The sequence below is a fragment of the Xyrauchen texanus genome, chromosome 11, assembly GCF_025860055.1.
Source record: "Xyrauchen texanus isolate HMW12.3.18 chromosome 11, RBS_HiC_50CHRs, whole genome shotgun sequence".
In the NCBI taxonomy this organism is placed as follows: Eukaryota; Metazoa; Chordata; class Actinopteri; order Cypriniformes; family Catostomidae; genus Xyrauchen; species Xyrauchen texanus.
Window position 1 is genome coordinate 6,580,693 of NC_068286.1, and position 57,428 is coordinate 6,638,120.

The following is a 57,428-nucleotide window of genomic DNA, read 5'->3' on the forward strand; positions in this document are numbered from 1 at the left end:
AACTGGCTCATATTACACACAAAAATGATCTTTTGCCACCACCTGCTGGCTAACATTTGTAATTTCAAAAATAAAGGCAGTAACTCTTAACACATCTGCACTAGGCCTACTCTTACACTTTAGTTTAGAACAGCACGAACACAAGCGGAGTGATACACACACAGTGAAGCGTCCGAGTGCTGATGCTGTCACACCATCAGTACTCATGGAACGTCTCTCGTCCAATCAGATTCGAGGACCGGAACTAACTGTGGTATATTGTATTATATATCTGCTTTTGTGGCATCATGTTGATTACAACAAAACTTCATTTTGACTAGTCCCTTATTTTTTGTGGTAATCAATATTATGCCACAAATGATGCTGATTTAGCTTCATTTGTATTGAACCCGGAATATTCCTTTAAGTCTTACAATAGATTTGTGTAAGAAAAAGACATAAATTTAAGTTGTCATTTATAATCCATAAGCATAAAATGTATACAACGAATGCACTGGAAGTCACTTTGGATAAAAGCATCTGCCAAATACAGACATAAATGTGATGTAATGTAAATAATCCTGTTTTGGAGCTTGACAGCCCCTGCTAACTATGTGAGGATACATTTCTCCTTTTGTGTTCCACAAAGATAAATAACAGCATACGGGTTTGGAACAACTTGATTATGAATAAATAATGACAGAATATACATTTTGAGATGAACTATTCCTTTAAAAATAGAGAACTCATCTAAATGATGCCAGCCTTTTGTCATGATTATGATTGGTCAGATGGTCCGGAGGCCTCAGCCAATGAGCAACAGACTTGTATGACACATGGAAAGAGGTGCAATTTAAAGTTGGAGAGGGGGAGTACTCCTGGGCCACAGGTCAGAGAGCAGTTCCCTACAGAGATTCACAGGAGCATCTGTCAGGCTTAACTCCACAGAAGAGATCATGACCACCCAGTTCAGCAAAGGACCCACATTCGGACTCTCGGCTGATGTCAGGAAAAAGGTATGTGCATTTTGCAATACAAATACAACTGAACTGCATGCAATTGATGCCAATCTTAGACCTTAATAAAGATTCAGTTGATTCTCATTTGAAAACTCTACCTCTGTAATAAGGCTTCAGTGACAATACCTTCATAATTTAGATAATTTAGTTTAAACAAAGATGAGAAATGTTGCACACGGTGGAGATTCTGACACTCTATTTTGATCAGAATTATGACAAAATTATTCAGAGGCTAAATTTTAGTTCATGTAAAATTGTCTAATCTGTCTAATTATGCAAAAACAAGGATGTTAGTAAATAGTTTGCATTATGGTGAAAAGCATTAGGTTGGTATACAACACTACAATGATAGCATTATGTATATCTGAATGTGTTACCATAGAGACACAGATTTAAAGCGCTTAATTATATGTCCAAATATTGGCATGTAAGCCACAATAATAGCATGTGTGTGAATGTAGCAATCATTCAGGAACACTGGATAGATCTAAATACAATTGTTTTATCATATTTTTGCAAATAATTATATTATAATGTCACGACAGTCTTCAAAGTACTTTGTAGTATCATCTAAATATCATGGCATATGAATATAGTTAATTATTCAGTACCATGATATACTTTATCAAAGTACTATGGTATTACCATATAATACATTGACTGTACCATAATATTGCAATGCATTAATATGTGACAATTTGATGTTTATAATTTAGAAGTTGATTTTCTAATTTTACCTTTGTGTTTTTACATGACAGCTGGTGCACAAGTACGACCCTCAGATGGAGGAAGACTTGAGGATGTGGATCTATGAGGTCACAGGTCGAGGGGTTCCTGAAAACTTCATGGAGGGACTGAAGGACGGTGTTATCCTATGCAAGTGAGTAAAAAGACTCATAGTACTGTATTAAAAAGCTGATTAAAATGGCCAAGAAGGCAGAAAAAAAAACAAAAAACAATGTAACAAACAGACATAAAAGCCAATATAATTTAAGAACAATTGTGATAAAAAAAAGCAACGTGAATGCTGTTGATACATTAAAAGATGGGAGTGTTGTCAAATACATTTTGTAGCAAATTGTTGAAGTTGTTCTTTAACTAATAATCAGAGTAAGTGCTCTTTAGATGCAGTGAGCTGGTCATTTGTGAGCTTGGCTTAATTCCTCTTAATATACTACTACTTTATATGGTTTTCATTGACTAGGCTGATCAACAAACTGCAGCCTGGATCGATTCCAAAGATCAATCAATCAAACCACAACTGGCACAAGGTATGCCACTCAACCTGCCCTTGTTTATGCTTGTTTAGTGTGTACAGTTTATGTGCAATATTTAAATGCTGAGGCATCACTCAACACCAGCTCACTTTTGTGTGCATATAATGTTTTTGTACACATTAATCTCGGACCTCATTTTATGAAATGGAAATTAGGGGTCATATTTATCGAAGTTTGCAGTATATACTAAAAATGTTGCCATTTTAAGAATGTCACTGATATTTGGGCCAGTGTTTGGCTTGCTATAGTGCATTTACTGTATGTTTCTGTGGCACAGGCATGTTCTGTTTAACCTGGAAAAATGCAGAGAATGTAGACACGGAACAAACTGGATGAGTTTACAGAATTTTGCTTTTAGCCCTGGTAGGATGAGGACACCTAATATAATTAATATAAATAAAAAAAATCTATTTTGATAGTGACAGTAAAAGAGAGAGAGAGAGAGAGAGAGAGAGAGAGAGAGAGAGAGAGAGAGAGAGAGAGATTCAGAATATTTGAATGTGTAAATAGTTACAGAGGATAAAAGAAACAAGTAATTAAGAGTAGTCTATATTAACAAGGAATGTAACTCAAGAGTCAAACTCGCCTAATTAATGGGTTATTTTACCTCATTAACTTTAGTCTGTTTAAATAAGTTAAACAGAGTTGTTCTGTGGAGCTGACTTCAGATATACTATATTAAAACATTTGTTTATAGCATGTCGTTTTGGGAATGGGATTTTAAAAGTGGTCAAATCGTAAAACTATCAAGAATATGGGAGAACTCAAAATCGAGTTTCCATCCCCAACTTTCTTCTCTCTCAGTTTCTGTCTAACCCTGTCTATCCCTCTCAGTTGGAGAATATCTCACACTTTGTGCGAGCAATTGGTGAATACGGCCTGAAAGTACATGACATCTTTGAGGCCAATGACCTGTTTGAGGACATGAACCACACTCAGGTTCAGTGCACCCTCATCGCATTGGCTGGATTGGTGAGCAATACAATTGTATTGATATGTTTGCATAACAGAAATCATCATTTCATTACATTTTCCTTTTAAAGGGATTATATTTTCAGTTGTCAAACAATTGTCAATGAATCTGTTCAAAACCCTAGCAAACTTGAAAGCCTTAGTTTATCCTTCCTACTGTATATACCTTGTGAGGCCACGTCTACATGAATAAATATTTGGTTGAAAATGCATTGATTTAGCTATGATTACACCTCTCATCCACAAAGGAATTGCATTTTCCACCAGCTTTCGAAAATGCTATCCATTTTCAGTTGTCTAACGTCATCGTTGACGTTCTCCAAACTATGCGGTAACGCACAACGTTGTCCAAAGTCTCTGTTTTCGTTTGGTTAATGCTGACCATGCCTATGTTTGTCATCTTCCATTTTTTATGATCTCCCTCCACCCAGGCCAAGACGAAAGGCTTCTACACACATAACGACGTTGGTGTTAAATATGCAGCACAAAAGCAAAGGAAGTTCACTCCTGAAAAGATGATGGAGGGGAAAAGCATCATCGGCCAACAGGTCTCAAACTCATTCTGTAAAAACATTTCAGGGAGGTTTGACAGTGAGGAAATGTAACATAAGGTTACAAAGAGGGGAAAGGTAGTCTTGAGGCTACATGTAAATTAGACAGATATCAAGGGTATGTTAATGAATTACTTTAAATGACAGTTGCATTTGTGTGATTATGCAGCATTGTCTCGAGTTGTTTCGGTGGCACCTGCAGGTACTGTACGTAAAACAAAAAACACTTAATTTGAATTCACAGATGGGTTCCAATAAGTTTGCCAGTCAAAAGGGCATGACCTCCTACGGAACAAGACGACATCTACATGATCCCAAAATAGGCATGGAGAAACCAGCGGATCGATCCACTATAAACCTCCAAATGGGCACCAACAAATGTGCCAGCATGGTGAGGTCATTTGCTATTGTTCAAGTCTCTATGGTATTAACGTAACATGAGATGACTCATCCTTTTATCTAAGCTAGAATTTTTTAATAAATAATATAAAAAATAAACAAAATTGGGGTGAGGTGTGTAATTTTTACACCTTCAGCGTCACCAAACGTAATTGTAAAGATAACAAAGATAATATATTGAAAAATATATTTTTTCAATGTTAATCAATGGGATTTTTGGCCCAATTTGTTTTGCCGACCATACAAACATTGTATGACTGATCGCTTATAAAAGTCAAAGCAGAATTCTCCTTTAAAGCCAGATGATTTGAAAGCTCATTCATGGGTGCACGACAAACGGGTGCGGGACGAGTTAGATACCAAAATTTGTCCATCCATCCATCCATCTTCAACCGCTTATCCGAAGTCGGGTCGCGGGGGCAGCTGCTCCAGCAGGGGGCCCCAAACTTCAATATCCCGAGCCACATTAACCAGCTCTGACTGGGGGACCCCGAGGCGTTCCCAGGCCGGTGTGGAGATGTAATCTCTCCACCTAATCCTGGGTCTTCCCCAAGGCCTCCTCCCAGCTGGACTTGCCTGAAACACCTCCCTAGGGAGGCGGCCAGGGGGCATCCTTACCAGATGCCCAAACCACCTCAACTGACTCCTTTCGATGCAAAGGAGCAGCGGCTCTACACCGAGCTCCTCACGGATGACTGAGCTCCTCACCCTATCTCTTAGGGAGAAGCCCGCCACCCTTCTGAGGAAGCCCATTTCGGCCGCTTGTACTCGCGACCTAGTTCTTTCGGTCATGACTACCAAAATTTGTATGTAAGAAAAATAATTGGTTTTCCGATTTTGGAAAATCCCCAAACTGAGTATATTTCTTGAACTTTAAATGAAAAGTTAGCTTACCCTGTGGAGTTTAACTGTAAACAAATCATTTACGATTACATTTATACTTCTAAGATACATGTGGAATGCATTTCCTTTCCCATTAATGGTATGAAGTGTATTTTGTGATAAATGTTGATATCGAACAATTTGAAAAAATATATATTGATAATATTTTTGGCCATATCGCCCAGCCCTACCCAGACCTTCGTTTGGATTTAAATATGCGTGACCTCTTTTCGGTTAAATTTGGCCAATTTTAGCGTCTTCAGCAGACGTTTGACTCAGCTGAAACACTTTCTTGTGACGCTCCACACTCCAGCTTAGAAGTTGGCGGTTATGTACCACAATCTAAATTGCCAACTGCCAATAAACATTTCAAGAAGAAAAATCTATATTTCTGACCTGTGACAGTGATATGGATCATGAAATAAGTAATTCCTAAATAAACAGCAATGGTGTTGAGGTCAGAGTTTTGTTACGTTCAGTCTTTTTGTCAATAGAGAACAATACCGTATTAGCCGGATAGCTAGCTGCTATCTATAGTGGCTACCTAACCTCATTACTGTTTCAACAACAGCAAGGCAATGTAGCCTCTAGATAGCTAATACTTCCTTACTGATTTCATGACTGTGATTCTGTCTCCTGATCCAATCGTCTAGATGTAGAATAGGCAAAATTTTGAAAGTAACCCAAAAGTTCATCATTGATATCAAGGATTTCCATTTTCCGATAAATATGGGCTGTGTCTCCTTTCAAAGGCTGCATGCTAGGTAGGACACGTCCTTTGAAGGTTGCAGTATACCGAGTGTCCACCTTCAAACAAGCCTCGTTTTAACGAGACGGCCTTCATAGGACAAACGGAAACGGACCGTAACATGGTTGCTATGACAGCAAATTTAAGCAAAGAATTGTGGGTTATGAGTTCCCACGAAGGATAATCCTAATGCATCCTCCGAATTCCCATGAAAGAAGGTCGCAATCGAAGGCTGCATTCAGAGTTTCCTAACCGCTTTTCTGAAACGAAACCTCGATTAAGTATGCGGCTGACACATGCGACCTCCGGAGGACACAGCCTTCCAAACGAGACACAGCCATTGATATCGTTTTATTGCCCAGCCCTAGGTCAGGGCAACAGTAATGGTGGCACCTTGTTTAAGCAAGCACCACTAATGATTTGCTGTTTGCAATAGCGTGCTACTCTTAGTATTTCTGCCATACTGTATATTGATACTGCAGAAATAGTAAGGTAGTATGGTAGTATGTATTTCGACCCTATAATCCCTTACACTTCAAAAGTACTAGAATTGTCAGTAAAGAACATTTTCTCTTGGACATGTAATAACTACATCTTTCTCCTGTTATAGGCTGGCATGTTTGCACTTGGCACGGCGAGACAGGTGACGGAAAAGAATGTGAATCTAGAACCAGTGGACACTTCAACGGTGTCTCTACAGATGGGCACCAACAAAGTGCCCTCTCAGAGAGGGCTCACTCCCATGGGTGGCGCACGTCTAGTCTATGACCGCAAATACTGTGTGAAGGCTAATGAACAAAACAAAATTGATTTAAACAATTAATACATTGGCTCTTTGTAGATGTTTTTGTTTTACTGATCTCAGATCAGCCTATATAAATTAAACGATTTAATATATTAATTTCAAACTATATATTTGGAGAGGCCTAACCGTTAAGCCAGACACAATCTCGAAAGATTTTGCATGATCACCAATATCAGGCTAGGCGACGTTATCAGATCTATAGCAATTCACCAAGAATGTTAATAATCTTCGTACAAGCAAAAGATACATTTTCTCCCTTTAAGTCGAGAAATCATAAAGCTGCTCTCTGATCAGTTTAAAGGGGAACATCTACCTTACAAGTAGATTTTATAAACGTCAAAACTAACTGGCTTAGAAAATGTATTAAGGACTAGTCATAGTTTGACTTGCATTTTTCTGTGTGCTAATAGTCTATAGTGTTCTTAAGTCCTAATTGTTAAATGCAAATTTGATGTCATTGGTCCTTAGTATGTGTCTGAAAAGGATTATGATTGAATGAAAAATGTTACAAAAGCAAAAACAATACAAACAAAAATCCGCACATTCCTGAATATGTGGCTTTGCAGCCTTGTAATCCATCATCTATATTCTTTAGCAAGAATTCACACAAAAACCGGCTTAATCATTTACAATCACTAAATAAATATATGTTTAGAATATAGTCTACTAGTGTTAGTGTTAAGAAAGTGATGCAATTCAGTGGAAAGCATGAAAGCATCTGAGAGTTAATAAAGGATTCATTTGTAAAACTTGCAGCACACATGTTCCTGTGTCTGTTTGTATTGCTTATTTTCTCTATTGTCTTTAAATAATTGTGGTGTCATTTGTGCCTTATTATGTTTAAAATGTTCTAGTCAATATTTCTTGGAAATTACATATAAGATTTCTTATTTGTCACTAAAACAAGTATACAGGATCATGGCCTAATAAAAAATTAGTATAACTGATATTGCATTAGCCTTTTAATACTTGCAATTATTTGCCTTAAAGGTGCACTCAGTTATTTTTATGTAATCTTGGACCTAGATTGACAGTGTGCTGATGCATCATTTACTGATGCCATTGTACAGATTCACTTTTCACATTCAGCCATGATCAATTTAATCCATGAATTAAAGCGTCCAATTACAGGGTGGTTACTGAGTTTAAGCAAGTAGTATTCGGCTAGTCATGTGATCCTAACATGGTCGCCCGCATGACAGGACCCTCTCCGTGTACAAAACAGCTCACTGATTCTTGAGATAAGGACAAAGCAGGTTTTAAATCTTAGTTTTTAATTTGTAATACTACATTTGAAATTGATCTATTTGTAGACAAAGGTCTACAAACCATGTAAGGTAACACGTTTTTATAAAAACGATTTTTTTCTGAAAATTGACCTTTCTTCACTTCATAACTTAAATCTTACCATAATGTATGTCAGCTCCGTCAGACACACTAAAAAGCATGCTATTTTAATTTGATCCATCAAACAAATATATAAAGTATTTTTCTAATAATGGTGATCAGTAAAGGAGTTAAGTGTTAAAATACGTTCTATAAAATAAATCTGTTTTTACACTGTTCTGACAAGTTGACAAAATTGAATCTTAACCATGTGTTGTACACTAAAGACCGAAACATGCTTCACACAAGTACGCAAATGCAGACACGAGCGCATGGCCAACGCATGGTCAGTACATTACGTGCACTCTTGCGTTTGCTTGGGTGGTTACAAACCTCAGATCACAAGAGAACAATAGAATTTTTAAGCATGAAACCGGTGCTGTGTCCGAAACCAGGAACATGCTGCCTTCAGAGAAGGATACTCAGGCAGGATGAAAATAAGGTGCTTTTCAAACTGTTTGGAGACCAGTTTCCATTCATTGAAAACAGCTCTCAGTTGAGCCATTAACTGATTAAGCTGCAAATCAGCTGCCTACATTTTCGGATGCAGCCCTGATGTGGTAGATGAGTCGATAGTTTTTTAAAAACTTGAAATTGAGCTTGCGTATCAAGGTGCGTCTGCGTTCACGTACTTGCGTAGAGTATGTTTGGGCCTTAAGAAAGGCTGTTCTGGGGGGCCTGGGTAGCTCAGCAGTATTGACGCTGACTACCAACCCTGGATTCGGAGTGCTGAGTGACTCCAGTCAGGTCTCCTAAGCAACCAAATTGGCCCGGTTGCTAGGAAGGGTAGAGTCACATGGGGTAACCTCCTTTTGGTCGTGATAAGTGGTTCTTGCTCTCAATGGGGCGCATGGTAAATTGTGCATGGATCGCGGAGAGTAGCATGAGCCTCAACATGCTGTAAGTCTCCCCGGTGTCATGAACAACAAGACATGTGATAAAATGTGTGACTTGACTGTCTCAGAAGCGGAGGCAACTGAGACTTTTCCTCCGCCACCCAGATTGAGGTGAGTAAACGCACCACCATGAGGACCTACTAAGTAGTGGGAATTGGGCATTCCAAACTGGGGAGAAAAAGGGATAAAATTGTAAAAACATAGAAAAAAAGAAAGGCTGTTCTGCGTTCAGCGGGAGACGCGGATATAAACACGGAGACAGTGCACAACAGTGAAAGCCGCAGGACAGCACACATTGATGGAAGAATTGTAAATAAACAGGACAGAGAACACACATCTTTAATGTGTTTGTCTCTCAGGCTGGTGTATAGGAGAGAAAAAGAAATTATCACTGCACTCGTTAACAATATAACTGCGCATTCATCAGGTATCTTAAGACTAATGTGACAACAAGTATAAACTGCATTACATTTTCTTAAACATAATCCAACATTGGCACATGGGCAGCAACATCAAACTAACACATAGTGACTCCAGCCAGGTCTCCTAAGCAACCAAACTGGCCCGGTTGCTAGGGAGGGTAGAGTCACTATAATGTGTGGTTCTCACTCTCCATGGGGCGCATAGTGAGTTGCGCGTGGATGCCGCAGAGAATAGCGTGAAGTCTCCACACGCACTATGTCTCCGCGGTAACATGCTCAACATCAAGCCACGTGATAAAATGCGTGGATTTATGGTCTCAGACGCAGAGGCAACTAAGATGCTTCCTCTGCCACTTGGATTGAGGCCAGTCACTGCGCCACCACCAGGACTTTGGGAATTGGGCATTCCAAATTGTGGAGAAAAGTGAGTGTGTGGGAGCACCTAACACATTAGCAGACCTCATTAACAAATCTCAGAATAAACATAAAACTAACAGCAGTAAAAAAATAAATACAAAATAAAAATACATTTGTAATGCCATGGTCATTTTTGGTAAGGATTGAGCACGTGCATCGATAAAGTTATGATTACGCATAATAAACGAATGTGTCTTAGCCAGGTCTTTCCTCCATCAGTTGTGCTAGCAAGTAGATGTGTTGCATCACAATTGTTCACCAGTAGGGGAGCTACTTGTACTCTCAGCCTCCAATTCATCTTCTCTGCAAAGGGAGTGAACAAACGTGTGCGTTTGTGTTCAAAGTTGTCTTCAGAGTTCGACAGACATGTTCCGACAGGTATTATAAGAAGACATTTTAATATTTTGTGCAATAAAAAATGTCTCGTAACAAAATGCATACCTGGATGCATGATAAATAACAATCAATACACGTGGCCAATAAATCGCCGCACTTTACGTAACGTGACACCGAGTGTCAAAGGTGAACGAAACCCAGATAAACACGTGTACGTCTTCGGGATGTGTTTTAGAGCTTTTCATCTGGTAAAGCATCACAATATAATTAATATCTGCTAAGCATCTTTAAAAATGTAAAAAAAAAGATCTGACAAAACTTATTCCAGATGTAAACACGCACATCAAATATATGTATGGGTGTTGCACGTGCGCTATCAGGAAAGATATCCAGTGGTTGCAATTTAACAGTAAACAACTTCCAAACACATTGCATTCAATATTCATGTCAGTGTATAAATAGCACATGACAACATATGAAAAGCACCAAAAATTTTAATTGTTGCATTTTGGATTTTAGCATAAAAGAGATAAGAAACCTGTAATAAAAATATACACTACTGGACAAAAGTTTTGAAACACTTCACTGTTTCTCATTATCTTAAAAATCTTTTCATCTGAAGGCGTATGCTTAAATGTTTGAACAAAAATATAATTGTGCCACCATATTAATTTACTTCATTATAAAACTAAAATATAATAAAAAAAAGTTTTTGAATTGGATTACTTGGATCAAATAATAAAGAAAAGACCCAACATAGATGGGAACTCCTTCAATACTGTTTAAAAAGCATCCCAGGGTGAAACCTCAAGAAGTTGCTTGTGAAAATGTCAAGAGTTCATGTCTTCAGGTGACTACTATGAAGATTCTAAAATCTAGATGTTCAAAGTACTATCTGGGTTAAGTTTTTAATAATTAAATCAAAGTGCTTTGGAATATGAGTGTCTTCAGATGGACCATGACGTGTACAACTGCATTTCATATACTTTGAGGTCTATTATCTAAAGCCTATTATCATGCTACTTTACTTATGATCTCAGGTGTCATTTAAGGAGCTGATGAAAGTGTTTGGTGTTGGAGCCGTAGCACTCGTGCTGGGGGTAGAGTGGTTAGACTGGCTGATGCGTCGCCTGGGGTTCCGCAGAGTCTCTCGCCTGAAAGAGGTCTTGTTCTTCCCGTCACCCCAAACCTGCGTCGAGCACCTGTTCACACCTGCCAGAAGCTTCCCCTGGTAAAGTTCACTTTGTCCAACTGTGTCTAATCTAAATGTGTGTGTTAAAGCTCGACAGAAGTTAAGCAGAATGGCTGTTTCTAATGCAACTTGGCCCTCCTCTCCCATTAAGTCTCCGCCCTTCTCTCCACCCTCAGTGCATGTCCCCTCCCCCATGGCACTGAGACATCCTTCTCCAGGCTCCTTGGACATCTCCTCTCTGCGTGTGTGTCTCTGGACCTGTGTGTGTTCTCATTTTCTCATGTGGAGCTGAGCAGGGTGGTTCTCCATCTGCACAATCGCGGAGTCACTGTACGAGTTGTTACCGATAGAGACTACATGGCCATCACTGGGACTCAGATTGGCACCCTTCGTAGGGCAGGTGTGTTATTGCAATAAACACAACTTCACAAAGTTAGGCGTAGGAACAGTTAAAGGGATTGTTCACCCAAAAATGAAAACTCTATCATTATTTACTCACCTCATGCCATCCCAGATGTGTATGACTTTCTTTCTTATGCAGAACACAAATTAAGATTTTTAGAAGAATAATTCAGCTCTGTTGGTCCAACAATGCAAGTGAATAGGGCCTGAACTTTGAATCTCCAAAAAGCACATAAAGGCAGCATAAAAGTAATCCATAAGACTCCAGTGGTTAAATCCATGTCTTCAGAAGCGATATGATGGGTATGAGTGAGAAACAGATCAGAAGATGTGCTTAAACTACAATGAAAACACTTTTACTGAGTATATTCTAAGGCTGTCAAAATAACATGTTTAATATTCTTAGAAATGTAAAAACGCACATTTGAATGCTAAAAATGAGCATTAAAATGTTCTATGTGTGCCAAGCACTGATGATGACTTACATTCTTGGGCTAAAACAGAAGCAGTTCAACTAATAAAATAGGACGCCCATACAGCAGCTTGAATGGGGAAAACCCAGTTGAGGCTTGCGGGACCTCTCGTACTGCGAATAACAGGGATCGAGCCATTTGTCCCAATTTTTGCATCCTTGTGCAAGAATTTACGAATCATGTTTTTAAGGGTTTTATTAAATCGCTCCACCAGGCCATCTGTTTGCAGATGGTAAATACTGGTGTGAATAGGCTTAATACCCAACAGTTCATAAAGCTTGTGGAGTGTCCGTGACATAAAAGTTGTGCCTTGATCGGTGAGGACACTGCGTGCTGAGATGTTGCATAGAGGCACTGCTTCAGGATATCGCATTGCTTAGTCCACCGGGACTAATACAAATTGGTGTCCGCTTGCTGACCGCTCTAATGGCTGACGATGTCCATGCCAATTCTTTCAAAGGGGACCTCGATCAGCGGAAGTAGGCGCAATTGCGCTTTTGGGGTGGCCGGTGGATTCACCAGCTGACATTCACTGCATGCCGCAGACCACCTGTGAACATCACCGCCAATGCCCAGCCAATAAATACGGGCTATTAGTCAGTTCAGTGTTTTCCTCTCCCTTCAGTGATCCGCCATTGGATTATAATGAGCCACCTGGAACAACATTTCCCAGCTGCTTCGCAGTATTAAGAGCATCATGAGCATCATACGCCACTCTATACCACCGCTCCTTTATTATTGCTAAATACTGATATGAATGTGCAATGTTCGGCTGGAGTTGTTGACCATCAATAATTTTCACTTGGTCGAAGGCGTGCCTGAGTGTTTCATCTCTAGACTGCTCCAGAGGAAAATCCCCTTTGGGAACCCCACCCCTTAGGTCACCCTGATGTGGAGCTGATGAAGACTGCCCCGGCACCGCCACCCCTACTAAAGTATCAAACGTTTCACATCTCCCAGCTTTCGTGCATGACCCATCTGTACACATTCCCTTTAACACATTTTTTAATTCAGGCCAATTAGTTCCCAGAATCAGTGGATGGGTGAGGCGGAGCTAATCCACTCTATGCTTTGTTCCCCGAAATGTAATAATGAGGGTTACTACCGGTCACTACACTTCACCCTTTTAGTTGTGCCCAAAGACTCGTGTTGAACCAAGCATTGATTGTTAATGGTCTGGTTACAACCAGTGTCCACCAAGGCTTGGTGTGTTCTTGGCTCTTACCGGTATCCAGTACCCTCCAGCCCGATCAGGGCAACCTGTGGAGTGTCGGGGATCCGGACCACAGTTCCCAGCTCCATCACAGGGCATTGATCCCGGAAGTTCCCATATCCCCGCAACTCCAACAGGCTGGCCCAGGCGCACTGCCCGCACCTGCGTCAGCGGGAACATCAACTTGAGGGGAAGAGCGGTGGGGCAGTGCAGTCGCTGGTGGAACAAACCGCCGTGAACAGGAAGCCGGCTACAGCGGTGGGACTCCATGCCTCCATGGTACTGAAGCATTTTATTTTCTTGATTTTACTTAATATTTGAGATTATGAACTGGATAAATTTTTCGACTTTATTATTTTACACACATTAGTTAACAGTTAATGTTCTCTGCCATAAACAATCGTTTATCGAGTCTTGTAGATTTTTCACCCTTCCTGGAATAATGTCTTAAAATTGTAATTTAATTAGAATTTTGAATTTATTTCAAATTTTGGGAATATAGTTTCGCAGCCCTGTTGACAGCCCAAGTGCTGTAACTTTGCAAGCTATCATACCCATCTACTGCTAACAATGAAACTAGCGCTAACTTCCTAATGCATCAGCGCAGGCTTGCCAGAGGAGTCAATCGTGCTTTCAACCTAAAATGAGTTTGACACCCCTGATCTAGAAGGACCACCAGCAGAGTTGTTTTACAAATATTTCAAACAGTCTTTGTTATTGTAGGTTTGGTAAGCCATTTTATGTGCAATGTAAGTGGTTTTGGAGCTAATTGCAGTCCTGCCTGACACAAGCAGTTTCTTCACCTCTAATACAGGTATCTGTGTGAGGCACGAGATGAGCTCAGCCGTTCATATGCACCATAAATTTGCATTAGTAGATGGCAGGAAACTGATCACTGGCTCCCTCAACTGGACCCTCACTGCAGTCCAGAGCAACAAAGAGAACGTCATGGTTACAGAGGAGCCGGAGCTTGTGCGGCCCTATCTGAAGGAGTTTCAGAAGCTGTGGGAGGCCAATGATCCTGCCAATCACAAACAACAAGCTGCTAAATAAATAGACAGATATTGTGGATTGAAGTATGATTCATTCAAGACATGGGGCTAATCTTTACTCTTGCTGCTTTTTCCTCAAGGTTTACGTTATGTGGTTCTAAACAGAAAAGTTTACTTTTATGTTAGTTAAATTTTAGATAACAATTTTTTTGTTTAATGTGACTGACGGCCTCTTAAAGGGATAGTTCACCCAAAAATGAAAACTGTCATGCCATCCCAGATGTGTATGACTTTCTTTCTTTTGCAGAACACACCTTAAGATTTTTATAGTAGAATATCTCATATCTGCAGGTCCATACAATGCAAATGAATGGTGACCAAAACTTTGAAACTCCAAAAAGCACATAAAGGCATCGTAAACTTAATCCATACGACTATAATTGTTTAATCCACGGCCTCTGAAGCAATCATATCAGTTTTAGGTGAGAACAGACCAAAATGTAACTCCACAGTCAAGCACTTGGAAGTGTAATCAAGCTTGAAATCACGATCGTGCCTTGAGACTGCAATAGCAAGATATACAGTGAACAGTGTGTTATGTTTTGGTCTGTTCTCAACCAAAATTAATTAGATATCTTCTGAGGACATAGACTAAACCACTGCAGTCATATGGATTAATTGTATGCTGCCTTTATGTGGTTTTTGGAGCTTCAAAGTTTTAGTCACCATACACTTGCATTGTATGGACGTACAGTGCTGAGATGCGCTTCTAAAAATCGTAATTTGTGTTTAGCAGAAGAAAGTAAATCATGCATATCTGGGATGGCATGAGGGTGAGTAAAAGATGAGAGAATTTTCATTTTTGGGTGAAATGTCCCTTTAAGACAAACTGTGTTTTGCATTGGAGCTTATATACAAATATTGTATTGTGATTTTGAACAGTGTATATTTTACATTTAGTTAAGTGACCAATTTAACATTTTGTTAAATTTCCACAGAATAATATTATAGATTTATAATGTGTTCCAATGTGTTTTATTTTCTGCCTAGTCTTAGTTCAAACAGAGCTTAAGAGTTCAAATAAACCCAATCAGCTAATATAACATATAACTCTGCTTATAAAAAGTGTGAGTTTGTGTGTGTGTGTGTGTGTGTGTGTGTGTGTGCGTGCGCGTGTGTGTGTTTCATAAGATAGCTGTTTCTTTGATCGCTCAATTACTGTTTTTGTCACTTCAGGATTTTAGTAACAGAGCACTTAATAAATTTTCTGTAGATTAAACATGCTGGATGTACAACTCCTTAAGATTTTTTTTATTGTAAAGAATTTACAGGATTTACATTTGTTGATTATAGAGGTAATCAGAACAGCAACTTTAAATATCTGATTGTTGTTATCTTTTTTAAAAATCAGAAAATGGTTACAGCTGTAATTGCAAGCAGATTTAAGTTGTTTTATTTTCATCATTTCATTTGTAATTGTTTGTTTTGATATAATGTCTTCATTAACACATACAGAAGGCCTTCAGGGTGCAAAAAGTCACACTTTTAAAACTTTAAAATAGAGAGTTGTTCTCTAAATACTCCGTTTTCATTGGAGGAATATGCTGCTCTGTTATGAATGAGGTGTAACTAGCAAAATCAATATATTTTCATATGAAAATGTATAAGACCATGTACAAACAAATATATGATAATTTCAGGACGCATTCATTTTGCTATGTGTACACCTCTTATCCACACTAGTACAGTGTTTTCCTCTACCGAAAGCTAACAATGAAGCTGTGTGAGATGGCGAATACGAACACATTTGACGCGTGTGCATTACGAGTACTTTCTAATACCGTTTTAGTGCAGTCAACAGCATCCGCATGCACACAGACGAAGACTGCCACGAGTTGAGAAAATATGGGCCGCAAGCTAGCAGTCCGCACAGACTGCACTAATGACGGGTAACAGACAAAACTGAATCAAATCGTGCCCCGGTTAATCCCGTTGCCTTTCAAGGAATAATTTGGGGGCGGGGGGGCCACCCCCTAGCTCCGCCACTTTTTGACACAAGCTCATTATGACTGCTTTGTAATACTATTTTAGTGCAGTCAAGGGAAGACGTTTGTGCTGACGATGTGTACAAATGAGGATTGTCCACGTGTTAAGAAAATCTTGGGCTGCCTGTGTACAGTCCACACAGACCGTGCTTATGACGGAATCCAATCAGAAATGCAGACAACCAAAGTACACTTTAATTTTTAAGGTCCAGGTATACTTAGTTTTTTGCGATCCAATAGGTCGAACCTGTTGCCTTTTAAATTATACCAGTTTGAACTCAAGCGAATACGAACGCTGACGGCTCATCCGCTGACGGTGCGCACAGGCAAGGACTGTCCAAGTTCGTGAAAATCTGTGCTGCATGTGGACTGTGCTGATTGGGGTTGTTTGGGGTGGTGGCGACCCCCCTCTTTGGTGTCCCCACAGCAGTTGGCACCCTGGGTGACTGCCTAATTCGCCCATGCCTAGAAGTGGCCCTGGCATCACACATGCTGTGCCCATTCCAATCCGCAAAGCAGACAACCAACTTGTGAATAAGGACTATTACAGCAGCTTGAGACACAATTTATTAACACTATAACGCGTTGTTTGTCTAATTATACAATCTTACTCAAATGTACTTTGTCACCTTTTTAAATTGTAAAAGCACTCAAAGGCAGTTGGCTGACAGAGGACCTGTTGATTGGTGTCTCTGTAAGTGCATGCTGGAACCTCGCCAGGGCCGCTGGCTGATCTGGAAACAGTACTCACCGTTTCCAAGAGCCGTCAGTACAAATAAAAACTGGTCGAAAGCCAGGTCGTTGCAGGCGTGAGACATCAAGGCTTCGATTTCGCAACGTCAGTCTAAAAACAAGTGACTGGTCGGTTTTTAAACCGATAATGTGAGGGTTTTTTCCCAGTGTGTTTTGCGGGAGAAGTGAAAGTGGATTTGATCACAGCAGCGGATATTGCGGACAAAGGCACTGGATGTCCGAAGAAACCAGCTGAGGAACAGAGCAACTTTATACAATAAGTAAAAAAGAGCTGGATAAAGTTAGTCAACATATTGTGTTTTGTGCTCTAAGGATGCAAATTCTTCTTTTGTCGTTTACGGTAGAGGCATGTTTGAAAAAGATGTCCATATGGAAGCGTTTATTTTCACCACTGCACTGGCACTTCAGATATTGATGACATATGATACTGTGATAAGATATTTGAACGTGTTTAACTTATTGATTGTATTTGACACATGCACGTGCCTGTATATGTAATTCAAGGTGTGGGTAGCTGTTAATCGGAAACATGTCATTTATAAACTATATCATGGGTCTTATCGTTTTATTTTAAATTGCATAGACCAGTTTGGCATTGAATGATATGCACCGATACCACTTTTTATCGGCCAATACCGATCCCGATCCGATACCAGTGTTGTTGTTTTTTTACATAATCAGTTTAGAATATCTTTACATTATTGCGTGGAACTAATTATGGTACAGTTATTTATTGGAACACCTTGAACTTAAATATTGTTATAATTTGTTAACAAATAATAATTATAATAATACATTAATATTATTTCAATTATTATTGCCTTTTAGAATATTAAATACAACAGTAATATATTTCAATCATTCAACTTAAAAACCTTATGGATTTTATTTTGACATTCTGAACTCTCCAGGAAGTCCTGTATATGTCTGTTTGTAGGCAAGGTCACAGTAGTTTAATTCGCTTCTTGTTTAAATTCTGGTAAAATGCTCCTCCAGTGCTGTTCTAAATGCATATTATAAGTGAACCGAAGTGTTGAGCATCTACATCTGAGATGTTGTTCGTGAGTTACACTCAAATATTGCGAACAGCGTGAAGGCTGAAAATAGCTGCGAGTGCTGCATCAGCCTTTGCATGAGTTTGTCAACAGAGCAGCAGCATTCACTAACGCCCTGGCACTGCGCATACTATATACTTGCTTATTAAACACAGCCTTTTGTGATTCACGGAGCTATCACAAGTCTTCAAGTGGCTTTGAATAAAAATCATGAGTCAAATTAACTACTTTAATGATGTTTTCTTTTCTTTTTTTCTTTTATGCAATTGTTGTAGCTTGACAGTAATGAACATGACTAACACAGTATCGGATTTGGATCGAGCTCAAAGGACCGATACACGATCTGTTTGAAAACGTCAGTATCGGAGCCAAGATATCGGATCGGTGCATCCCTATTGCATACCTGTCATATATGGTTTTTGCTCCTCTGTATATCTGCTACTTTAATTTGTCAATAGGAAATATAAATGTTAGACTCCCAAACCTTTCTTTTCCATACAGAATAGGAGAACAGGAAGCCCTGCAACAGATGGCATGGCCCTCACAGTGCTCCCCACTGAACATCGGGTCAGTCTGGGATTACAAGAAGAGACAGAAGCAAATGAGACAGCCGAAATCTGCCAAGAAAAACTGTGTCCAGGTGTAAGTTGGTGTCACGATGTGGGAAAGCAGGGGAAGGCAGACAGAGGGTAAGATCCAAATGCGGCTTTATTAATGAACACAACGGTGAGGGTAAACAGACATGAACAAATGAAACAACCACGGTGGGTAAAACAAAACTAAAAGAGGGAGACAAAGGAACACGGAACGGATAAACATGGCTAGGCGGGCAGCAGGGCGGGCAGCAGGGCGGGCAGCAGGGCGGGCAGCAGGGCGGGCAGCAGGGCGGGCAGCAGGGCGGGCAGCATACACTCATGAACAAGCAACGACCAACAGAGACTGAACAAACAGACAGGGTTTAAATACATGAAAAGGGAGACGGAAACCAATGAACAAACAGAACTCAAACAAGATAACAAGGTGATAAACTAAAACCTAAAGACAACTAACGAGGGCAGGTGAAAACAATGAACAGAGCACACGCTGACAAGAAAACTATGGAAGTGCAAAAGGGACAAAAGTGAAAACTAAGGAATACAAAAGTGACAAAGGTGAAAAACAAAGGGCAACAGTGAAACAAGACAAGGTAATAAAAGAAACTACAAAGGACTACAAAAACCAAAACAGGAAACAGGAACTAAACTAAACTTCAACATAAAAGCACAAAACAAAAGACAACAGTGAACATGACAGTTGGAGAATTGGTGCCATTTTGAAGGCAAATGTGTTCACACCAAATATTGTTTTAACATGCAGTGTCTCATATCTTTTGTGTGCAATGTGTGATTTAGATCAAAATTGAAATTGTTGGGGGCTAATCACATGGATTTGACTATTTTGGGTCACGGACATAGTGCCACCACTGGGCAGCAGGAAGTGTGTCTCTTACAAGAGACTCTAAAATAGTTATCTTATATTTACCCAAACTGCTTCAAAATTGTTTAGAATAATGGCAAATGCATGTGTCCACCTTGCATTGTTTTCCAAAAGCCAGTGGGTGGAAATGGACCCATGGTGCTTGGGCCCGTCATTGCTGCTTGCAGCTATATTTGGTTGTTATTGTTGTGTGTCAATTCACACCTCAACCTTCCTTGAGAAAGGAAGCAACATCACTTATGCTTATCAAAGGAAATGACCACTATAAACAATTTGGTCCCATGAGGTCTGTTGCACCTAAAGTGATCACATAGTACAGAGCACCAGCTACCAATTACCATTAGATGACCGATGCAATGTGACTGGTGCTTGCCTGAGCAAAATGTGGTGCCACAATGCTAGGGTGCTGTGAATGGTTGCAGGACATTGCTGTGTGGTTGCTAGGGTGTTCTGGGGCAGTTGCTAGGGTGTTCTGGGTGGTAACTTGGTGGTTTCTAGGGTATCCTGAGTGGTTACTAGGTGGTTGCTGAGGTGTTCTGGGTGGTTTCTAGGTGGTTGCTAGGATGTTCTAAGTGGTTATTGATTAAATTGTGTATGTTATTGATCAGACCTGTCCAGGGTGTCCCCCGCCTTTCGCCCAATGTTAGCTGGGATAGGCTCCAGCCCCCCGCGACCCTGTACACAGGATAAGCGGTTGACGATGGATGGATGGATGGATGGATGTTATTGATCAGGTGAATTACTTTGAATATATTGACTTTAACTTACTTGTTCAGCAAAATTCTCTTCAAACTATTGCTCCGCCATGATAGTAGTTGATTTGAAAATGAACACTTAACATAGAATTGTATATATAGCCCCTTGTGGCAACGTTGAGACTTCAACGCATACTTGCGTTGTGTATTGAACTGCGATGTGACACATGCAACAACGCACAAAAAATCAAGTGCCTGCGTTCACATACTTGCATACGGTATGTTTCAGCCTTAACTCTGTATGATAGTTTTATTATTTGCATTAAGCCAAAGTCCTTCGCAAGGCAAGTCCACTTGGCAACACTCCTGACCAGCTATTTTCTATGTCTATCAAGTGGCATAAACATACTGCTCCTACGTACAGTACTTGAATGGGAAAAGTAATATAAATGGAGAGAAATCTCCAAAACGTTTGTATAAGATTATGTTCAAAGAACATTTCAAATCAGAAGTTAAATCTCATATGAATACAACAGTAACATAAATTGGACTACTTTAGCTCAGATCAGAACAGAGCCACCAGTTAAGAACTTTTGCATTACATATACACTGATGAATAAAACATTATGACCACTCACAGGTGAAGTGAATAACGTTGATAATCTCCAACAAGGGCACATACAGGAGAAATGGGCAGGAATGAAGACCTGAGCAACTTGGACAAGAGCCAAATTGTTATGCCCAGAAAACTGGATCAGAGCACGTCTGAAACAAAGAGGCTGGTCATCAAGCCTCTTGTTTTGTCATCAAAGTGCCCATGATTACCCCTGTCTACTGTTGAAAGCGCCTACAATGGGCATGCAAGCTCGGAACTTGACCTTGGAGCAATGTGGAGGGAGTGTGATGCTTTGGGCAATGTTCTGCTGGGAAACTCTGGGTTCGCCCATTCATGTGGACGTCAATTTGACATGCGTCACCTTGCTAAACATGGTTGCAGTCCAGGTACTCCCCTTCATGGCAACGGTATTCCCTGATGGCAGTGGCCTCTTTCAGCAGGATAATGCATGCTGCCACACTGCACACATTGTTCAGGAATGGTTTGAGGAACATGATGAAGAGGTGTTTCCCTGGCCTCCAAATTCCCCAGATCTCAATCTGATTGAGCATCTGTGGGATGTGCTGGACCAACAAGTCCTATCCACGACGGCTCCACCTCGCAGCTTACAGGACTTGAAGGATCTGCTGCTAACGTCTTGGTGTCAGATACCACAGGACACCTTCAGAGGTCTTATGGAGTCCATGCCTCGGTGGGTCGGTGCTGTTTTGGCAGCACGCGGAGGATCAACATCAAATTAGGAAGCTGGTCATACTGTTTTAGCTCATCAGTGTATTTTTGCTGTCGTCAAGACCCAACATGGGCCAATCATTGGTGTGCATATCAGTGAGGTGTATTTAATGGGTGTCGAACACAGGGTCTTGCCATTGACTAAGTGAGTGGAGATGTTTAGTTAATCATTGGTGTGCAGTCACGTTTGATTGCAACACAGTGACTACATTGCTGTGAGATTGTCCCATAAGGAGTAGACTAGTCAGATGGTGTTTGTGTTTCCATAACACAAATGGGATAATGGACATGTAAATATAATGGATGTACTGGTTAACTTAAGGGAGGTGTTCATCATTTGAAGAGAAGTTACTGTATGTAATTTACATAGGAAGAGTAAATATTTTGCATTATATTTGATACTCATCACAGTGAAGGTGTATTGACACAGTCGTGAATGTTGAAGAGTAATTGTATTCACATTGTTCTCCCCAAAAAATGTAGTTAAAAATAAATAATTTAATCACCCTCATGTTGTTCAAACCTGTATGGAACATTTAAATGTTTTGTTTTTAGACTTTAGTTTTTTAAAGATTGTACTATAAACAATTTTGGCACTGTGTTGGGTTGCCTCTTGACGTCCAATGTAAAATCTGGGTTCTGAAGCCAAACTATTTGAGAATCACTGGGCTAGAATGTTTTTCAGTGATATGATTTTCTTTTCTTGTTGTAAAACTATCCATTAGTGTGTTTGTAGAGGGCAGGTGGTACATGTATTGAAAGAAGGGGTTGAGGCTTTTTTCTATTCAAGCCGAGTGCCCATTGGTTGTTCTTCCCCTAAAATACAATGCATGTATATATACAACCCTAGCAGCTATCCAAACCAAGAGTTATCATGGTATCCTCTGAAGGTGAGGTCACAGCTTTCTAAATCAAGTCAAGCCTAGTTACTGCATTAATGTGGCTGTTAACCTCTAAACCTCTGACTCTGTTTTTTCTGTTGTGTTTTCTCAAGTAATTATCTTCTCTGTTTTTACTTATAGACATGTACTAGGGTTATCACGATACCATAATCTTGCCATCGCGACGGGTTGGGGAGCGCGAGCCACGGCCCCAAGCTCCCCTTCTCTAAGGGAACAATCGTGTTGGACGTTGGAGCGATGGGGCGGAGCCTGAGGTCCCACTTGTGGCTGTGCGGAATCCAGGGACATCAAAGAACTTACCTGGGTCCTTGTGACCACTCCCAGAAAAGCCTGGGATGGGAGAGGAAGAAGTCCATCCTCGTGACCCATGGAGGCCATCATCGGGGGTGGATTTGTGCTACAGGTGAGCGCGTGGGGGCGGGAACCTGCCAGAGATTAACAGTGCGCAGTGGTCATGATAATGATGGCCGTGGACAACAACTGTGAGGCCCAGGAAGTAAGGGAACCACTCTTTTCTTAAAATGTGGGTACCGCTGCCCTTGGGGTGTGCAGCGAAATGATAAGAAAAGGTAAATAAGAATCCTCCGCCTGGTCATCCACCGGGGGAAGGAGAGGTGCTCTTACCAGCTCCTGTGCAGCAGGTCTCCGACTTCCTGGACAGCCCATCTCTGGGGCGCTTTGAAGCCTTTCTTGGGTTCTTGGCGACCGGCCGTGAGACGGGTGGTGTCGGCTTTCTGCAGGTGGCTCCAAGCCAGGTCCGTTCTACTATGGCTGACCATGGTGAAGCCAGTGTTGCTGCCGCAGGGGGTTGCCCTTAGCGATGAGCAGACAGAATGCAGCACCTTCAGTCACGCTGGGGCAGGATGTGTTGTATGGTTTTTGACCGTTGATGATTGCTGGGCGAAATCCTCTATGGTATCGCCGAATAGACCAACTTGGGAGACGGGGGTGTCAAGGAATCGTGCCTTGTCAGCCTCCCTTGACTCGACCAGGTTGAGCCAAAGGTGGCGCTCCTGGACCACCAGAGTGGAAGTCGCCTGCCCGAGACTCTACGCCGTGATCTTCGTCACAAGGAGGGAGAGATCGGTCGACGAGCACAGCTCCTGCATCAATCTCGGGTCAGAACTACCCTCGTACATTTCTTTGAGCGCCTAGGCTTGGTGCACTTGTAGGAGAGCCGTGGCGTGAGGGCGGCGGCAGTCTGTCCAGTGGCACTGTCGGCCCTAGTTGTCAGTGATGTTATGGACCTACAGGCCCTGGACAGGAGTCTCGGACGGCTCCGCCAGGTGGCGGCGCTCTGCGGGGACTGGTGCGCCGCGATCTCCTTAACCACTTGGGGAGTTGCCGAGCACTCCCTGGCAGCCCCACCTTCGAGGGTAACACACATCAGAATCCCAGTGTGTTAATTTGGCGGTCGTGTCTAATAGATAATATGGATTCAAGTAAAACTTTGTAGAGTGAAAAGGTTTTTAAAAAACACTATTCACGTAACAAGATTTGGAATTATTTGGGGATTTGCCTGATGACAGAGATTTTAAGCCAAAAGGGGCCTTTCTTCCCGGAAGTGCATGATGAGCTCACGTGATCGCGGCAGGCACCTTTTACAGCCCGGACCCAGAGCGCGGACTCATCCGCTCTCGTTTGAAGCGCAGGATAACCACAAATTAAAAATAAACAATAACATATAAGGGGCAAATTCTAAACGGCATTTTGCACTCTTAAAGAGCACTGTGTGAAGGGGATGCCACTCGAAAAGACTACATTTTTTTTATGTTATTGCAGACATAGGTCTGTTTCATATGAATATTTTAGCTAAATCTTATTTACTACCGCACGTACAACATAACATGGTACTGCTGTATTGGCGGTACTACCGTTGACAATATATTGTGGAACCACCAGTATTATGAAGCTTGAGTATTGCAGTACTACAGTAGCACCAGTCTACCGTGCAACCCTAACATGTACTAACATGAAATTAGGAATTGATCAAATATGTTTGATTTTGCTGGTGAAGTTTACGAAACACCATGTCACTGAATTAGTTTCATAGTTATTTTACATTGTATTAAAGCAGATAGTTCTGACTCTAAACTCTGATTGGATGAGCAACAGTAGAAGGCCTTGAACAGTGTGATAAATGCACAGTTGTATTTGTACTTTATTCCAATTAATGTTGCTTATTGTTGATATGTAAGTATTTCTTGAACATTGGTCTTTATTATGATGTGACTTCCATCTTATTAAAGCAATATTGCTTTAATTTAAGCAATGGTGTTCGTCAGTTATAAATGTTCATTTCAATGCTGAAAGATTTGATTTCAATTAAAATTGTATTATTTGTTTATGTCATCATTACCCCAAAACAATCCACTGATGACCCTGTGTGGCATTTTAAAATATATAAAAAATGTTTTAATAAAAATAATTATTGTTTTATTGCTGTTTAAATAATAAATATAAATATTTATTGTAATATTGGTCCCTGTGAATAATATTTTTGTATTATTTTATTTTTTATTTTCAGATTTAATTCCAAAAACATATTTTTTTTTTTACATTCAATACAATTTTGTAAAATGGGGGCAGTGGTGGCTCAGTGGTAGAGGCTCAGGGTTACTGACCAGAAGGTCGGGGGTTCAAGCCCCAGCACCACCAAGATGCCACTGTTGGGCCCTTGAGCAAGGCACTTAACTCCAGGTTGCTCTGGGGGGATTGTCCCTGTAATAAGTGCACTGTAAGTCGCTTTGGATAAAAGCGTCTGCCAAATGTAAATGTAATTCTTCTGAGTGGTGGTGGCGTAGTGGCTAAAGCACAGGGCTGTTAATCAGAAGGTTGCAGGTTCTAACCCCATGGCCACCACCATTGTGTCCTTGAGTAAGGCACTTAACTCCAGGTTGCTCCAGGGGGATTGTCCCTGTAATAAGTGCACTGTAAGTCGCTTTGGATAAAAGCGTCTGCCAAATGCATAAATGTAAATGTAAAATACCCCATTGCACAAGATGTTTTATGACCGTGTGTTTATTGATCCAAAGAACAAATTAAGGCCAAAGCAATGGGTGGGACGTGTCGTGATTAAATGATGTTAATGTGTTTGTGTGCATGTGTTTGTTTTTGTCATTTCTCAAGACACAGCAAGACAGTAGGTACTGCACTATAACCACATCCTACAACTGAGGGGCCATGGGCTTCCTGGTTATGTATGACATCACTAACCAAGAGTCCTTCAATGCTGTGCAAGACTGGTGAATTTACTTCCTTGTAACAATACAATTGTTTATAGCCTTTAAAAAGTGCTACTTTGCAAGGAAATTACTCAAAGGATGATATAAAGCTTTGTGCGTTAAAACACGTGTATAGAAATATGGACATAATGGGAATGATTATTTGAATATCACTATGAATACCACTATCATATTCATTAAAGAAAGGTGTGTGTGTGTGTGTGTGTGTGTGTGTGTTTCTCAGATTAAAACATACTCTTGGGACAATGCTCAGGTGATCCTGGTGGGTAATAAATTTGATATGGAGGACGACAGATTGGTGGCCACAGACAATGGCTAATGAGCTAGGCATGTTACCAGCCATTAAAAAATATTACCCACACACACTGACAGGACAATTCATCCAAAAATGACAGTTTTGTCACCAATTACTCACCCTCATCTTGTTCCAAACCCGTATCTCCTTTTGTTTTCCACAGAAGAAAGAAAGTGATACGGGTTGGAAACAAGATTAGTGATGCTACACTGCACTTTACGTAGTACAAGCACTTATATGATCAGATGTGGGGGTTGTATTTTGAATTTTTGGTAAGTCATTTAGTAATTACACATGCAATATGACATCATATGGATAGGATAGCCAACATAGAATTTGTACTTTAAAAAAGCTCAAATGTGGTTAAATCGTGAAAAAACTAAATCTAAAATAAAATATAGTTTGTGACATTTTCACAAATGATAAAGCCTATACAGTTAAGTACAAAAGTTTGTACACCCCTTTGAGAATGTATACAAATAGCCTATTAGTGATTATATTTTTGTATGTAGTACTGCCCTTCAAAAGCTGCATGACACAAAATGTACTCTTATTTACACAAATCATACTGTTCAAATGTTTACACCCCTTGGTTCCTCTTATGTTGCCCTCTTGAGCATCAATAATTGTTTGCACCTTTTGTAATAGTTGTGTATTAGTCCCTCAATTGTCAAAATCTGGACCTCATATAACCAAATAATTTTACTGTAGTTGGGTTTTTTCTTAAGAAAAGTGGACATCTTCACTGCTCTGGACGAGGCAGGTATTCATGAACAATTAGTACACAAACAGTCATTGCTCTTCGAGAAAGCAACACACCATATTAGAAAGAAAGGGAATGTAAACTTCTGAACACAATCATGTGTGTATATTCAGTTACTATATGGAATATATGTGAGGATGTGTTATGTCATATAGCTTCTTCGGGGCAGTACTAAATAAAAACAAAATGCAATTTTTATTATCCCTCATTTACAAAAATGATTCCTTACATTTTCTTTAGTTGGTCTTAAACAAGTCTTAAATGTAGCTGCATAAAACCTGCAGAAATCTTGTGAATGAAATGTGTTTGCTACATTATCCTCTGAAAATCAGACATGGTGTTACAGCGCAAAAGAATGACCGGAATAAATGCAGTGATACAGGATTTTACAATACTGAGTGTAAACGTGTTGCTCAAGTGGTTTAAATCTAACAAACGTTCAAACACATGCACACAGCTACAAACAAACACACTTCCTATCTATCTTTCACACACATACACAGGAAGAGAGTCTCTTTTACAAGCATACATACACATAAGAGCAGCCAATATACAATATGACACTTCAAACAAACATTAAGAATCAAGCATGAGCCGTTCAGTTCTTAAGTCCCCTCAGGAAATAACTGAATTGGGATGTGTTTCCCTTAGTGTGATGTGTGGCTCCGAGCACCGACTCAATACGGTACCAGCGTGCAGTATGACTGACACACGCCAGCATTTAAATGTTCACATGCTTATTGTGAACTCATGCTTTGTTAATCCAATTTACACTGAAATGGACAATTAATCAAATTAAAATTGTGACATGTCCTAGTGTGATGTATTAAACCGCTAAAGGCTGCAATATTAGTGTGGATGAGTAGCGTGCTTCAGTGTATAAATCTGACCACTCATAGACTGGAAACGGCACAGACAAGGAGAATCATTCACGTTGTATGAGATGACAGAGCAGAGCACTAATCCACTTTCTAAGTGTGTATTACATGTAGACTACATATTTACAGAATATAATTAAATCACAGCATTTGCACTTTAATCTCAACTCAACTTTATTTATATTGCATTCAAAACAACAGAGTGGACCAAAGTGAGTAATACAATTTAAACAAAAACATTTCAAAATGACTATATACACAAACGCCAGAAGCCTAAAAAACTATTTCATTTGTCAGACTCAAAGGCCATTGTAACAAGATGAGATTTCAGATGTGACTTAAGTCTTCAATAAATATTGTATTCATCCAAGTGTTTTTTGTGACAAAAGGTGTTGCACATCAAAAAGTTTACTGATATAGCTGATGGAAATGCAAATTATTGCTAAAATTTTAAAAGTGTGGACATAACCGTTTAACTGTAGCACATAAACTATGTCGATACATCAAATGTTGAGAAAAACTGGTTTGGAAACACTTTTTGTTGAGAAAATTGGCATTAATGCAAAGATTTAGTGTCACAAGACAGACCCCAATCGTTAGCTGGTGTTAATCATGACGACAAAGTATACATCCTTGAAAGTCAATTTATTGTACGTGAAAGATTACTCGCACTGCACAGATCCGATGCTGCAAACATATCTGAGTCATAACACTTCCAGGAGTGCCAACACAAATATCTCCCATCATGCACCTGTCATCGTCAAGTGCACGGAGAACAATAAATAGCCACTCTTTGCGATTAATTTAATTGTGGTAGCCATCAGTTTATTTATTAAAGTTTCTTTTCAACACCATTCAAAGTAATTGACAGCAGGCATGGAATTATCTCACACTACAAAAAAAACGTAATTTCTGTGCACAAAGATGTTTTAAATTAAAAATAAATACACAATACTAGGAGAAAATCTTCAGTGTGCTTTTTTTTAACACTAACATATAGAACAATTGAATAAAATTAGTATTTAGCTTACTTTATTGATAACAACACAGTGTGAAAAGTGGATGGAAACTTGGTTAATGATCACACTGGGCCATGTCACGAACTGTTTATCTGGAAAAGTGAAGCTTCCGGCAAAAAACACACTTCATAATAAAAGCACGATTCAAAATAAATTGAAAGAATTGTGACAGAAACGTATAGTAAAATGTAATATTCACTATAATAACAATAATAATAACTAAGCAACATCTCACGACCAAGACAGCTGTTGAATAAACGTTTGGCAAAAAAATAAATAAATGCAATGACGTGTTAAAAAGTTATATTTTCACTTGCTAAAGGTTTTAAGAATTAGACACCATTTTGATGATTAAATTTAATTAAACTTTAAATCATGGAGTTCTGGAAAATAAAAATTAATATTAAACTATAATTATTAAAATCATTCTTAAATTAGAAAAAATAACTAAACTGGTTTGTTCAATAGCACATTGTCATATTAGCATATTTTTGCTGTGGTTTCAAAATTGGAATCGAGATCCGTGAAATTTCACTGAACTACTGAAATGCCATGACAACTCTAAATGTTACCCTATATTCTATGCATCCATCCATCATTTTATCCATCCATCCATCTGTCCATCCAATATTTTATCTAATTTTCCATCCATCCATCATTTTATCTATCCATCCATCCATCATTTTATCTATCCATCCATCTGTCCATCCAATATTTTATCTCTTTTTCCATCCATCCATCATTTTATCCATCCATCCATCTGCCCATCCAATATTTTATCTCTTTTTCCATCCATCCATCATTTTATCTATCCATCCATCATTTTATATATCCATCCATCTGTCCATCCAATATTTTATCTCTTTTTCCATCCATCCATCATTTTATCCATCCATCCATCTGTCCATCCAATATTTTATCTCTTTTTCCATCCATCCATCATTTTATCTATCCATCCATCATTTTATCCATCCATCCATCTGTCCATCCAATATTTTATCTCTTTTTCCATCCATCCATCATTTTATCCATCCATCCATACATCATTTTATCTATTTTTCCATCCATCCATCATTTTATCTATCCATCCATCATTTTATATATCCATCCATCTGTCCATCCAATATTTTATCTCTTTTTCCATCCATCCATCATTTTATCCATCCATCCATCTGTCCATCCAATATTTTATCTCTTTTTCCATCCATCCATCATTTTATCTATCCATCCATCATTTTATCCATCCATCCATCTGTCCATCCAATATTTTATCTCTTTTTCCATCCATCCATCATTTTATCCATCCATCCATACATCATTTTATCTATTTTTCCATCCATCCATCATTTTATCTATCCATCCATCATTTTATATATCCATCCATCTGTCCATCCAATATTTTATCTCTTTTTCCATCCATCCATCATTTTATCTATCCATCCATTTGTCCATCCAATATTTTATCTCTTTTCCCATCCATTCATCATTTTATCTATCCATCCATCTGTCCATCCAATATTTTATCTCTTTTCCCATCCATTCATCATTTTATCTATCCATCCATCTGTCCATCCAATATTTTATCTCTTTTCCCATCCATCCATCATTTTATCTATCCATGCATCTGTCTATCCAATATTTTATCTATTTTCCCATCCATTCATCATTTTATCTATCCATCCATCTGTCCATCCAATATTTTATCTATTTTTCCATCCATCTGTCCATCCAATATTTTATCTATTTTTTCATCCATCCATCATTTTATCTATCCATCCATCCAAAACTAGTACCTACAGAATAGGTGCAACATCCAATAATCAACTAAATATTAACATCCAGTGACAACCGTCTTGATCAATACACAATATAATAAAAATGGCAGCTTACTATAAATAATTACCCTTTGTTCTTAAAGTGACTCATCCATATGATATGTGTCTCAGGCATTGAGAGACAAAACCACAATGTTTGTCTGCATACTGTAGATCCAGTACAGCAATTGCTGCAGCAGCCTACATGCACAAAAGTGTGATGTCACAGCACATGTACAGCAAATGTTTACAAAGATGTACACACTATGTCTTTGTGTATACATAAACAAATCCCATTTACATGTTGAGAAGTTTGATGTATTTATATTATATTATAGAAGTATATTTTCATTAATAGTAACATTTATTCACCTCTCTGCTCTTACTTCCTGTGGCATTTGATTTGGCTCTTTGTGCACAGTACTTGTTTATATACATCTTGTTTTTAAGTTAGTGGTTTTGTAGGGTGTGAAGACTTAACACCTATAGAAGTGCCATCTATATAGGGTAAAGGTATCACCACTTCCTGTAAAGGCGGTACAAGGTAAGAAATCTGTCTAGATAAAGTGAACCGCTAGAATAAACCCATTTACAAGCAGTATTCTCATCACCTGACGACTGACACATTTGTCACATAAATCAGAACTAACAGGAAACAATAACAGCTGACAGCTTTGGCATTACAAGCAAGGAAGAGCAAACTTCAGATCTCTCTGCTCATCAAGTTACATTCTATGTGAGTATATCGTTCTATATTTACAACATTTTGAATGCTGTAAGGTGAAAGTACTTTAAAAGAGTTGCCTTTACATGCAGGACATGTTATACCAGACCCTAGAAGTATGTTCAATCAGATGCAAACTGAGTGGTGGTGGCGTAGTGGACTAAAGCACATAACTGTTAATCAGAAGGTTGCTGGTTCGATCCCCACAGCCACCACCATTGTGTCCTTGAGCAAGGCACTTAACTCCAGGTTGCTCTGGGGATTGTCCCTGTAATAATTGCACTGTAAGTTGCTTTGGAGAAAAGCATCTGCCAAATGAATAAATGTAAATGTAAACTGTTATAAGATGGTAGTAGCAAAGCGCATGCCCGTGATGCTTGAGGCTGCAACTTTTTAATTTTGAAAACTAAACCAACACGGGTTGACGGTTACGACTGTGCTGGGACGATGGAGACGGAGATCGTTGAATAAAAGGCTTGAATTTGGGTCTGTTCTTCACAGAAAGCAGTCTGAAGATTTGGATTGCAGCTAACAAATTTATGGGTTAATTTTATTATTGTTTTATGGCACTTTTTGTGTTTTTTCATTATTATTATTATTTGCGTATTCTGAAAACTTTTGTGTCTCATGGCAAACAACAATTAAATTAAATGCTTAATAAATGATTAAACGATTATAGAGTTTTTATTAATTGTAATATTTTTAAGTTTATTCTTGGTTAAAGTGATATAATCCTTTAAAACGTTGTCTAGGGCAGCAAAAATCACAAAGATCTGAATGAAACCATTAAAATGTAATTATGATGTCAACGGCATTAAAATAAAAAGATGCATTTAACTAATCTCATTGATTATAAATAAAATGTAATGAACTGATTAATTCTATGAATTATTTAATATTAATCCATTCAAGCAGTACACGTAAACTTTTTTACATTTCTATAGGTACTCTATGGTATTCAACACTATGCCACAAGAGTGGTGGTGGCGTAGTGGACTAAAGCACATAACTGGTAATAAGAAGGTCACTGGTTCGATCCTCACAGCCACCACCATTGTGTCCTTGAGCAAGGCAGGTTGCTCTGGGGGGGTTTGTCCCTGTAATAAGTGCACTGTAAGTCGCTTTGGATAAAAGCGTCGGCCAAATGCATAAATGTAAATGCTGTCGATTGAGCTTAACTTGAACCAAACCCGGAATATTCCTTTAATCAATATTATGCTCTTTCCCAACATTTGTTTAAAAACACTGCGTACATCCTCTCCTTCACTAATACAGTGACCCGTCAACATCCTGTTTTACATTTCTTTGAATAATTTTGATAAAATCCCGCTTAAAACTACTACACACCACTCCCAGTAGGCTCTTAATGGAAAATAGCAAGCGAATGTAATTGCGGCCCAGCAACGGTTCCTAAAACAGGATCGTTCAGAAATGCTTTTAAGGCGGAGCTTAGCGAAGGGTCAATTGAAGTAACCCTAGAAAAGCAGCAGGATGGAATTGAGGTCACACTTGAAGAACATAAAAATAAATACAATAGGAAAAGAAAATACAGCAAAATACAAACATTTGCTAATTGTATTTCATTGACTGATAAATGGTCAGCATCTAGATAATTAGGTCAGAAATGACACTGAACCTAAAAGGCCATTACAACATTGTAATTTTAAGGCAAGGCTTTAACCTGTTGATACACAATCGCTCGCACGCGGTGGTGACGTCACTCTGCTTACATTTAAAATATAATTTACTTTCTATAAATGTAATTAATGTTAAACACATTATACATCTTGTCAAAGGTCTAAGGGTTCAACATTGATATCCGATCTCTGTTTCACGATAGCAATCCTCCAGAAACAGCAATTGAGTTATTTGTGCCAGGAGTACAAATGAAAACATGTAATATCAAAATGGGACTTTTATTATGAAAACACGATCGCCAGATGAATCCTGTTCAACACACTTGTGTCAATTGTCCATGTCAATCGTTCATTGAAAAACATCCAATCGCACTTTTTGTCCATAAAAGTGATAAATCTGAGAAATATTGATATATTCTCCATTGTTTACAGGCGATCTCGCCTGAAAGAATTACCCTTCATCATCGTTCTTCATCAAACTGCAATCTGAGCAGCATTCATGTCTCATAAACAAAACGAGCCCGTCTCCAAAGTCTGTTTTTAAAATGGGCGTAGTTTTAGTGCCGTCTTGAAAGGCGATTTTACAGAGAAAAAAGCTGCAGGAACCTCATTATTTGTTCGATCATCTTCAAATTTGAATTTTTGGGTTGTTTTGGCACTTTTATAAAAATAAAAAAAAACAATTTTATTATAAAACATGCACGAAAGCACGAAATATTTCCATTACTATAAACTTCAGCTTCTCTAACTTTAAAAACTAACAATATTTATTAATTCTGAAACTTGGGAGATAAAGCCCAAAGTGTCTTCTTTCAAAAGATACTACAACTTTGTCCATACTCCAAAGGGTCCCGTAAATACAAACATTTATGTTCAGGTATGTTATTTTCATGGTTAAGGGGGCGCACATCAACAGTTAAGTAAGCCAATATACAAAGTTTGTCTTGATAAACCTTATTTTATTGTAGTATCCATGAAATCTCTCGTTTCAACAGACCAAAACCAACAAAATGATAGGAGCAAAGTGGTCAAAAGTGGTTACCAGCTGTTTTAGCCTTATCACTGTAAGTAGATGTTCACTTTTTGTTGAAATACATTTAATAAGTGACCAGCCTACTGATGATCAGGGCCGCATTAATGAGTAGGCTTACCTGGGCTTAAGCCCTGCCACCCCCCTCCCCTTCGCCAATGCGGCCCTGCTGATGATGACATGACATAAGCCGCTACACCTTTCACTTTGTACAAATTTCTCTGTCACTGTAGCTGACTGGGGTTGGGTCTGCGGGAATGGGTATATGGTCGAAATTGAGTAGCGAATCAACTGAGGTGTTGAAGGGAACAGTTGATGACACCAATGCCTGGATGATCCAAACGGCGCTGAGGAGCAGCAGCTTGCTCATAGCTGGAGGCAGTTTTCTCTTTATTATAGGTTTGGTTGGTTGTTGTGGCACTTTGAAGAAAAAAAGTTGGATGCTCTTGGTGGTGAGTGACATAATCATAATAAACATAATCAGTCATTTATTATTAAAGCTGAAGTGTGTAACTTATTTGGTGTTAAAATACTTTATCGTAACCCAGCTTAAAGGAATAGCTCACGCAAAAATGTAAATTCTCTCATGATTTACTCACCCTCCTGGCATCCCAGATGACCAACAGAGGACCAACATCTGCTCTGTTGGTCCTTACAATGCAAGTGAATGGGTGCCAAAATGTTTTAGCTACAAAATCCACATAAGGCACCATTAAAGTGCTCCAGACAACTGGTGGTAAAAATAGGTGTGGGTGAGAACAGATCAATATTTAAGTCCTTTTGACTATAAATTCTCCTCCCTGCTTATTAAATCTCCACTTTCACATTCTTCATGCATATTGCCACCTACTGGGCTGGGAGGAAAATTTGTGATTAAAAAATGACATATACATACCACACCTATCATATCATGTCTGAACTCAGATTTAACCACTGGATTATGGATTACTTTTGTCATGCACCTTTATGTGAATTTTGGAGCTTTTTTGGGGATCTCCCAAAATGCCCAATTTCCTCTGTGCTTTTTAAGTCCTCATGGTCGCGTATGATTCGCCTCATTCCGGGTGGCGGAGGACGAATCCAAGCTGCCTCCGAGTCTGAGACCATCAACCCGTGCATCTTGTCACAAAGCTGTTTTGGCATAATGAGTGTTGCCATAGAAACAAACTTCCAAGGTCTGCAGACATGTTTGTAACGGCATGATGCGAGCGCATTACACATGGTTAAATCACCATAATGCACTGATTGGAGCACAGCAACAGCAATATTATATAAAGACACGAATACTCGATAAACAGTTCAATTCATTAATAATAATCAAAATAAACAATTCTGCAGCCAAGAAATGTAGTACTTGTAAAAGTTTTGAACTTGGTGCATTAATATATGTAAAATGCTCATCCATTCAGAATTTTAACTCCGATGCCTGATTAAAAAGTAACACCGCTCAGATGTAACACCCTGTAGTTCATGTGTGTTTTCTTTCTTCTCAGGTCTTCTTCGTTGTGCTCATCGTCTTTATTCTTCAGATCACTTGGGCAGTGTTCACTCTCCTCCCCAATTCTGTGGTGAGACTAAAATTATTATTCAGAGGTGAATCGTCTGCCAACTAACCAGGTTTCCACTACGTTATGTTTCATACTGGTTAATTAGAGGAAGACCACTTTTGTCAAATGCTACCTTTTCTTGTTTACAGAAAGAAAAATTAGAAACAAAAATTGTTCAAGGCATTGAGAAGAGCTATACACCAGACACTGCATTCACTGGCACGTGGGACAAAACTATGAAAGTGGTAAGACAGTCATGCATAAGCCATGCCAGCTGTTCCATCACATGAATGTAACATTTCATTTCTCGTTTTCTTTTTTCTTTTAGCTGGAATGTTGTGGATACAAAGGCTATAATGACTTCACAAATTCCACCTTTGTAAAGAAAAAGCAATTATACCCCATCCAATGCTGTGATCCAGAAAATCCATGTACAGAAGAAGCAGCAAAGCGCAAAGTATTGAAATATCTTGCTACCTTATTACAACCAAAAATAAAGTTTAAGCAAAATGGCAATTTATTATGTATTTTTCAATTTCTCTGCCATAGAATGTGAAGGGCTGCTATGAAGTGCTACTGAAAGAAAACATCCCTGCATCTGGAACTTTGTCCTTTCTGATGGGTATTGTAGAGGTACTAATATCTGACCCTTGACTTGCCAAAACTGTGATGTGAAGTGATGGATGACACAACCAGCCCACACATACAATATCAGATTCTTTAGGGAAAACATGCTTATGTGCAATAATAGCCATCCAAACATCAGTGCCCACAAGGCATCAGTCTTCATGTTATTTCAGTTTTCAATTCATGATGATGAATATTTACAATATTCAACCTTCTGTTTTCCAGATTGTTGCCATGGTTGTTTCCCTGAAAGTCTATGGATGCTTGAGGCGTATACCTTTTCCGTAGACTGACATCTTTGAACGTTATCCTCGCTGTGCTGTCATAACAAACATAGACTGTAACGCATTGCAACAAGGTTGTAAACTGTACTTTTACAGCTGTTAATGTTCATTTTAACATATACTAACTCATGAAAGTCGTTCTACTAATACATTAAAAGTTGTATGTAAATGCATTATGAACTGACATGAATTAGCAATTAATAATTGTGTTTTCCTAAATTGGCTAATCAAAGATTAAAGATCAATAAATGCTGTAAAAATGTTTTGTTCATTTTTAGTTCTTAATACCTAATTCATTAACTAATGTAAACAAATGGGACCTTATTATAATGTAGACTGTTATAATGTGTGGAAGATCTTTGTAAACATATTGTGTCATTTAGACACAGTGTCTTCAGAAAGTATTCACCCCCTTTCATTGTTAAGCTTTTTTTTTTGCATTTAATATTTAAAAGTAATTGATTTACATGTTTTCAATCGCATAAACATTCAACACATTTGTTATTCAGAAACATTTATATCTCCAGAATGAAAGACTTTGATTTCTTTTCTTTTTTTTTAACTAGAGAAAATGAAAATAAAAGAACTTGGAGAAACCCTGCATGCAATAGAATTACTTTTGGTAGACCTGGAAATGAACAGAAAGATTTAGGATATTGAAAAATGTTTACATAAACATTTAGCGCCACTGAATCTCTGATGTCAAACTTGTAAGGCATGCATCACTATTTTGTGGTTTGACAAAAATAGTTGAAACTCTCCTTCACATGTATGTGTTGGATTAAAATGTAAATTTAAGCTTTCCTAACTGTTGGATTTGCTGATTCATAGACTGTAAAAAAAGATGGACGACGCCCCTTCGCTCTTTTCCATGGGTGAGAACTGAAGCCGCCAGTGTCACGATATGGCGCTGACATCTTGGGACTTGAGTCTGCGCAGTTGCAATTTCAAGACCAGACCTGCGCAGTAGTGAGCAGGAAGTAAAGCCGCGAAATCAAGGCCCCGCCCTCACTCTCGCGGAATTAATCGCAAGCACACGCTCCTGCACTTTTGACTTATGACGGTGTGAAATAATTAATTATAGAAATTTAGATATTAAATTTAAAGCTCCAATCTCCTCAGTCCTCCGAAGATCCTGAAAAAAGTCAGTTGGTGCTTCAGTGACTACTTCGCTCAGAGAACCTGTCAATCACAGCTGTCAATCATGATGTCACATCACCGTTTTTATAGCATCAGATAACTAAAAACAAACGTATTTTGAAAAACAAAAACACTTGAAATTACATAAACGTGATAGAAACGACAGTAAATGACAGAAACTATGTTTGGAAAAAAAGATATGTGAAGAGTAATTTAATTGTTTAGTTAATTGCAACGTCCCGTTGAATAACATGGGGAGGCGGGGTTTATGACCTATACTAGGACCAGTCACCGGGGGGCGATCGAGACGTTTTGGCTTCACTTTTGAGGGCTTGTGCGGCACACTTGTGATGATTACAGGACAAAGATCTGTCTGTGGAGAGGGAAGTCTGCTAGCTAGACTATTGTCATACTTCGGCTCTGTTGAAAAGGATTGCTAAGAAGCGTCTTAGAATCAATTTAAGAAAAGACAGACTTTTGCAGAAGTTAAACATCTCAAAACGCCTCAAAGCTCAGGGTTCATCATCAGGGGTCTGCCAATTATTGCTTGATCTCAAATCATTTTGGTTTAAAAAAAAAAAAGGGCGGGAATAAAGAACCATTCCAGCACAAAAGGGTTCTTCAGGAAGAAATGGTTCTAAATGGTTCTTTTTTAGAGTGTGTGTAAAGATAAAGTCAGGTAGGTGAAGGAATAATTCTTCATTCAAAAAAAAATTACATTTATGTGTTGACAGATTTGTTTTTACAAATAAAACTACATTCTTCAGTTAGCCCGTTTAGAAGTGCTTTTCCCATTGAAGAGGATGTATATAACATCCTGTTTCATCAGCAGATAATCTGACCATGTCGTGTCAATATTCAGGTGTGCTGCTCACTTCTAATGGGGCTGTTGTGGCATGCTGCGGAAAATACACAGAGAATAAACCACGAGATGAAATGCTTTCCAAAGGACCTGTTGTCTTATTCATTGTCTTGCATCGACTAATGCATTTGTAATGTACATTTTAGATAAAATATTTAATGTATGAAAAGCTGTATGTTGTTATTTATTTACTTTTTCTGCGGAGTGCAAAAGGGGAGTTTTTTTAAAGAATCTTCACGCAGCTTTTTTCCATGCAGGTGATAAGTGTGTACAATAGACCAGAAAAGAGCTAAAGTTGTGGCATAAACAAATTATGAACACATTTTAAATTACATTTAAATAAAAACAAAAGTTGCTTAATAAACAGAATAATTCATGTCTACTTATCTAGACAGTCATTCTAGATACTTTTTTTTTTGCATTTCATGAATATTAATATAATAATACAATTATAAATAGACAATCCAGATATTGAAACTTTCAGTTTTTATTATTTTTGACACTTGCATACCATTTATTAATTACACAATTTGTTGCCCAAAACATTGGTTTGAAATGTGTGTATATTAACTTTATTGCAACATTATTGCTGTTTAATGCATTTGGTATTTCATTCATTTGTTCTGTGTAAAGTCTATATATATAACTGAATAGTTTTATTTGCTGTCTAAAAAATATAAGTAGCTTTATACAAAAGCCATAGAATATTGCAATACCCTCATCTGGATCACTTTAGCCAGATATTTCGTTTGTACAGTTTGCGGTTGAAAATGGTGCCAGTCATTAATAATCAAACTAGATAATGAATGAAACACGATTCATTTTCATCAGAACACTTCCTGTGACATTCTCCACTTTCAAGTGCTTGTCATCTATTTAATGTATTCAAATGAATAAATCTATATATATACTATCAGTTACATCTGTGTTTATCTAGACATGCGCTTTTCTTATTTTCAACAAACCCTAAATGTCTAGAGATCAATGTCAGTACTGATTAACATTGTTTCCATCACAGTGATTATTTTGTTTACATCATACAGTTGCATAACTTTATATATATCTTTATAAATCACTAAAAACTCCAAATGATCTGGTTTTGTATTGCAACAAGATATAAGCAACACAGTTAAATAATATTTAAAAAATGGCTGCGTCTGAAACCAAAAGGTAGCTGTCTTGTTGCCACCTTACCCTATCAGTCAATGACTCAGACAGCATTTGCATACGATGGAAACCCCAGAAACTAATTTGGACAGGCTAATGAGGCAGCATTACAGAAGCAACTGATTACCTTCATCTGGCGTCCACTAAAGGTAACACATCTGCTTCACTCCTTCCAACCGAACCACAATAGTCAAATATATATATATATCTATATAATCTAGAACAAAATCAAGAGATGTTTGGTGATAACCAAGTGTATATTTCGAAACTACAATAGTAATTTCTTGCTAGAAATGGAATCAAAAGTGGGAAAAAAAACTTGCTTTATACACAAATTGGCTGTCTATTGCCTCTTCAGCCGCCATTTTATTTCTCCAGCTCAACCACCCTGGATCTGCGTGCACAGGATTGTGGGATTTCATAGGCAGCGAAGGATACCTCTATGCTGCCTTAAAAAATCAATCAGATGAAGGTATCTCAGTAGACAGGATGAAGGTATCTCAGTAGACAGGACGAACACTGAATTCGGACATGCCTTGATCACTTTCATTTTCCTGGTAGAATTTTCCTGTTTTTTTGAAAGTTCTATGAAAGTCAAGGTGAAAAACAAATCTAAAGTTTGATTTAGTTAACCTTGCTACCTGACCCTGTAAACTCTGAACCCATGCTTTCACATTGACATCGATTTTGACCGTTGGAAGTATCTGCCAACATCTGCTCTTTTCCAGTTTTATCTGGGAATGTGGAGACCTCAAGAGATGGGACAGTCAGCAAAGACACACCACGTTCTGCCTTGCTATTGGCCAGTTTTGGAGTCATGACCTTTGCCTGGTCATTAATTGGCTCAACAGAGAAGAAGTCCGGTACAGAGCGGTTGGTAACACTTGAAATGTGTAGATGAGGCTTCAGTTGGTCCAAAGCAAAAGGGCTCTGGCAAGCTGCGTTGGTCTGGTGTCTTTCATGGTTCTTCACAGATGCCTGCGATGAGGGGGGTGGTATCTTTGGCACAAGTGACTCTTTCTCAACCATCGTCTCGTCTTTGTTCTCTTTCTCAATATTCCTGAAACCACTCTGCCCTCTTTCCTCTTCACTCTTCCCTCTTCCATGCCTCTCTTCTTGCTTGTGGAGCACCACAGCTGACAGCGGTGGGCAGGTGCCAATGAGTCCTCTGCAGATGCAGATGGTGCTCCGGGTGGTGTCCAGCCCGAGTCCAGACCCAATCGAACCAACAGTTCCTACACTTCTCCCCATGCTTCCCTCTCCCTCGCCATCTTCATCTGAGAAGGAGGGGTCAGGGCTGACGGAACGTGTCAAGCGCTGTAGCTGGGCAGAGGTGCGGCGCAAAGCTCCACCCATGAAGCCTGTGGGAGAGGGGGCGGAGCTGAGGAGCCGGTTGAAGACAGCGAGGTTGTGATTCAGCGTCTTGGATTCCTCCAGGTTCTCTGCGATCTCCTCCAGAGGCTGGAAATGCATCTCCTCTTTAGGAATTCTGAAGATTTGAAATGTTAAAATAGAAAAATCTTACGTGTTATTCAATTGTTCAACTTTAAATTCAGTTGTTTCAGAAATTGTTTGCCAAAAATGAAAATTCTCTCATTGTTTACACGCATTAATCTTGTTCCACACCAGCATGCTGTTATTTTTTCTTTGGAACACAACATCCAACTGATATCAAGTTCAAGACACCCTGATGCAAACTGGTGATGCGTCATGACTATGGATTACCCTGATATCAAAGGCAATGCAATGGAAGTAACAGACTGAAAATAAGTGTCATGAAACCATCACTAGTTTGCATTACAGAGTTCTGAACTTGATATCAGATGGAGACCTATTAAATGTTAAAATGGCTTTCCATACTCAGAGACATGGGTTATAGTCCCCTCTATAAATTTCCCCTCTAAAATTAAATTTTTACTCCATTGGCAGTAAGGTTTAGGGTTGGAGTTTAGGTTAGGGCATAGGGTAAATAACATTTGCATTCATGTTGACTGTATTGCATAATTTACAACTAAAACAACGTGCTTTACAACTTACTTTAAAAATGTCCATCCCTCTGTAGATATTTAACCAGAAAATTGGAGCTCAGATGTGCCTACACATTTAATAACACTTCCAGTTTTGGCCACTGAGGGCAGTGGTTCGAATTTCGGTTAGCACAGACCGATTTCAGCTGAAGAACTTTCAGCATACGCTTACTGAATTTTGTGAGAACAGTTTGAAAATGTAGTCAATAAGATTAATTCCACACACAAAGAAGATTTTCTATGAATAAAAACATACATTTCTGTCTGATTTTACTACAAAGCTGTCCTCAGATGACTTGGAATATAGTGCACATGTCATCATTTGTGGTGAATATAAACAATTTCAAAGTGCATCCATTGTATGAAAAAGAGCTGTGTAAAGATTCTTCAAACTTTCTCTTATTGTGTCCCCTGGAAAAAATAACAGCATGGAACAAAATGAAGTTTGCAATGATCTGAGGGTGTGTAAAAAAGAACAGCATATTCATTTTTAGGGGAATTATATAAGCTATAATACTCTTTTAAATATATGCTTAATATTAACATCAACTTTAAGTTTCTTTTGCATAACTTTAGTGTTAAAAAAGCTAATCAAATGCAATCTAGCACTTAATCTTTTCTATGCACTTTTAACAATGTTTACACTAAATTGTCTGATCGCAAAAGATAATAGTAGATTTGTGTTTGGTGAGCACTGACGCCATATCGAAGGTGGAGCCCTGGAAAGAGGGTTTGCGCAGCACGAAGAGCGTAGCGGCTGTGTACGGCGGACGAGGATTTGAGTCATTCCAGTAACGATCCCTCTCCATCATGGGCAAATCTCCATACATTTCATCCACTGCCATCATAGACACCTTGAAAACACACACAAGCACCCAGAAAAAATATATATTTTAATGCTTTTCAAATGAATGTAGGGAATGCATGAGTGAGCTAATGAGTGTGTGAATGAGTAAATTAATGAATGAGTGAGTGAATGATCTGAGTGAGTGAGTGAGTGAGTGAATGATCTGAGTGAGTGAGTGAGTGAGTGAATGATCTGAGTGAGTGAGTGAGTGAGTGAATGATCTGAGTGAGTGAGTGAGTGAGTGAGTGAGTGAGTGCATGAGTGAGTGCATGAGTGAGTGCATGAGTGAGTGCATGAGTGAGTGAGTGTGTGAATGATCTGAGTGAGTGAGTGAGTGAGTGCATGAGTGAGTGAGTGTGTGAATGATCTGAGTGAGTGTGTGAGTGAATGCGTGAGTGAGTGAGTGTGTGAGTGAGTGTGTGAATGATCTGAGTGAGTGAGTGAGTGAGTGAGTGAATGATCTGAGTGAGTGAGTGAGTGAGTGAGTGCGTGAGTGAGTGCATGAGTGAGTGCATGAGTGAGTGAGTGTGTGAATGATCTGAGTGAGTGAGTGAGTGCATGAGTGAGTGAGTGAGTGAGTGAGTGCGTGAATGAGTGAATGATCTGAGTGAGTGAGTGAGTGAGCGTGTGTGTGTGTGAATGATCTGAGTGAGTGCGTGAGTGTGTGAATGATCTGAGTGAGTGTGTGAGTGAATGCGTGAGTGAGTGAGTGAGTGAGTGAGTGCGTGAATGAGTGAATGATCTGAGTGAGTGAGTGAGTGAGCGTGTGTGTGTGAATGATCTGAGTGAGTGCGTGAGTGTGTGAATGATCTGAGTGAGTGAGTGAGTGCGTGCTTGAGTGAGTGTGCGAATGATCTGAGTGAGTGAGTGAATGCGTGAGTGAGTGAGTGAGTGCGTGAGTGAGTGTGTGAATGATCTGAGTGAGTGAGTGAGTGTGTGAGTGAGTGCGTGAGTGTGTGAATGATCTGAGTGAGTGCGTGAGTGTGTGAATGATCTGAGTGAGTGAGTGTGTGAATGATCTGAGTGAGTGAGTGAGTGTGTGAATGATTTGAGTGAGTGAGTGAGTGTGTGAATGATCTGAGTGAGTGAGTGAATGATCTGAGTGAGTGAGTGAGTGAGTGTGTGAATGATCTGAGTGAGTGTGTGAATGATCTGAGTGAGTGTGTGAATGATCTGAGTGAGTGCGTGAGTGAGTGAGTGTGTGAATGAGTGAGTGAGTGTGTGAATGATCTGAGTGAGTGCGATAGTAAGTGAGTGTGTGAATGAGTGAGTGAGTGCATGGGTGAGTGAGTGAGTGAGTGCGTGAATGATCTGAGTGAGTGAGTGAGTGCGTGAGTGTGTGAATGAATGAATGAGTGTGTGAATGATCTGAGTGAGTGAGTGTGTGAATGATCTGAGTGAGTGAGTGAGTGCGTGAGTGAGTGCGTGAGTGTGCGAATGATCTGAGTGAGTGAGTGAGTGAGTGCATAAGTGTGTGAATGATCTGAGTAAGTGCGTGAGTGAATGAGTGTGTGAATGAGTGAGTGAGTGTGTGAATGATCTGAGTGAGTGCGTTAGTAAGTGAGTGTGTGAATGAGTGAGTGAGTGCATGGGTGAGTGAGTGAGTGAGTGCGTGAATGATCTGAGTGAGTGAGTGAGTGCGTGAGTGTGTGAATGAATGAATGAGTGTGTGAATGATCTGAGTGAGTGAGTGAGTGCGTGAGTGAGTGTGTGAATGATCTGAGTGAGTGAGTGAGTGCGTGAGTGAGTGCGTGAGTGCGTGAGTGATCTGAGTGAGTGAGTGAGTGAGTGCATAAGTGTGTGAATGATCTGAGTAAGTGCGTGAGTGAATGAGTGTGTGAATGAGTGAGTGAGTGTGTGAATGATCTGAGTGAGTGCGTTAGTAAGTGAGTGCGTGAATAAGTGAGTGCGTGAATAAGTGAATGAATGAATGAGTGTGTGAATGATCTGAGTGAGTGAGTGAGTGCGTGAGTGAGTGAGTGTGTGAATGATCTGAGTGAGTGAGTGAGTGTGTGAATGATCTGAGTGAGTGAGTGAGTGCGTTAGTGAGTGAGTTAGTGAGTGAGTGAGTGAGTGAGTGTGTGAATGATCTGAGTGAGTGAGTGAGTGAGTGTGTGAATGATCTGAGTGAGTGAGTGAGTGCGTTAGTGAGTGAGTTAGTGAGTGAGTGAGTGAGTGAGTGAGTGAGTGTGGGAATGATCTGAGTGAGTGAGTGTGGGAATGATCTGAGTGAGTGAGTGAGTGCGTAGTGAGTGAGTGAGTGAATGTGTGAATGATCTGAGTGAGTGAGTGAGTGAGTGAATGTGTGAATGATCTGAGTGAGTGAGTGAGTGAATGTGTGAATGATCTGAGTGAGTGAGTGAGTGTGTGAATGATCTGAGTGAGTGAGTGAGTGTGTGAATGATCTGAGTGAGTGAGTGAGTGCGTTAGTGAGTGAGTTAGTGAGTGAGTGAGTGAGTGAGTGAGTGAGTGAGTGAGTGAGTGAGTGAGTGTGTGAATGATCTGAGTGAGTGAGTGAGTGTGTGAATGATCTGAGTGAGTGAGTGAGTGCGTGAGTGTGTGAATGATCTGAGTGAGTGAGTGAGTGCGTGCTTGAGTGAGTGTGCGAATGATCTGAGTGAGTGAGTGAATGCGTGAGTGAGTGAGTGAGTGCGTGAGTGAGTGTGTGAATGATCTGAGTGAGTGAGTGAGTGTGTGAGTGAGTGCGTGAGTGTGTGAATGATCTGAGTGAGTGCGTGAGTGTGTGAATGATCTGAGTGAGTGAGTGTGTGAATGATCTGAGTGAGTGAGTGAGTGTGTGAATGATTTGAGTGAGTGAGTGAGTGTGTGAATGATCTGAGTGAGTGAGTGAATGATCTGAGTGAGTGAGTGAGTGAGTGAGTGTGTGAATGATCTGAGTGAGTGAGTGAGTGAGTGAGTGCATGAGTGTGTGAATGATCTGAGTAAGTGCGTGAGTGAATGAGTGTGTGAATGAGTGAGTGAGTGTGTGAATGATCTGAGTGAGTGCGTTAGTAAGTGAGTGTGTGAATGAGTGAGTGAGTGCATGGGTGAGTGAGTGAGTGAGTGAGTGAGTGCGTGAATGATCTGAGTGAGTGAGTGAGTGCGTGAGTGTGTGAATGAATGAATGAGTGTGTGAATGATCTGAGTGAGTGAGTGTGTGAATGATCTGAGTGAGTGAGTGAGTGCGTGAGTGAGTGCGTGAGTGTGCGAATGATCTGAGTGAGTGAGTGAGTGAGTGCATAAGTGTGTGAATGATCTGAGTAAGTGCGTGAGTGAATGAGTGTGTGAATGAGTGAGTGAGTGTGTGAATGATCTGAGTGAGTGCGTTAGTAAGTGAGTGTGTGAATGAGTGAGTGAGTGCATGGGTGAGTGAGTGAGTGAGTGCGTGAATGATCTGAGTGAGTGAGTGAGTGCGTGAGTGTGTGAATGAATGAATGAGTGTGTGAATGATCTGAGTGAGTGAGTGAGTGCGTGAGTGAGTGTGTGAATGATCTGAGTGAGTGAGTGAGTGCGTGAGTGAGTGCGTGAGTGATCTGAGTGAGTGAGTGAGTGAGTGCATAAGTGTGTGAATGATCTGAGTAAGTGCGTGAGTGAATGAGTGTGTGAATGAGTGAGTGAGTGTGTGAATGATCTGAGTGAGTGCGTTAGTAAGTGAGTGCGTGAATAAGTGAGTGCGTGAATAAGTGAATGAATGAATGAGTGTGTGAATGATCTGAGTGAGTGAGTGAGTGCGTGAGTGAGTGAGTGTGTGAATGATCTGAGTGAGTGAGTGAGTGAGTGTGTGAATGATCTGAGTGAGTGAGTGAGTGCGTTAGTGAGTGAGTTAGTGAGTGAGTGAGTGAGTGAGTGTGTGAATGATCTGAGTGAGTGAGTGAGTGAGTGTGTGAATGATCTGAGTGAGTGAGTGAGTGAGTTAGTGAGTGAGTTAGTGAGTGAGTGAGTGAGTGAGTGAGTGAGTGTGGGAATGATCTGAGTGAGTGAGTGTGGGAATGATCTGAGTGAGTGAGTGAGTGCGTTAGTGAGTGAGTGAGTGAATGTGTGAATGATCTGAGTGAGTGAGTGAGTGAGTGAATGTGTGAATGATCTGAGTGAGTGAGTGAGTGAATGTGTGAATGATCTGAGTGAGTGAGTGAGTGTGTGAATGATCTGAGTGAGTGAGTGAGTGTGTGAATGATCTGAGTGAGTGAGTGAGTGCGTTAGTGAGTGAGTGAGTGAGTGAGTGAGTGAGTGAGTGAGTGAGTGTGTGAATGATCTGAGTGAGTGAGTGAGTGTGTGAATGATCTGAGTGAGTGAGTGAGTGCGTTAGTGAGTGAGTTAGTGAGTGAGTGAGTGAGTGAGTGAGTGAGTGAGTGTGTGAATGATCTGAGTGAGTGAGTGAGTGCGTTAGTGAGTGAGTTAGTGAGTGAGTGAGTGAGTGTGTGAATGATCTGAGTGAGTGAGTGAGTGTGTGAATGATCTGAGTGAGTGAGTGAGTGCGTTAGTGAGTGAGTTAGTGAGTGAGTGAGTGAGTGAGTGAGTGTGTGAATGATCTGAGTGAGTGAGTGAGTGTGTGAATGATCTGAGTGAGTGAGTGAGTGCGTTAGTGAGTGAGTTAGTGAGTGAGTGAGTGAGTGAGTGTGTGAATGATCTGAGTGAGTGAGTGAGTGAGTGTGTGAATGATCTGAGTGAGTGAGTGAGTGCGTTAGTGAGTGAGTTAGTGAGTGAGTGAGTGAGTGAGTGAGTGAGTGAGTGTGGGAATGATCTGAGTGAGTGAGTGAGTGCCTTAGTGAGTGAGTTAGTGAGTGAGTGAGTGAGTGAGTGAGTGAGTGTGGGAATGATCTGAGTGAGTGAGTGAGTGAGTGTTTCTTGATTCTTAGAAATACTGTAGGTGAATAAGCTAAATAGAAAATGTATTTTTATATACTGGCAAATAGCACCTGGAAGTTTCTATCAATCAACCAGTTGGTTTCAAAATCATCGTCATCCTCTCCAAATGGATTAATGAGCTGCTCTGCAACCTGATATTTGTTTACACGTAACAAACAACATACATAAACAAAATATTAAAGAAATGTTAGTTAGACAAACAGTCAAAATTAATTAAATGAGGAGTCAATGGAATGATTCTTTAGATTAATTTTTAATAATCATATATTTTCACTTGTGGGTGGGGCAATCTACAATGGAGGAGGAGCATCTAATGAATATGTAAACTGTAAAGCACCGTGGCATTAGATGATCCTGACCTTTAGCCAGCCAGCATAGAAAAAGAACTGCAAAAGGGTAAAGACGGGGACGTAAAGGTCAAGGTCGTGACCCAGATAACCCTGATCAGGGTCTAGAAACTGACGTCCAATCAAACACACCAAGAAAAAACTGTACACTGCCAGAGTCACCACCTGTGGCGGAAAAGAAGAGTCACAGTGATTTGTTCGCAAATATGAACGCAGATATGATTTGTTTCATATCTGCATTCATATTATATCAAATAGATTTTAATCAAACACATTCGTTCATTAATTCGGACCTGCGTATAGACCAATGGTACACTAATCATGTCATAGTGGAAAAGCATGCTACATTTTCCTCTGAAATTGTTCAGCTCCTATAAACACAACAGAAAACAGAGAATGGAAGCGATGGACAGAGAGAAACAGAGAGAAAAAGCTCATTAAAAGCAGCACTGATATATATTGTTCTGAAACAAACACCTTTAAACAAAGTGTTGAATCTTTTGAATGGAATCACTACCTGTACAGTGACCTTACTTTCATGAATACTGTCATAAGTTTCTGACAGAGAAACAGAGTGTATCTGATAAATAAACTTTTACTTCATGAAGAAAGTACATTAGTGGATGAATTACCTCCAGTAGAAGTTTATAAGTATTGTCATCTTTAATTCTGCCCTCACAGCGTGCAACTGCCACCAGGTTAGTGAACCACACACATGGGATCCAATACTTATTATAGGGTGAATGCAAACTCTCAAACTTCTTACGCTCTTCTCTTGTCATAAAACCTAGAAAACAAAGAGAGAGACAAAACTTAACCCTTATGATCTGTTCGGACATTTTTGTCCGATTTGATCCACTTTTTTAAAATGGTATCCTTCTTTGGAGTGGTCTGGGTTTCTGTGACTTTTTTTTACCAACTAAATGCACAAAATAAATCCTGAACAGATCCCATCTAAACCTGATGAACACTCTGACAAATAACTGTCTTTGTAATGCCAAATAAATATCCAAAATATATAACTTGTGATATCTATAAATTAATTCACAGCATTGGCTTAGACACCATTGAACAATGAGGGGAACACTGAGGCCACCTTTAGGCCATTGCTATGAAATTGTCAAATGTTTGTCATGTTTTTTCCAAGCAGATGACAGCAGACACTCGTAATATATGACACATAGCAACCTTTGATAAATACTCAACATTGCTTTTTGTTCTGAAAGGAATGTGAAAATCATTTAGAATAAATGATATTAAGGTCAAACTTGAAAAATAGAATTGGAGATAAACATCATATAAAGGTAGGGCTACAAAACATTAGATCTCTTTCAACCAAAGCACTAATTGTAAATTAAATTATTACAGATCATAGTTTGGATGCTCTCTGTTTGACTGAAATCTGACTTAAACCAGATGAATATATTACTTTAAATGAGTCTACTCCCCCAGGTTATTGTTATAAACATGAGCCTCGTCTGAAGGGCCGAGGAGGAGGTGTTGCTACAACTTACAGTGACATTTTTGGTGTTACTCAGAGGACAAATAATGCACTGAGCTCGCTCTATTTCCATTTTATGGCCCGTTATATCGAGCAGTTACAATTTCACCATATCTCTGCCTTCTTCATGTTCAGGAATTCCAACAATCTGTATGTTATTCCTTTGTCTCAAATTTTCGAGATATTCCAGTTTTTCCAAAATATGTTCAAAGTCTGTTTTGGATGGATAATTCCCTTTCCGATGACTCCAGATAATCGATCCGTTTCTCAACATCTGCCACTCTTGTGACCAACTCAGAGAATTTTGTTTCCATCACCATAATCGATCGACGTATTACAGCGAGATCCTCCAAGTCAGCAACAACCTTCGTCAGCATCACGAGACGTTGGACAATTGACGCTGAATTTCTTCTCCTGACATGCCTTCCAAATCGAGTCCCCGGCTCACAGGGCCGCCAGAGGCATCAGCTTGAACACGTAAGTATCTTTTAATGTCTCCAGAGTCTGAGGATTTTGACTTCTTTGCCATGTTTTCCTCAAAGAGCAAGTATGTAACTGGGTGTATCGAATTAACCGGATTATAACATTAAAATAATTTAAAAAACTAGCAAAATGCGCAGAGCTCGTGGCTCACACGTCTGCTTCTAGCATGGCGTCACGTGTCCCCTCGCAGACATGTACCCTTGAAATTCTCTCAAGCAACTTCTTGAGGTGTCACCCTGGGATGCTTTTTAAACAGTATTGAGGAGTCCCCATCTATGTTGGGCACTTATTGGCTGCTTTTCTTTATTATTTGGTCCAAATCATCAATTTCAAAATCTTTTTTTTATTAAATTTAGTTTTATAATGAAAACAAATTATATGTTGGCACAATTATATTTTTGTCTACAAAACTCATTTCAAACATTTAAGCATACGCCTTCAGATCAAAAGATTTTTAAGATCATGAGAAACATTTTTTTATATTTTATCCCCATCATTACTGAATCCTCATTTTATGTTTTTAGTTTACTGTGTTATTGTGTGCATTGCATAGGCATACTATTGTAGTATTACAGTTCACTTGCATTATCAGCCGAGACTGTACAAAATAATAAAAAAATAATAAAGCCTTCCATTGAACTCGCCATATCATGAGTATCACCTCTTAAATTGATAAGTGTAGTACAATACAGTGTTTCGACACAAGGCTAGAGTAAAAATATAATTGTAAACGCGCTTTACCTGCTTCAACCACATGATCCATAGTTGGGAATCTCTTGAACACAGCTGTGCTGACAGAGCGCAGGATCAGGATTGCGGACAGACTCGCATAGCGCATCAGCGTGCGCCGAAGCAAACGGCCGCGCTCGTCCCCACCCTGCAGGCCCCCGGAGAGCGTGCACATGATATGATCCGGCAGCGGGATAGACGTGTACTGATTCCACCAGCGGTTCACTATTAATGTGACGTAAAACCCTGCATGCAATATACATAAAAAGATTAGTTTAAGTGTTAGGGATTTTATTCACGGAGATATAAAGGTTTGTGAAAATGTTTGGACAACACTGACTGAGTTTAGCAGTTATGCTGTCTCGGGATGTCCAGTACTGGGTAGTAATGGACTATATGTAATCTGGATTATGTAATCAAATTACAAAAATCAAGTAATTGTAATTTAGAAATTGACAAATAGCAAATTGTTGCTTGATATCATGTTTAAAAATGTTTAATGAAAGGAGTGTAAATTGGTACTTTAAACACTTTAAATTAGATTTATCAAAACATGCAATAAGCAGGATAATCTAAAAGAAACCGGATTATATAAAAGTGTAATCTAAAAGATTACATTAATGATTCCAATTGCACCAGATTACATTTCTGAAGTAATCTACCCAACACTTGGGATGTCCATACCTAATACGAAAGACATTGGGATAAGACTGGAATAGTGGTTGCAGTATATCGAAACCTTTTCAAAGTATCTCTTCTGATTGTCCAGAAGGAAGAATCTGGAATGAAAATTACAGTATGTAATTAAAGCATGACTTCCTTATCAAAGCATGAATACAATAATAAAATCACACACCTGTATGTGATGCTGATTGCCGTGTACATGGCAAAGAAGGCCAGAAACTCTTTGTACAGAAGTTTATAGATGCTTCCTTTCCAGGCCAGCAGCAGTTTGGAGAAGCCGCAGAAGCGAGCGTTGGCCACTTTGGCGGTGTAAGTGACTGTCATCATGCACCAATGACGCTTCTCACAAACTCACAAAGCTTACTGCAAAGAAACAAGGTCTCATTTTACAACAGATCAGTACTTCACGTGCTGTACATTTAAATATGAGAGTAATTCTTTTGTTTAATATAAGTATACTAATATTATATATAATAAAAGTCTTGTTAAAAGCTGAAATTCTTTAAAACATAGTTGGTATAACAAGTTTAGAAACATATTTAATTATTGTATCCTTAAAAAAGCAGTTTTTATATGATTGTTACATCACTTGACTATACTAACAGATTCACTTCACAGCTGAATTTTACTTATCTGAAACCACCGAGAATCTAAATGACCCAAAAACAATTCTGGAAAACTATTAAGTCATTATCTGCATCGACTAAACCAACAGGTTTTCCGTTGTCTCTAGTTAAGAATGGTGTGTCTATATCTGACAAAGTAGAAATGTTAAATTGTTTTAATGAGCATTTCATATCATCTGGGTTCTTGTTTGATTCTGTTGCCCCTATAGTGTCGGAGCCTGTAAATGACACCTTTATTACTGCTGAAAAAACTTTCAGTTTTAGCTCCTTCTCTGTTGCTGATGTTCATAATGCCCTGATGCAATTGAATCCTCAAAAACCTGCTGGCCCCGATCACTTAGAACCTTTCTTTTTTAAATTAGCTGCAGATATCCTAGCTGAACCTCTGACTCACCTTTTTTAATCTTTCACTGATCACAAACAAAATTCCCAAGGTTTGGAAGTCTGCTTATGTTTTAACACTTTTGAAAGGAGGTGACCCTACCTTGCCTAATAATTACAAACTTTCAGCATTGGCCAAAGTGTTGGAATCTTTGGTTAGTGAACAAATGAAAGAGTATTTAAATGCTCAGTCAATTTTATCTAAGCATCAATCTGATTTCAGCACTACCACTGCTGCTATAAAAGTAATTAATGACATAGTCAAAGCACTAGATGACAAGAAACACTGGGTGTCTCTGTTCATTGATCTGTCCAAAGCATTTGACACTGTTGACCATAGCATACTAGCTCAGAGACTGATCAGTATAGGTTTGTCTCAGCACTCTGTGGGCTGGTTTATCAACTACCTCGCTGATAGGACTCAAGCTACGCAAGTTGATGGCCTAACGTCAAAATATTTATCAATCTGTAAAGGGGTCCCACAGGGCTCCATTCTGGGGCCACTTTTATTCACTATTTATATAAACTGTCTGGGGGAAAATGTCCAACATGCATTTTTCCATTTTTATGCAGATGATACGGTTATTTATTGTTGTGCAGCTACCATTAGGAAGGTGTATGAATGCTTGCAAACTGCTTTCCATATAGTGCAAGCACAGCTTTATCAATTAAAGCTTGTGCTTATTGCAGAGAAGACCAAAGTAATGTTTTTTTCAAACTCAAGGAAAAATGAGTTAGACCTGAATATTGTTACTGATCTGGGTAAAACAATTGAGCTAGTTTCATCTTATAAATATTTAGGATTTTTAATTGATCACCTTTCTTTTAAGCTTCATATACAGAATCTAGTAAAAAGGTTGAAATTAAAGCTATAGGTTTTTCTTTAGGAACAAATCTTGTTTTACATTTTCTGCCCGAAAAAAGATAGTCGATGACACATTTCTCTCTATTATTGATTATGGTGATCTGTTGTATATGAATGCCCCATCTATGTGTCTTCAGAGGTCGGATGCTGTGTTTCATGGAGCTTTAAGATTTATTTCAAATTGCAGACCCCTCACTCATCACTGTACACTTTACTCCACAGTGAATTTGCCTCCTCTATCAATTCGCCGGCTTACTCACCTTTATATCTTTATATATAAGGGCATTATAGGCAGGCTTCCATGTTACATATCTGAATTTCTTTGTTTTACACAGAGTACTTATGTTTTACGGTCCCAGAAAACTATTTCATTGAATGTACCTCAAGCCCGGACAGAGTTGTTCAAAAAGGCTTTCATGTTTGTTGCACCTTCTACTTGGAATGACCTACAGAAAACACTTAAACTACAGTGTCTAATTTCCTTAAATGATTTTAAAGGTTATGTTAAAACTATAGAACATGAGTCCATCCACACGTGCAAATGTTTTAATTAATGGCACTTTTATTTAAGTGAAATGCACTTGAGTTGTCTTTGCCTCTTTTGTGTTTGTTTTGTGATTGTGTGATTTAATTTGTTCTGCTATCTTGGCCAGGTCTCTCTTGAAAAAGAGATTTTATATCTCAGTGAGACAAACCTGGTTAAATAAAGGTTAAATAAAAAATTATTTTTTCAAAATAAGTTTTCAAAAATATTTACTAATATATATTTCATAAATGTTACATTTCTATGAACTTGATGCATACGTTTTAAACACTTTTTTATTTCTCATTTTTATCATATTGGTAAACCTTATTTCTCAATAACGTTTGGATAGAGAAGATACCGGGGCAGGTTATCACACTTTATACACTCCAGAGAATATTTATCAAGTGTACGATTGTTTTTGATAGTCATTTTCTGCATAGATACGTTCCTTAAAATTGTGGCAAAAATAAAAAGCTTTTAGCTAAAAGCTCTGTATCTGTATCCCAGTACAGTCTCATTGTGTTCGCTTGTTTATCCAACAGCTATTAGCTAAATTAAAAAAATATTGTATTTTAGTTTGCAACTATGACAGATGACTATAACTTTGAAATAGATTTTGGAAACCAACTTACTAAAGTTGCAAAAACAAGCATTTCTGTAACTGTAACGGACTCCAACCCTTATTTGTACTGTAGAGTGTCTATGCAAATATGTTGCTTTTGATCCAATGGGTCAAACACTTCATCGTCTAAAATATCGAGGCCATGTCTATAAAACTATAAAAATGCTGAACTGTCACAGGTGTATATTTTCCACTAGATTTCACATATGGTCTAAACAATTACAAGAAAAAGTTTTTGCATCTCTGCCAAAGTCTGTTATTCAATCATCATCACACTCATTTTAAAGAATAATAATAATAATTAAAAAGTCAACAAACCTAATAAATGAAACTATAGATATTTTGAGCATGCTTACCTTTTCTCCTCAGTCCTAAGAGGAATAAAATATTTTACTGCATATTTTCATAAGATATTCCAGAGGGGTTGCATGTTACGTGTTCAGACACAATGCATGCGCTTGTGTCCTTTATGATGTTTGGCAGGCACGAGCTCTCTGTAGGTGATGCTCCAGATCTAGACGGAGGTGGTAAATGAAGTGAAGAAATTAACACTTCAACCCTAATTAAATGAAAATGACCACAAATGTAAGTCTACGCTCATGCATAAAAAATAACACGTTATTTCCTTATACATTATCTAACAAACCGGAGTTCACTCGCGTTCACTCTGGCGCGCCGAACTTTTGTCACTAATGTAACGCCGTATTATGCAGACACAAAAACAAACGTGTTTGAATGCGTAGAGGGGACCAATGCAATTTAGTTTAAATAGCTGCTAGATTTTTTTTTGGCAAAAACACAATAAGCATAAAGTATTCCTCTTATTAAAACGTCGTGGATTTTTTTATTAACACTAATTATTCAAATAAATGTATTTTTTCATATCAATGCCAATAAATAGCAGGTTTGTCATATTGATTCCTATGCAATGAAGTTTGCTGTTCAAACGGCTCTTCTGGTTTCTGCTGCATAAAGACATCAACTGTGCAGAACTGTTTCATCTCTTTAAGTCCATTGCGTTGCGTGTAGTGACCCGTCAGCGAGCCGCGGGACAGATCCGTGCAGCTGGAGGAGCGGTGCTCGTTAGTGAACACCCCCGCTGTGCGTCACAGCACCGATGAATGGAGAGCGACACTCAGGCATTTCACACGGTCTGAACTTACAGCACACATGGAGTGAAATGGTAATGAATTAATGCATGATATGGATTATTCTTACCATAATGTATTTCTCGGACCATTCTGAATATAAGCTTTGCTGCACTGGGTTTAAAAAAAAAAAGAAAAGAAAAAAAAAAAAGAAATTCACAAATTGATGATCAGTTCTCTCGTGTAACCTTTTGGATACCTGTGACATGCCCCATTGTTCTGACGCTATGGGAGCCGAATGACAATGATGAAAGGTGGCCGCTCAGCCAAACACAGCCAACTTGCCTATTAGCTCAATCCTCAAAACATCCTTCACATGTGATTCTTGAGTACTACAGTACAAACGTCATCAATTACTCACCCTCGTGTTGTTCCAAACATTGTCTTTCTTCTGTGGAACGCAAAATCAGTTATTTTGCAGAGTGTCCCAGCAGCTGTTTTTCATATGTGAAATTAGACAGTGACCAGGGGCTCTTAAAGGACTCGTTCACCCCAAAATGTAAATTCTCTCATCATTTACTCGCCCTCATTGAATCCCAGATGTGTATGACTGACTTTCTTCTGCGGAAGATTTTTAGTAGAATATTTCAGCTCTGTAGGTCCATACAATGCAAGTGAATGGAGGCAAAAATTATGAAGCTCCAAAAAGCACATAAAGGCAGCATACAAGTTTTTCAAATGACTCCAGTGGTTTAATCCATATTTTTTGAAGCGATCCAATCGGTTTAAACACCTCTTTCACTATGAATCTTGACATCAGCAGACTCTTTGGCAATCATGATTTCAAATTTTAGAGCTATCTAGCGCATGTGTCACGATTGTGCCTAGAGACTGCAATGGCACGATGTACTGCAAAAAAAAATGAGGAGTTACATTTTGCTCTGTTCTCACCCAAAACTGTTTAGATCACTTCTGAAGACATGGATTAAACCACTGGAGTTGTATGGATTACTTTTATGCTGCCTTTATGTGCTTTTTGTAGCTTCAAAGTTTTGGTTTTCATTCACTTGTGTTGTAAGAAAACACTATAACAGCATATTCTACATCTTCTGAAGCATATGATAATATTTAGGTGTTCCTTCATAGGCACCCATTACATTTGCTAGTTCTTCGGGCTGAGTCTATGACACAATTTACGCCTGGTTTTAAGATGCGTGTCAGGTGATCCGATCAGAAGTGGACACAATAAACTGGGTCCAAAACATTTAGTGGTCGGATCACTGTACCACAGTCCTTATGGCACAGAAAAGTCCAAAGTCCACTGCTTTGAGGTCAGGTTAAGTCAGTGAAATCACTAATTCACCATTAAAAATGAAACGCAATGAGATTCTGTTCAAATATCCACTAGCGTTGAGTTGTAATTTCCAATCTGTTTATATATATATATATAAAAAAAAAAACATTAGTGTGGGATTTGAATCCGGGACAGTTTGCACTCGGGTGGTGTTTGTGTTTCTTTTCTTTTCAACGTGTTTCTCACCCCCTATGGACCCCATAAGAGCTCTGAGATCATTCGAACACTGTTCCTGGGGTCATGCCAAATTTCATTACTGCCTGATTAGATTTTCCACCATACTGGATATTAACAAAGACTCTTTGAACAAACTGTCCCAAACTCATAGTTCTTCTGTCCTTTGAACCTCTTCGTGGTGCATATTAGTGTTCTACGGCTGCAGTGTTTGTTTGGTCCTGTAATTGCTGACAACGGGAGAGTCGAAACACTCAGTAAAGTCTTCTCCAGCACATCCCAAAAACTTTGAATGGGGTAAAGGTCAGGACTCTGTGGTGGCCAAATCATGTGTGAAAATGATTCTTCATGCTCCAGGAACCACTTTTTCACAATTTGAGCCTGATGAATCTTGGCATTGTTGTCCTGGATCATGCCCGTGATGTCAGTGAAGAAAACATCCATTGATGGGAAAACCTGGTCCTTCAAGTTATTCAGGTGAATTCATTTTATTGCTGCATAACGTTGCAGAGCCTAGACCTGACCAGTTGAAGCAACCCCAGATTGTTTAAATCCAAACGGCAACTTTTTGTTTGGCCAGGCAGTGTATTTCAAGCTTTACATTGTGTTTAGAAAGTGATGTGAAATGGGTAAGAAATTTAGCC

General features: G+C 39.1%; 4 protein-coding genes across 5 annotated transcripts; 3 read left to right on the forward strand and 1 right to left on the reverse strand.

Moving 5' to 3' along the window:
- The first annotated feature begins 827 nt into the window (after nt 1-827).
- On the forward strand, nt 828-7,483 carry cnn1a (calponin 1, basic, smooth muscle, a). Of its 2 annotated transcripts, none has more exons than XM_052137490.1 (7): nt 828-995; nt 1,757-1,878; nt 2,203-2,269; nt 3,080-3,247; nt 3,679-3,795; nt 4,043-4,189; nt 6,438-7,483. In XM_052137490.1, the coding sequence occupies exons 1-7, from the start codon at nt 936-938 to the stop codon at nt 6,648-6,650; spliced, it is 894 nt and encodes a 297-aa protein (XP_051993450.1). In that variant the 5' UTR covers nt 828-935; the 3' UTR covers nt 6,651-7,483. The 2 variants fall into 2 exon arrangements, with proteins under 2 accessions (XP_051993450.1, XP_051993451.1); XM_052137491.1 differs by having other exon boundaries at nt 3,110-3,247; nt 6,438-7,477.
- A 2,570-nt stretch (nt 7,484-10,053) lies between these two features.
- Nucleotides 10,054-14,613, forward strand: pld6 (phospholipase D family, member 6). The gene is made up of 4 exons (XM_052137498.1): nt 10,054-10,131; nt 11,130-11,320; nt 11,458-11,681; nt 14,184-14,613. Exons 1-4 carry the CDS (start codon nt 10,120-10,122, stop codon nt 14,420-14,422), a joined length of 666 nt encoding a protein of 221 aa, XP_051993458.1. The 5' UTR covers nt 10,054-10,119; the 3' UTR covers nt 14,423-14,613.
- A 16,612-nt stretch (nt 14,614-31,225) lies between these two features.
- Nucleotides 31,226-36,694, forward strand: LOC127651595 (tetraspanin-1-like). Its single transcript, XM_052137497.1, has 8 exons — nt 31,226-31,382; nt 34,003-34,071; nt 34,271-34,489; nt 35,531-35,605; nt 35,734-35,829; nt 35,913-36,041; nt 36,134-36,217; nt 36,437-36,694. The coding sequence occupies exons 2-8, from the start codon at nt 34,018-34,020 to the stop codon at nt 36,497-36,499; spliced, it is 720 nt and encodes a 239-aa protein (XP_051993457.1). The 5' UTR covers nt 31,226-31,382; nt 34,003-34,017; the 3' UTR covers nt 36,500-36,694.
- A 2,311-nt stretch (nt 36,695-39,005) lies between these two features.
- On the reverse strand, nt 39,006-55,169 carry LOC127651583 (bestrophin-2-like). Its single transcript, XM_052137482.1, has 10 exons — nt 54,525-55,169; nt 51,321-51,511; nt 51,149-51,243; nt 50,477-50,710; nt 48,384-48,538; nt 48,045-48,122; nt 47,764-47,916; nt 47,455-47,535; nt 42,391-42,545; nt 39,006-41,153 (listed from the first exon to the last, which is right to left on the reverse strand). Exons 2-10 carry the CDS (start codon nt 51,473-51,475, stop codon nt 40,289-40,291), a joined length of 1,971 nt encoding a protein of 656 aa, XP_051993442.1. The 5' UTR covers nt 51,476-51,511; nt 54,525-55,169; the 3' UTR covers nt 39,006-40,288.
- Between the last annotated feature and the right edge of the window lie 2,259 nt (nt 55,170-57,428).

Coding starts and splice junctions, on each gene's coding strand:
- LOC127651595 (XM_052137497.1), top strand. CDS start 34,018: ATGATAGGAGCAAAGTGGTCAAAAGTGGTTACCAGCTGTTTTAGCCTT. Junction 35,606..35,733: donor CTCTCCTCCCCAATTCTGTG/GTGAGACTAAAA, acceptor TCTTGTTTACAG/AAAGAAAAATTAGAAACAAA. Junction 35,830..35,912: donor GGGACAAAACTATGAAAGTG/GTAAGACAGTCA, acceptor TTTTTCTTTTAG/CTGGAATGTTGTGGATACAA.
- cnn1a (XM_052137490.1), top strand. CDS start 936: ATGACCACCCAGTTCAGCAAAGGACCCACATTCGGACTCTCGGCTGAT. Junction 996..1,756: donor CGGCTGATGTCAGGAAAAAG/GTATGTGCATTT, acceptor TTTACATGACAG/CTGGTGCACAAGTACGACCC. Junction 3,796..4,042: donor AAAGCATCATCGGCCAACAG/GTCTCAAACTCA, acceptor TTGAATTCACAG/ATGGGTTCCAATAAGTTTGC.
- LOC127651583 (XM_052137482.1), bottom strand. CDS start 51,475: ATGATGACAGTCACTTACACCGCCAAAGTGGCCAACGCTCGCTTCTGC. Junction 51,244..51,320: donor GCAATCAGCATCACATACAG/GTGTGTGATTTT, acceptor TTTTCATTCCAG/ATTCTTCCTTCTGGACAATC. Junction 41,154..42,390: donor GGCTCCACCTTCGATATGGC/GTCAGTGCTCAC, acceptor TCAAATCTTCAG/AATTCCTAAAGAGGAGATGC.
- pld6 (XM_052137498.1), top strand. Junction 11,321..11,457: donor CCTGCCAGAAGCTTCCCCTG/GTAAAGTTCACT, acceptor CTCCACCCTCAG/TGCATGTCCCCTCCCCCATG. Junction 11,682..14,183: donor TGGCACCCTTCGTAGGGCAG/GTGTGTTATTGC, acceptor CCTCTAATACAG/GTATCTGTGTGAGGCACGAG.